General features: G+C 44.4%; 1 protein-coding gene across 1 annotated transcript; it reads right to left on the bottom strand.

Annotated features, from left to right (window-relative positions):
* Positions 1-30,651: 30,651 nt before the first annotated feature.
* APOM (apolipoprotein M) lies at positions 30,652-64,864 on the bottom strand (the record flags this gene model as incomplete). The annotated part of the gene is made up of 5 exons (XM_082264093.1): positions 64,632-64,864; positions 61,128-61,285; positions 36,023-36,096; positions 35,835-35,933; positions 30,652-30,779 (listed from the first exon to the last, which is right to left on the bottom strand). The coding sequence occupies exons 1-5, from the start codon at positions 64,743-64,745 to the stop codon at positions 30,652-30,654; spliced, it is 573 nt and encodes a 190-aa protein (XP_082120219.1). The 5' UTR covers positions 64,746-64,864.
* Positions 64,865-66,000: the final 1,136 nt, after the last annotated feature.

Genomic DNA, 66,000 nt, shown 5'->3' with positions numbered 1-66,000 from the left:
AAATTTCGGATAGAGTAAGGAAAGAGTTACATTTTCTGTTAGCTTTTGTTTTTTTTTTTTACAGTTTTTTAAATTCTGGTCTAATTGTCTGTGACTCTAATGGAAGACTAGCACCCAATACATGTCCATGTGACACCTGTACAAGAAATGGTGGGGGGGGGTTCCCCCTTGCAGAAATTTCCCATTTATTCTTCTTATTTCAGTAAAATAATACAAATACAGGGAGAGAGGGATATACTAAAACTGGTGCAGCTGTGCATAGTGACCAATCAGCTTCTAACTTGAGCCTGTTAAATTAAGCTTTGCCAATGGCCCCTTTCACACTGACAGCCCGATTGGATCCACCTTTCAAATTTTCAGGCGGAACTTGATTGGACCATTGCTCTCTATGGAGCTGTGAATGTCAATGGACATGTGTTGTTGACACCCGCTGACATCCCATCCTGTCCATTAAAAAAATATGAATGGGGATCCCCATCTGTCTGGCAGATCGGATGACAGTCAGATAGAAATGGATAGGCAATCAATTTCCATTGGATAGGCAGTCAGTTTCCATCTGACAGCCCATAGAGGAGAAAGGAGCGGAGCAGACACAGATCTGCCTTCTGCCTGCTCAGCGGGGTTCAGCAGAGAGATCCCCCCGCTGAGCGGTCTACAGTTTCAGTAAATCTCCCCCAATGAGCCAATAAAAACCTGACCCTAACCCTTTCCTGCTCTATCCATAACAAAATAAACCATTTTGGTTGAAGTTGGGCTTTAAAGTGACCATACCATATTAATAAGCAGCTTCGCATAGCATTTTCTATCTGAGGCTTTACACACAGGTATTATGCCTTATGAGACAGTCCCTTTAAAAGCAATCAGCTTTGTTTGCAAAATCACTGAAATAGAACTGTCACCTCTAGCAATGAAATACCACCCCTTATTCCGGCATGCTTCAAAAATAAAATCTGCTTGCAATGGAAAAGATAAGACCGTTTTCATTTCAGACACCTTTGTCCAGGTTTATTGTGCAAACAGCAATGATGGGCTAGTGCCCACAACAATCAGCAAGAAGCTTTTAGCTATTAAGATCAGGCAAGCATATCCTGATTTTTGATTGGCTGATATATGTTACAGGACAGCATTGGTGTTTGCACTATTTTATTAAATTTGAACTCTGGTCAGCATTTAAAAATGTATTTTTGGTCCCCATCCTTTAGGATTGCAAAGCTTAAATGGCTAGTTCACCTTTACAGTAAAATTGCCATGGTATTTCTGTGTCATGTAAAAGCACTGCTCGGGTTTTAAATAAGAAGCAGCTTTTTAATGTTATACCTGTAGGCCATAAGCGGCTCTCCCAAACCTGTCTAAAGAAAACTCCTATGTAAGCAACACCTTCCCCCACCCACACAACACTAATCTGAACCACTGCTGTGACAGAGGGAGACATAGACACACTGGGCACGTGCGACAGAGGGAGACATAGACATAGACACACGGGGCACGTGCGACAGAGGGAGACATAGACACACTGGGCACGTGCGACAGAGGGAGACATAGACACACGGGGCACGTGCGACAGAGGGAGACATAGACACACTGGGCACGTGCGACAGAGGGAGACATAGACACACTGGGCACGTGCGACAGAGGGAGACAGACACACTGGGCACGTGCGACAGAGGGAGACAGACACACTGGGCACGCGTGACAGAGCGAGACATAGACACACTGGGCACGTGCGACAGAGGGAGACATAGACACACTGGGCACGTGTGACATAGGGAGACATAGACACACTGGGCACGTGTGACAGAGGGAGACATAGACACACTGGGCACGTGCGACAGAGGGAGACAGACACACTGGGCACGTGTGACAGAGGGAGACATAGACACACTGGGCACGTGCGACAGAGGGAGACATAGACACACTGGGCACGTGCGACAGAGGGAGACATAGACACACTGGGCACGTGCGACAGAGGGAGACATAGACACACTGGGCACGTGCGACAGAGGGAGACATAGACACACTGGGCACGTGCGACAGAGGGAGACACAGACACACTGGGCACATGTGACAGAGGGAGACATAGACACACTGGGCACGTGCGACAGAGGAAGACATAGACACACTGGGCATGTGCGACAGAGGGAGACATAGACACACTGGGCACGTGCGACAGAGGGAGACATAGACACACTGGGCATCTGTGACAGAGGGAGACATAGACACACTGGGCACGTGCGACAGAGGGAGACATAGACACACTGGGCACGTGCGACAGAGGGAGACAGACACACTGGGCACGTGTGACAGAGGGAGACATAGACACACTGGGCACGTGAGGGTTTTGTATGTGCCAGAGTGTTCATTCCTGCTACATTGAGGTGGGCACCTAACGTCTGGCTCATCCTGCCTATATGGGCCTGGGGGGATCAGACGCGAACCTAGGAGTTTCTCAACCAGGCTTGAGAAAGGCTGTGCATGGCCTTTAAGTACGTCATTGAAAAACTGCTTCTTTATTTTTAATGTAATAGGGACCAGTGCTAGGATAAGGTCATCCAGTGCCCAGGGCAAAGAGGGGCAACTTCACCTTATTTCAGACTTCCTTCTCAGCACAGTGCCTACCAGGAATGAAGGCAGCTTCTCCTTCCTCCCATCTTGGGACATGTAACACAACAAGAGTAGACGGGAAGAAGAGCAGTCTGCCCTCCTTCCCCAGTGGCACCTTGCTGGGATGGAGGTGTGTGCTTAACTGCAGCCTGCTCTCTTCTGCCCACAGCAGGCTGCTATTGGAGGTAGAAGAGGGCAGAACCCCCCCTCCAGTAGCTATTGAGACCCCGCTCCCTCTGACAGGAGTGACACTGCAGTCATGGCTGCTATCGAGGCACCAGAGAATGGAATGGCCATAGCAATAGCCCCAAGTCCATATGTCAACACTGCATCCAGGGCACATGCTCCTTCTGCCCACCCCCCCCCCCCCCCCCCTTGTTCTAGCTCTGCTGCTTATAATTTTATTGTGATGGTAAACTAAGGGGCACAAGCCTTGTGTTCAGCCTGTTCTGTCTAAATAGGCCTAGGGAAGGAAGAGGGGTCAGTTGCCTAGCTAGGAGTTTTTCAAATGGGCTTTGGAGAAGTCATGCATGCTTTTCAGGTATGACATTGAAAAGTGCTTCTTATTCAATACCTGAGCAGTGTTTTTAATGCAGTAGGGATGCTGGAATGCATGGGCAATTTTATTGTAAAGGTGAGCTAACCATTTAATCGATTGTTGAGTCTAGTTGGGTGTAAAGCAGAAGACTACTTTCCTTTTACTTTGCTCCTGCAGGCTTTTCCCCACCGGTTCCAGGATGAAAATACTGGTCCTCCAAAGCTACTCCCCTTTGCTCATCTTACACCTCCAAACTAAAGTCTTAAAGAGTTAACCTTTACCAAAAAACATTGCATGTAAGAAGGTGCCTGTAGATAAAAACAAACTGTGCAGCTTTGACCAAAGTTAAATACAGTGATACCTCGGTTCACGAACGCTTCTGTTCACAAACAACTCGGTTCACGAACCGAAAAGTTCATAAAAATATGCTCCGGTTCACGAACAGGAGCCGCGGCCATTTTAATGCTATTTCCAGGCTGTCGCATGGTCGTGACTTCCTGTAGGAAGATCGTGGAGAGAAGAGACACAGAAAGAAGTACTGTGAAGACACTTTTTGCTTTTTAGTGTGCTTTTTAGCACATACAGTACTTCTGTACAATACTGTACTTACTGTATTATACAGTTCAGCTGTATACAGCTTAATGTACTGGACTTTACTGTACTCTATACATTACTATACTGTACTAATGTGTATTGTAATTTGTTTCATATTTTTGTGCTTCAAAAACCCCAAAAAAAAAGGTCAGAACGGATTAACCGGATTTACATTAAACCCTATGGGAAAATGTGCCTCGGTTTACGACCAATTCGGTTCGCGACCAGTGTCAGTTCACGAATTAAAGCGGAGTTCCGGCCTCAAATACCCTTTTTAACTAAAAATACCCCTATAATACTAATCCATCGCCCTTTACAGAACCGCTATTCTCATACTTACAAGGTGTACAGTATTGGATTTTAGTCAAAATCTTACTTTTAACCACTTTACCACCGGAGGATTTTGCTGTCTTACGTCCAGGCCACTTTTTGCGATTCGGCGCTGTGCGACTTTAACTGACAATTGCACGGTCATGCGACGCCGTACCCAAACGAAATTTACGTCCTTTTTTTCCCACAAACAGAGCTTTCTTTTGGTGGTATTTGATCACCTGTGCGATTTTTTACTTTTTGCGCTATAAACAAAAAAAGAGCGTTTATTTTGAAAAAATAACAATATTTTTAACATTTTTTTATATGAAATTCCCTCCAAAAAAGATGTAAAAATCAAAATTTTTTAAAATTTTTGGCCAATTTGTTTTCTGCTACATATGTTTGGTAAAAAAAATCACAATAAGCGTATTTTGATTGGTTTGCGCAAAAGTTATTGCGTTTACTATCTAAGGGAAAGATTTCTGTAATTTTTGGTGTTTTTTTTTTTAACGCGTAATGGCGGCGATCTGCGATTTTTTTTGCGGGACTGCGACATTGCAGCTGACAGATCGGACCCTTGACTGACATTTTTGACACTTTTGGGGGTACCAGTGACATTTCTACAGTAATCAGTGCTATAAATATGCACTGTTACTGTAAAAATGACACTGGCAGGGAAGGGGTTAATTTTATTGGAGAGGGAGGGGTTAATGTATGCCTGGTGCTTACTAACGTGTGTGGGGGGAGGGGACTGAGTGACACAGGGACATATCGCATGTTCAGCTATGCTGAACCCTGCAATCTGTCACTGTTTGTCACTTGGGAGATCCGCCCGCTCTGTTTACACAAGCGGCCGGATCTCCAGACTCGATTCCCCGACAATCGGGGCAGAGCAGCAGGGGATCGCCGCCGCTCCTCCCCTGGCCCGACTCCCGCTGTGACTGAAAACAGCGGGAGCGCGCCTCTGTTTGCGCGCGAGCGCCGCCTACAGGGGGAGGAGTCCAGCGACGTAGGTCTACGTCGCTGGACGGAATCGAGCCACTTTGCCGCAGTACAGTCCCAGTGACTGGTCGGCAAGTGGTTAAAAACGCTGTCTGGGCGCGGCCATCTTAGACATGGGCATCTGAAGCCGCAGTGTAATCTACTGTGTCCTCCTTCCTGATTCCAGGGAGTGTTCTGGGAGTTCTTCCTGATTCCAGCCTCCTGGGAGTGATGACAAACAGCTCCCAGGATGCAATGCAAAGGCGGAAGTGATGTCGGTGGCCGCGGCCACAGAGGGGAGAGAAGGAGGAATTACAATCAAAAAATGCCCTGAAAATAAGGTAAGGGACCCCCGAAAAAAATTGAAAATGCCCAATTGTTGGTCAGCATAGCGAGCACTCCAGGAATCACTGTTGCAAAATAGGCCGGAACTCCGCTTTAAGTTTGTGAACCGAGGTATCACTGTAATGCCTTTCCTCTAGATGTAGGCCATTTACGTACCTCCTGAAGCCTGTCCCAAAAACTCCCTAAGATGGCATCACCCCACTCTGCCTTGTTGCCAGGATGTTGCTATGACACTCCCAGCCATTATTGCTCACCCCCCCCCCCCCCATCACCAGAAAGATCTCTCAAATCCTTGCACATGCGTGGTCCACTATCTCATTGCTGAGCTCAAAGCTACTGCAACAGGGAAGAGAGCACATGCAAAGGTGTTTGAATCAGCCGGGACTGTCTTAGCAACATCCTAGCAACAAGGCAGGATGGGACGATGCCATCTCTAGGAGTTTTTCTGGAAGGCTTTGTGAGGTACGTAAATGCCCTATACCATTGATGGCAAACCTTGGCACCCCAGATGTTTTGGAACTACATTACCCATGATGCTTATGCACTCTGCAGTGTAGTTGAGCATCATGGGAAATGAAGTTCCAAAACATCTGGAGTGCCAAAGTTCGCCATCACTGCCTATACCTATAGCAAGGGCATTATTTAACTTTTTTCAAAGCTGCACAGTTTTTTATTTTTATTTACATGAACCCTTTACCAGCATAGACAGTTTTTTGGTAAAGGTGAACTATCCCCTTAACCCTTTCTATGTAGAGGGGAGGTTCGCCAAAAAGCTATTTGTTAGGGTTGACCGGAGTTCCGCTTTAAATAAAACAAATATATTGTATTAATATTATTATTTTTGTTGTTGGAGGAAATGTATATAATTTATTTTGGCTGCCCCTCCCCCCAGATTATAGGGGGTGGCCTGATTAGAGCGCAGTACACTGGGATGCAATAATTTATAATATTATTAAATACTGCTAAGTATTTTTATAGATATTTGTAGGTTTTCCTGTGGAATGAGCAAAAAACTGTTCAGGATTTCAGCAGTAACGTACTATTATCACATGGACCAGAATGCATCGCAGTTCTAAACGGACATAAATTAAGAATAATGGGGACTGGAAACGAACATTTTGATGGAACCAATTGAGCACAAAATAGTTCCCGTTGTTCTGGAAGACAGGTCAACGCAAGAGGGACCACAAAGTGAAAATCCAGAATATCTATAGGGGATCAACATTTATTCTGAGCCAGAGGTCTAATATGTAATATCTGCGGTTTCGTACATTTAATATCTACACATTGTATTTACAAAGGTACGCTACTCTGCACGGTTATTATTATTATTTTATTTTTTTAACTGTTGTTTCGATTCGTTTTTTTTTTTTTTGAGTGTTGGAGCTGTGAGCAACTTTATAGTTATAACGTGGATGAATTTTCACACTGGCTGGTACAGGTGTATCAAACTATGAAAAGTCAAGGACTGCTACCGGATTATCTTCAGTCAAATATAGAAGACATTAGTCCAGTTGTGTGTTCATTCAAAAAACCAATAAATGTTTTTTTTACAACACTGCTAAGTATTATTCTAACTTTGTCTTGTTAACCCAACAGCTCATATTCCTGATATGTGCCTGCTGTACCATGTACTTGTATGAAAAAAATCTGTTCTCTTTGTTTTGCTTCATTTGTATGAAATCTCTGGTGTTCCTGCCAGTCCATCTGCTTTCCTATTAAAAACTGACCACACTAGGCTTGAGAGCACAGCGTAGTCAGTTCTACAGCTGTGCTGAGAACTCTGTGTGCTCTTCTCTAATGATCAGACTTGTCCTGATATGCCCCCCTCCATTCCTGGGAAGACCAGTGTTCTGTGTTTTTTATGTATACACAACCATTCTGTCTTTCATTTCGATTTTAAAGTGGCTCTAAAGCCTCCAGATCCTATGCATTATTAAAAAAAAAAAAACCTTCTCTGCTGCATGATCCCCCCAGCCCCCCCATTATTCTTGCCTGAGCCTGATCAGATCCAGCAACGTACATGAGAACAACGGCTTTACTGAGCAGATTGTTAGCAGCAGCCGCCATTGGCTCCTGCTCCTGTCAATCAACTTCGGTGATGAGGGGGCAGGGCCAAATCCCGCTGTCTGTGTTAAAAGACACAGCAGTGGGTCTCGGGAGCGAGCCAGCACGGGTGCCCCCATGGCAATTGGTTTCCTACTGGGGGCACCACCAAGAAAGGAGGAGCAAGAAGAGTCGGGTCGGGGGGGACCTGAAAAAAGGAGGATGGGGGGCCACTCTGTGCAACTCTAGTGCATCTCAGTCCTAATCCGTAGGGCTTAATATTGAGCCGGCCCACCCTTTGCAGCTATAACAGCTTCATCTCTTCTGGGAAGGCTGTCCACAAGGTTTAGGAGTGTGTCTATGGGAATGTTTGACCATTGTTCCAGAAGTGCATTTGTGAGGTCAGGCACTGATGTTGGATGAGAAGGCCTGGCTCACAGTCCCCGCTCTTATTTGTACCAAAGGCGTTCTATCGGGTTGAGGTCAGGACTCTTTAGCTCTTGAAACAGTTTTGGATACACTATATTACCAAAAGTATTGTGACGCCTGCCTTTACATACACAGGAACTTTAATGGCATCCCAGTCTTAGTCCGTAAGGTTCAATATTGAGTTGGCCCACCCTTTGCAGCTATAACAGCTGGACGAGAAGACCTGGTTCACAGTCTCCACTCTAATTCATCCCAAAGGTGTTCTACTGGGTTGAGGTTACGACTATTTGCAGGCCAGTCAGGTTCCTCCACCCCAAACTCATCCATGTCTTTATAGACCTTGCTTTGTGCACTGGTGCGCAGTCATGTTGGAACAGGAAGGGGCCATCCCCAAATTGTTCCCACATAGTTGGGAGCATGAAGTTGTCCAAAATGTCTTGGTATGCTGACGCCTTAAGAGTTCCCTTCACTGAAACTAAGGGGCCAAACCCAACCTCTGAAAAACAACCCCACACCATAATTCCCCCTCCACCAAATGATTTGGACCAGTGCACAAAGCAAGGTCCATAAAGACATTGATGAGCGAGTTTGGGATGGAGGAACATGATTGGGCTTCCCAAAGTCCTGACCTCAACCCGATAGATCACCTTTGGGATGAATCAGAACGGAGACTGCGAGCAAGGCCTTCTCTCCAACATCAGTGCCTGACCTCACAAATGCGCTTCTGGAAGAATGGTCAAACATTCCCATAGACACACTCCTAAACCATGTGGACAGCCTTCCCAGAAGAGTTGAAGCTGTCATAGCTGCAAAGGGTGGGCCAACTCAATATTGGACCCTATGGACTACGACTGGGATGCCATTTAAGTTCACGTGCGTGTAAAGGAAAGGGTCCCAATACTTTTGGTAAATTAGTGTACATATAAAACGAACACAGTCTAAAGCTGGCCAAACACTAGTATATTTTCGAGTGAAGGTTTGTACAAAAATTCTGAGTAAATTCATTGGCTTGACCAACGTAGTTGAAAATACTTAAAAAATGTGTTTCCTTTTAATATTTGATTACGGAATGAATGGACTTTCCTGAATGAAAAACCACATTTCCTGTTAGAAATTTGTCAGTTTGAAAAACAATTTTGATCCTTCTCCTTTTTGTCATTGCATTCGATAACAGATGTCGAGTTGACCTTACTAACAATTAGAAAATCGAATGAATGTTCTTAAAGTTAAAGCGGTAGTAAACCGCTGAAAGAAAACCCCCCCCCCCCCCAAAAAAAAAACCTGCAAGACAATAGCATAATGTGCTAGTATGCATCACATACTAGCACATTATGAAGTACTTACCTTAGAACGAAGCCCCCAGCAGCAGCACCCCGGTGACCGCTGAGGAAGCTGACATGTTCCCTCTGCGTTTTTTCCAGGTTTGCGGGCTCCGGTGCTGTGAGTGGCCGGAGCCGCGATGACGTCACTCCCACACATGCGCATGGGAGCCCTCGGTTCCGCCAAGGAGCTCTGAAGTTCCGGACCTTCAGAGCGCATGTGCCGCTAATGTCAGCAGCTGCATGCAGGGTGACTATCTCCTAAACAGCGCAGGTTTAGGAGATATTCATTTTACCTACAGGTAAGCCTTATTGTAGGATTACCTGTAGGTAAAAAAATCACCAAGTGGGGTATACAACCGCTTTAAAAATTTTAAACTAAAATCTACTAGTGTATGGCCAGCCTTAGCTATTACATGAGCCGCAGCTGATTCAGGTTATAACACAGAGAAAAGGCAGTGGGAAACATGACTCACACCTGACTAATGTAAGGGCTGGGGCTGATAATATACATCTATCTCACCCTGCTATTCTATATCTGGAACACACAAGGCTGGGTTACAGGAATGGCATGTTATAGACCTTACATTCTTACAAATCTGCAGACATGCAAATTCCAGCTGAGCACGGCTGATTTAAAGGTTTTAAAAGTATAATGTCACGCAAAAGTCTAAAAACCAGTACCCAGTACTAGTACAATTTTTATGGGGGAGCTAATGGAACCCTTGCCCTGTGATACTAGGATTCTCACTTGTCAATTAGTTGAGAAATCCAATCACACCACCGTAGGACAGGAATTGTGTCAAGGACAAAATGTTGGGATTACACAATATTACCAAAAGTATTGGGACGCCTGCCTTTACCCACATGAACTTTAATGGCATCCCAGTCTTAGTCTGTAGGGTTCAATATTGAGTTGGCCCACCCTTTGCAGCTATAACAGCTTCAACTCTTCTGGGAAGGCTGTCTACAAGGTTTAGGAGTGTGTCTATGGGAATGTTTGACCATTCTTCCAGAAGGCCATTTGTGAGGTCAGGCACTGATGTTAGATGAGAAGGCCTGACTCACAGTCTCCACTCTAATTCACCCCAAAGGTGTTCTATCTGGTTGAGGTCAGGAGTCTGTGCAGGCCAGTCAAGTTCCTCCACCCCAAACTCGCTCATCTATGTCTTTATGGACCTTGGTTTCTGCACTGGTCCAAATCATTTGGTGGAGGGGGGGTTATGGTGTGGGGCTGTTTTTCAGGGGTTGGGCTTGGCCCCTTACTTTAAGTGAAGGAAACTCTTAAGGTGTCAGCATACTAAGACATTTTGGACAATTTATGGGAACAGTTTGGGGATGGCCCTTTCCTGCTCCACCATGACTGCGCACCAGTGCAAAAAGCAAGGATCATAAAGACATGGATGAGTTTGGGGTGCAGGAACTTGACTGGCCTGCAAATAGTCGCGACCTCAACCCAATAGAACACCTTTGGGATGAATTAGAGTGGAGACTGCAAACCAGGTCTTCTCGTCCAGCTCTTATAGCTGCAAAAGGTGGGCCAACTCAATATTGAACCTTACAGACTAAGACTGGGATGCCATTAGGCCCCTTTCACACAGGCGGACCGTTCAGATCTGCCTGTCCGTTTTTTTGGCGGATCTGAACAGTCCCCCCATGCATCTCTATGGGGGATCGGATGTCAACGGAGACATGTCCGCTGACATCCGATCCGTCAAATGTGGACGGATGGAAACCCTATTTTCCATCCGTCCAGCGGATCGGATGGGATCGGATGAGAACGGACCGACGGTCCGTTCCCATCCGATTTCCCCCATAGAGATGCATGGGGAACTGACAGCTGTGTCTCTGCACACAGCACGGAGACACAGCTGTCATCCTCCTGCTCAGCGGGGGATCGGCGGCTCGACCCCCCGCTGAGAAAAACGGAATCCGTCCGACGGATTAAAGTTCCTGTGCATATAAAGGCAGGCGTCCCAATACTTTTGGTAATATAGTGTATCCAAAACTGTTTCAAGAGCTAAATTAACCCTGCAGATGGGTACAGGTAGCTGTAGCATTTTTAGAATGTGCGTAGAACCGCAAGTAAATAACATGTTTTTTAACCTCCCTGGAGGTCTGGTTATATCCAGATTTCTGAGTTAAAAGCTGTACATTCTTTTGCATGAAAATCTGTTGTTTTACATTTTAAAACTCACCTTCCCCTGCGATCCCCTGCCGTCCTCCCCCGCCGTTCTCCCGCCGTCCTCTCACTTTCCTCCCACTGTGTGCTCGGGCCAATGCGGCAACGCTCGCAGGGAAGGGAACCGGAAGACAAGTGCCGGCAATCGGGAGTGCACAGAGTGGGGAGAGACTGTCAGGATGCCGGGGAGGACACGGGGGAGCACAGGGAAGGTGAGTAACATTGTGGGTAATCCTGAGTGTGGCTCGGGGTTACCGCTTTTGGTATTGAAAGTTAACCCCGAGCCACACTCGGAAATACCGCCAGGGAGGTTAAATACCCCTTATCAAAATGAGCACAATAACAAGAAAAGTAACTGAAATAAAACACAGGATTTTTATGGACACAAGAAAGTTTTACATTTGGTATATCAGTCAGTTTATTTTTTAGGTTCTTCCAAAATATAACTATACAGTATATTGAAGCTGTAAGCTCATTCGTTCAGATGACAGTATTCTAAAAAACAAAAAGAAAGGAATGCACCATGTTAGTACACCATGACATGTATACACAGAATAGGTACAGTCTACAGACATCATAGTGACCTAGTGGCTAGCACGCCTACCTTGCAGCACCAGAGTCCTCCATTTGAGTCCACTATCTGCTTGGAGTTTGCATGTTCTCCCTATGCTTGTGTGAGTTTCCTACCATAGTCTTAAGACAAGATGGTAGATTAATTTGCCCTAGTATGATTTACTAGGCGTGTCCAGGATAGCTGCCCCAACAGCAGACAAAGCTCTTTGAGTCCCCAGAGGGAAAAGTGCTATGTATATCAATTAAAGCTGACGTTTAATATGGTACTAAACCCAGGACTCTGCATTCACTATATTTGGTCTCCCTCAGTACATAGAACATGGAAAAGAAATTATTTTAGTAGATAAAAAGTGCTTAATACCTTTTCTCATAAGCAATATATAGTAGGTATTGTAGGAGGAGTTTTCATTCTCCTCTGACTGTCCTATGAGGCTGCATGGCCCCTAACCCTCTGTCTGGACAGTGCTGATTGGCCCTGTGTTGATTACATGCACAGTCCCCCCCCCCCCCCCAAAAAAAAAAAAAACTCTCTAGCAATACACACCAAACTGAGCATGTGCAGAGTGACTTCAAAGGCTTTGTCTTATCAGGAGATGGATTGGGGACAGTAAAGGAAGGGGATCAGATCAGGGAAGACAGGATAAAACAGCCTTTTTACATCATGTGGAGGATTAACCCCTTAGGTTCCACACACAGTGAGTATAACAAGCATGCTTTACTGCATATACAGACTGATTTTTACTGTTGTGGGTTTAATAACACTTTATGTATTGCACACTCGGACCAATGTAAGTATATATTTGCCATAACTGTAGGATCCAGGTGGGAGCTGGAAAGAACTGCAGTAGGCACACCTGCTATAGTGATTGCTGCTAGCTTCTGGATAATGCACTTCTGGGCACCATTCAGAGAACACTTTACAATTTCTCAATGAATGAAAACTGTTCTCTGATTGGAGAAGGTCTCCGTCCCACCACTCCACCACATCCAATCAGAGAGTGCTTTGCATTCATTGAAAAAATTCAACTGAATTACTATGAATTACCTATGCCAAGCAAGCAACTTCATGGGGAACATTTACTAAAACTGGAGCACACGGAATCTGGTGCAGATGTACATGGTAACCAGCTTCTAAGTTTTATTGGCAAAGCATAAAGAGTCTTTTTTTTTCTTTTTTTCTTTTTCGTTACCTGAAAAGTAAAGGCATAATGTGCTAGTATGCATCGCATATTAGCACATTATGTGACACTTACCTCCAAACAAAGCCCTCGTCGGAGACCGCATCCATCTTCACCCGCCTTCTTCTCAATAGAATACCTTTCAACCTTGCGTAATACTGAAAGAGTGCACTCTATCACCTATAGGGGGCCCCCTTTTCTATAAATTATGTGAGTCTCTTCCTAGCAAGGCCTTGCAAATCTTCGCCGGCAGCAGGAACCCTAGTCATTCACATAAATGACATTTGTAATCCAAAGGGAAAAGGGGGTATATATAATCTAGATTCTGCTTGAGGTGAAATCAGTGTAAATCACTGGATGTTGTATATATTTGCGGCCTTCCGGTTCACCACGCACTGCCAAAGCTCAGGAATGTCCTATGGCAACCAACTATATCAAAGTTCTCACTTTGTCTGTGCTTCGTCACAGGCTCTCTCTCTCTCTATGGGCTTCTGCACTCGCTACAATTAGGTCTCTCTTACCCAATCCTCCGACACTCCTCTCCGGCAGGTCTCTACACCAGATAAGTCACTTCTCCGCAACATCTGCTACCTCTCCAATGTGCCTCCGCACCAGGCCACGACCTCCGCTCGATCTGCTATCCGCAGCGGTCCTCCTCCTCTTCCGGACCCTCCGCACCTCACAAGGTCCCTGAAGCAAGAGAGCGTACATCCGGCCCAGCCCCTTATTTATTGACTCTCCCATAATCCTGTGCGGAACCCTCAGCTCCCTGGGAGTTTAATTCAATCCTGCCCACTTTACACAGTCTTCATCCTTCTTCGGACTACATCTCCCACAATCCAACACGCCGCTCTTTCAGGAGAACCCGCAATAAGCACCAGACTTAAAGGAACAGTATATCAGCCTCAATTATACTGGATATGATTTCTTTACTTGGCTACACCTTATTATAGGCTTAACTATAGGTACAAATACACAAGGGTGGTTTACAACCACTTAAGCACCAGATTCTGTAAGCACCAATTTTAGCAAATCTTCCCCCAATGATCAGTAAGCAACAAGGCAGCTGTCAAAGGACCCAGAAGCTAGTAGAGATCACTGGATTAGCTGTGCCTACTAGGTTATTTCCAGATTCCACGAGATCCCACCAATATAGCACATACATACTTACATTGGTCCAATGTGACTATATAAAAGTTGCCATACCTGGAATTCTTTTTCATTATGAAATGGCAGTTTGTTCCAACTGCATCTTGAGAAATGTTAACTTTCCCCCATACAAAGGTATTTGACTTATTAGTGGCATGTGTGACTCAGTGATGCCTGCTTGCCTCATCTTGTACCAGTGCTATTTTGGCCCTGTGCCTGAACTCCAATGCTTGAATACTGGCAGGTTATACACATAGATGTATACAAGTACATACAGAGCAGACTTTATTAACCTTTTTACTAAGAGTAAAAAAACCTTGAGATAATTTTCAGGTCTTGGGGAACCCCTGCTAAAATTGATAATATCTACAGCAACCGTTACATTAGAAGGAATAAGAAATATAAATTATTAACATCCTACTGCCCTATGCAACAAGATTATTTTCAGCACAAATCAAGAATTTAAACCAATACCTACTGTATAATGTGAAAAAATAAAGGCCGTGACATGTGTGGTGTCCGTTAACATTGGTGGTCAGTGGGGAGGCCCCCTTACTCCGATGGCCATAATAGTGCTACCTCAAATATTTCAGTGGAAAAGGGCCACCTTACATTGATGGTCAGTGTACTGCCCTTTTACATGGGTGGCCAGTGAAGAGGTGCCCACATACAATGGTGATCAGTGGAGAAGTGCCCCCTTACATGTGTGGTCAATGGAGAAATGCCCCATTTACAGTGTTGGTCAGTAATGTCCTCTTTATATTGATGGTCAGGGAAGAAGCATCACCTTACATTGGTAGTCAGAAGAAATATATCCCCTTTACATTGGTGGTTGATGGAGAGGGATCCTTTTTCACCAGTGGCCAGTAAAGAAATGTCTCCTTTATTTTGGTTGTTGGCAAAAAAGGATCCCCTCACGTTGGAGCTCACAAGAGAAATGCCCACTTTACACGGGGGTGAGAAGAAACATGTCCCCTTTACATTGGTGGTTGGTGGCGATGGATACCCTTTCACCAGTGGTCAGTGGAGAAATGCACCCTTTACACTGTTGGTCAGTACAGAAATGCCCTATTTACATTGGTGAACAGCGGAGAAGAAAATGGCTATCTTCTTATGGGTCCCTGGGCAAAATAATGCAGTGGGACCCATGCCAGCCTGCCCCAATTTACGCACCTACTTTCAAGGATTGAAGTATAAATAGTTCATAGAAGTAAACATATATTTATTAGTACTTTAAATAAAATCTAAAAGACCAATCAACACAAAGAGCACAGTACAGGGAAGGAGGCAGAAGGGCACAATACTGGGATCAGGAGGGCACAGTACAGGTTCCAGGATGCTGTCTAGAACACAGCCATCCCAGGACAGCTTAGTAAAAAGCGTGACTGTCCCAACAAATCCAGAACAGTTGGCAAGTATGATGTAATGCAAGATTTTCAAGAGGCCCCCATGCACCTGGGGCCCCTAGGCAGTGCCATGGGTGCCCATGCATTAAAACAGCCCTGGAGAAGGATCCACTTACATTGGTGGCCAAAAGAGAAATGCCTCCTTTATCTTGATGGCTGGTGGAGAGGGATTCCTATTTACACTTGTGGTCAGTAGAGAAATGTCTCCTTTACATTGGTTATTGATGAAGGAGAATCCCCTTGCATTGGTAGCCAGTAGCAGAAAATACAAAATATACTTGTTGATCCTGCCAGAAATCCAGTGCTGTGCTTTGCATTTTGCAGAGTTATCTCAAACAGCGTTATCATTTCTCACCAGTGCAACTCAGTGAAATATAGAACATTTCCCCACCATGTTATGGGGGGTGAGGTGATCTGTAGTCCTAATATACCGTACTTCCCTTTCTAAGGTGACAAGCACCACTTCTAAAGAAGCACCACAAAAAGTGGGGGTTACCATCTTAGAATAGGAAGTGTTTTACTGGGGGGATATCATAGGAAAAAAAGACTGGGAAAAAAAAACTTCAGAAATCCTGTCAAAGGTCTAGTAAACTGCAATATATTAGTTTTGTTCTTGATTTTAGATACACTTTAGGTACAGATCCCTGTCCAGCATCAGAAGCACCCTTGTCCCTCTGTTTAATCTTACTTGGCAGACTAAATCCCTCTGTTCATATTTAAATGCTGCCAAAGGGGCCATTTATAGTTGGATGGAATACAAGTATCTGTATAGAGAAGTATTTAGCAAGAGACCTATATAGAGAAGTAAGAGACCTGTATAGAGAAGTATTTAGCAAGAGACCTATTTTGTGAAATAACCCTTTACATGCTCCAAAACAGGTAAGACTTTCCCCCGATTTATAAAGGAAAGAAAGTTTTCTTTTAGCAATCAATCAGAATCTGTCCTTTACTGTTCTGACTGTTCCAAAGAAACTGAAATCTGATTTGGCTGTTATGATGAGTGCAGGTACTCAATACCCATGTTTCCCCGAAAATAAGCCCGGGTCTTATATTCATTTTGGCACCAAAAAAACACAGTAGGGCTTATTTTCGGGGTAGGTCTTATCTGTAATGTGCTGTCTTCTCTCCCTCCCTCCCTACCTGTCAGGAATCCCCTGTGTGAACCTAGTTTAGTGTTTCTAAAATCCTGGAATTCACTTTATTAGTGTTTTATATAATGTCCAGAGAATAGTGTGTAATACCTTTGGTACAGCACCGCTTGGCGCTCAGCTGATTTCCCACTGCTATCCTTCTCTTCTCCCCCGCTGTCAGCTGGGGGTCACGGAAGCGCAGAGCGGCGCTGTAACTAAGGTATTTCACACAATTCTAATTTAAAACTTGGCACTTCTGTGACCCGCTCTGAACTTTACAGAGGGGAGGGGCTGAGATCCCCCTCTGACAGCTATGAGAGAAGGACAGCAGAGCAAGAGATCAGCTGAGTGCCGAGCGGCGCTGTACCAAAGGTATTTCACACTATTCTATTACAGAAACACACACTGGACATTATAAAACACTAATAAAGTGGATTCTAGGATTTTACAAACACCAAACTAGGGTTTATTTCCGGGGTAGGGCTTATATTGCAGCCCTCCCTGAAAATAACAGTAGGTCTTATTTTCAGGGTAGGTCTTATTTTCAGGGAAACACAGTAGAATCGGTCAGAACAGTGATAAGGGGGATTACATTGATAACTTGTTGTTGTGCAAAACTCAGTATCCGTCAACGTTATGCTACCCCCAGGGCCAGGGGTGTACACACGCCACGGTTGTGATGCTTTGATCCTCAGCCATAGCAGGAATTATACTCCCTGTTGCTTTAGGCCACCGTAGCAGTGACATTGATCTGCTATGGCGGTGATCATGTGCAATAGCTGGCTACTCTGATATCACTGTATGTCAGTGCAACGAGCCATTGTCTCTGACTATCGCCACAGCTGTACAATATCACCAGACTAGTGCAGCCAGTCCCAGTGTCTCCAGTCGGCTCTACACTAGTCCCAGTGTCACCGTAAAGGCCTTGTTCACATGTGCAGTGCTCTCTGAATCTGTTTCAGTGGGCTGCCCTATGTGTCAGAAATGCACAAATAAAGGTGGCCCCACTATATAGTTACAAATAGTTGGTAAGGTTGAATGAAGACACTAGTCCATCCAGTTCAACCTGTGTACTTGGTGTATGTATGTTTATGTCCATAATCATTTCCCAAATCCCTGTATATAGTGAAACCCAATCAGAACTAGTGGAGTTTAAGTGCCACATCCCTAAATATATACTATCGTTCAAGTTACACTATTTTATTGGCACAGGAATTTTGAGGAACATGTTGTGCCACTTTTCATCATTAAAGCTCATTTTCCATGTAGTTGCCCACCACCCCATTATTTTTTTTAGGTCTTCTTGTAAAGTTTATATATCCTACTGTGAAAATATTGCCCTACTTATTTTTGTGTCGTCAGCACAAACTGAAATTGAGCTATTTATACTAACCTCTATATGAATTGGTCCTAGGACAGAGCCTTGGGGTATCCCACTTACCACTCCAGACCAGTCTGAGTACACGTTATTTATTTCTACCCTTTGGATGTGTCCCTGTAACCAGTTTTCTATCCAAGAACAAACCCTATGGTCCATGCCTACAGACCTCAGTTTGTAAATGAAGCATCTATGGGGGACTGTATTAAATTCCTTTTGCAAAATCCAGATACACCACATCCACAGGCCTACCTTTAACTAGATGGCAGCTCACTTCCTCGTAGAATGTTAACAGATTGGTTTGGCAAGATCGACCTTTCGAGAAACCATGCTGATTACTACTAATGATACTGTTTTTATCAGAAAATTATTGGATATAATTCCTATCATCCCCTCCAATCGTTTACATACTATCAATGTTAGACTGGCAGACCTGGAGTTTCTGGGACAATATCTCAACTGTTTTTTTGAATATTGGTACCACGTGGACTTTTCACCAATTACATGGTACCATTCCTGTTAGTATGCCATCCATAAAGCTTAGGAATAATGGTCTGGCTATAACCTGCCCATTATTCCTAATCTTTATGGACGGCATACTGACAGGAATGGTACCATCTAATTGGCGAAAAGCCCACGTGCTACCAATATTTAAAAGAGGGTAGAGATATATTCCCGGAAACTCCATGCCTGTCAGTCTAACATTGATAGTTTGTAAATGTAAAAGCTATAACCTGACTGAGTTCTTTGAGGACTATTTTATAAAGCACGCTGCACCAAATCGCACAGTAATGAGGCACTTGGTGTTTTTGCCACGTGTGTATTTGCAAGCTACATGGCAGTGCCATTAGGCATTAATGGCACTGCCCTACATCTGCAAAGGAGCAGAGTGTTTTTGTGCATTGTGGGAAAGCATGCATCATATCTAAGAAACTGTAAAGAATCTAAATGCTCCCTTTAAATAAGCTAATTTGCTTGTTAGATTACATGAGAACTCTTTGGCTCGGCTGTTATCTGTGGGGAGTGATGACAATAATTGTCCTATTCTCATGACTACAGAGTTTGTTTCATGTCTTGCCAGCAGGCTGTGGGCAGGCGTGTGTAACAAGCAGAGACAACAAGAATCATTGTTCCCCGCGTGTTTACTATGTCTAGTATGTCTAAATCTGAAAACATCTGATATTGGAACGGTTGTGTTCTCCAAGGGACTATGGCGTTAACATCACAAACATTTTTCACTGTTTTGTGTTGGTTGTCCTTTTGTCGCACCTTTAAGTAAGAGCAACCATAGGGGTATTGGGATGCCACAGTAGTAATACCTGCCAAGCGCAGTAGACACGTATTCAGCTGTAATAAAGGGCACAGAGAAGTAATTTAATTTTTAGGCACTTCTGTGTTTTGAGGCAATCAGCCCAATGCACTCAGAAAGCCCTGGAGCTAGGGTGACGCCTGGCAGCTGATGTGGCTGTTGTGGCTGTGAATTAGGCGTCGCCTTTGCACAGGATATTAGAAGCAGAAAATGTTTGCTTTCATTAATAAAGTATATCTCTGGCCTAAATGTAGATGTGGAATATTTAAAGGGTATGTTCACCTTTACAGAAAATCTGTAATATGAACTTACACTGGATTGATTCCCTCTCCATCCCCCCTGGTCCCACTATACCAGAGTCCCGTGATCCCCTGCTGTCAGACACTGGGTCGCCGCTTCACTGACCCGGGGAATTGAAATCCTTATGGCTTAATCCCCAATCCGTACCTCTCAGCGTGTACAGATAGGAGGTATTCTAATTGGTAGGCACTGACCAATCAGAACCGACCCAGCCAGTTCTGTCAGCGCTGGAGAAGAGAGAAAGCCAGGAGGATTTATATTGTATAGCAGGACCGGGGGGGGGGGGGGTTCTTTCAGATGAACTTACACTTTAATTAGCATGTCTATCAGGTGTTTTTTTGCTGTTTGCTTGGAAAATTAGAAAATTAAAACTGAACTATATAGATATACTGAACAAAATTAGAAACGCAAAACTTTTGTTTTTGCCCCCATTTTTCATGAGCTAAACTCAAAGATCTAAGACTTTTTGTATGTACACAAAGGCCTATTTCTCTTAAAGCGGTAGTAAACTCATCCAAGAAAAAAAAAAAACCCTGCATCGCATACTAGCTTATTATGAAACACTTACCATAGAACGAAGCCCCCACATGGACCCCCGGACATCGCTGTGGGCGCTGACATGATCCCTCGGCGTCTCTTCCGGGTTCGTGATTGGCCGGAGCCGCGATGACGTCACTCCCCCGCAATTCCTGGCAAGGAACTCTGAAGATCCCCCCGGACCTTCAATGCGCATGCGCCGCACTCGTCAGCGACTTCATGCAGTGGTAATATCGCCTAAACCGTGCAGGTTTAGGAGATATTAATTTTAACTACAGGTAAGCCTTATTATAGGCTTACCTGCAGTTAAAAGTGAAAAAAAGCGGGATACTACCGCTTTAAATATTGTTCACAAATCTGTGTTAGTGAGCATTTCTACTTTGCCAAGATAATCCATCCACCTCCCAGGTGCTGATTAGACAGCATGATTATTGCACAGGTGTGCCTTAGGATGGCCACAATAAAAGGCCACTCTAAAATATGCAGTTTTACTGTATTGGGGGGGGGGGGTCCGAAAACTAGTCAGTATCTGGTGTGACCACCATTTGCCTCACGCAGTGCAACACATCTCCTTGGCATAGAGAAAATAATCAGGTTGTTTATTGTGGCCTTTGGAATGTTGGTCCACTCCTCTGGCTGTGAGAAGTTGCTGGATATTGGCAGGACCTGGAGCACGCTGTCGTATACGCCGATCCAGTACATCCCAAACATGCTCAATGGGTGACATGTCCGGTGAGTACGCTGGCCATGCAAGAACTGGGATGTTCTCAGCTTCCAGGAATTGTGTACAGATCCTTGCAACATGGGGCCCTGCATTATCATGCTCCAACATGAGGTGATGGTCATGGATGAATGGCACAATGGGCCTCAGGGTCTCATCACGGTATTTCTGCATTCGAAATGCCATCAATAAAATGCACCTGTGTTCGTTGTCCATAACATACGCCTGCCCATTCCATAACCCCACCGCCACCATGGGCCACTTAATCCACAGCCTTGACATCAGTAAACGATCACCCACATGACACCCATACACGCTGTCTGCCCTGTACAGGGAAAACCGGGATTCATCTGTGAAGAGAACACCTCTCCAAACTGCCAGACTCCATTGAATGTGAGCATTTGCCCACTTAAGTCGGTTGAGTGCTGCACTCTGCGCTTAACTGGATACAGGCTGCAATTTCAGGTTATTTTCGTGTCTAGTTTTCCATGAGATTGCAAAACTGCGTCCCTAACACAAGAGAAATGTTTCTGTCTCCTTTCTTTCTGCCGGTGACACAGAGCAGACACAGAAGCGAGTTCCGTGTTTTTCTCAATTGCTTATTCAAGTGCTCCTAAAAACTATTTTAAGTTCCATTACTTGTTGTGATAAAAGCAAATGTTTATACAGAATATTTCAGTCCAACACTGGGAAGCACATGACTGGAGATGAGCTCATCTGTTTGGGTTTACCAGTATTCAGGCCAGCTTCCTGGTCCCATTGTTGCCGTTGGCACTACCATGACGGCACTTCTTTAAAGCTAAAAAAAACTATCAATATTTACATCTGGGTGACTTTATGTCTTGTGTTCAGTTCAAAACAAGCGTGAGAATTCAAGATCATATCGCAACATGAAAAAAAAACATTTTAATTGAAAGTAAAGGCTAAATATATGTGATGTTAAATATGCTGGCTTCCCCTACCTATGCTAATAGTTCCCAACTGTCCCTGATTACGAGGGACTGTCCCGAATTTGCACCAAAGTCCCTCTGTCCCTCTTTTCTCCTCATTTGTCCATCATTTTGGTCTGATCTATATAACTCAGTGGCAGCTCAGAGCACTGCGCCCCGAGCCCACCCAGTTGTGTAACAAAGGCGAATGAAAATTTGCTATTGTCAGACGGATCCTCCTCCTGGCCAATCAGGAAGCGGGTTCTGAGACCCGTTTCCCGATTGGCCAAAAGGAGAAGCCATGCCATTGGGCATGGAGGAGGAGGGAGGAGGAGACGCAGAAGACGGGGAAGAAGCCGCCGCCACCGCTGTTCGCCTGCTGCAGATGGGTGAGTGAGCCGGGGGGTGGGGGTCCTGTACTGTACTGTCATGTCATGCTATGCTGTGGGTCCTGTACTGTAATGCTGTGTGTACTGTGTGCGGCCTGGTGTGGTCCGGGGGGGGGGGGTGTGTATGTATGGTGCGATCCGTCTGCCGCCCCCCCCAGCCCATGGAGCACAGGCCGCCAGCTGTATATAAAATGCACTTTTTATCTTTAACCACTTGCCGACCGCCGCACGACTATTTACTGCGGCATTCAGCCCCGTACAGGCAAACGACTTAGGGCTACGTCGCTCGCCCAGAGGCGTGCTCCCGCCCCCGCTCGTTCCCTGACATGTCCGCGCAAGTGACCGGCGGTTCCGATGTCCGCCGGTCACCTGCGATCTCCCAGTGGAGAGGGAGAAAGACAGACGGCTGATGTAAACAAAGCCACCTGTCATTCTCCCTGATCTAACTTCAGATATCATACGATCCTGCTATGTAGGATCGTATGTCTCTGTGGTTACATCACTAGCCACACCCCTTTACAGTTAGAAGCACGCCCCTAGGGACACACTTAACCCCTTGATCACTAATAAAGTTAACCCCTTCCCTGCCAGTGTCATTTTTACAGTAACAGTGCATATGTATAGCACTGATTACTGTAGTAATGTCACTGGTACCCCCAAAAGTGTCAAAAATGTCAGTCAAGGGTCCGATCTGTCTGCCGCAATGTCGCAGTCCCGCAAAAAAAAAAATCGCAGATCGCCGCCATTACTCGTTAAAAAAAAAAAAAAACACCAAAAATGGACAGAAATCTTTCCCTTAGTTAGTAAACGCAATAACTTTTGCGCAAACCAATCAAAATACGCTTATTGTGATTTTTTTTTTACCAAACATAGGTAGCAGAAAACAAATTGGCCAAAAATTTAAAAAAATTTTGATTTTTAATTTTTTTTGGGGGAATTTCATATAAAAAAAATGTGAAAAATATTATTTTTGCAAAATTGTCGCTCTTTTTTTGATTATAGCGCATGATCAAAAAATCGCACAGGTGATCACATACCACCAAAAGAAAACTCTGTTTGTGGGAAAAAAAGGACATAAATTTCGTTTGAGTACGGCGTTGCATGACCGCGCAATTGTCAGTTAAATTCGCACAGTGCCAAATCGCAAAAAGTGGCCTGGACGTAAGACAGCAAAATCCTCCGGTGGTAAAGTGGTTAAAAAAAAAAAAATTTCCAGTGCTAAACCTTTCATCCAAATTGGCGCATTTGTAGATTTCAAAAGCCAATATAAAGGAATAGTAGTGAAAAAAAACCTTGTGGGTTTTATTTAATAATTTTTTAAAAAATAATTCTTCGTTAAGGGGGTGTGCCCTATACCTACGTACTTTTGTTAATAGGTGTCCCTCCTTACCATGTCAAAAAGTTGGGAGGTATGCCTATGCTGCTTAGCCTGTTTAAAAGAGATCTGTAGAAGTAACTTTTTATCACTCTGCTACAATGGAGTCATGTGATGTGTAAGCTCCAGCTCTCCCATGTGAGCTAGCAGCTGCTGAAGGGGAGGCGAGGGATCTCCGTCACGGGAGAGAGACGAATGGAAGTGGGTGGGTGATGTTACAGCTCTGGGAATTCAGGAGGACCATTGTTGAGAGCTCCCTGACATTGCTTCTTTATCAGATATAATAGTAGAAAAAAGAGACACGAGAGAAAATGCCACTAAGGCTGGCCATACATGGAGTAAATTTCTTTCCTGCAACCAATTTGCTTGATTCTCCCATCAACACAGACAGAAACAGTTGAATCTCGGCCGGGTTCTGCCTGGTTGAGATTCAAACCGTGTATGGCCGGCCTAAGTGCTGTGGGTAAAAATACCATAAGGGAGTGAAATTGATAAAGTAATGCACTCACATCTATAAAATACTTGGGTACCGCATAACAATAAATAGTCAGCAGGATGCCCACCATCTTCAATGGTCACCCAGTAAAGGGAACCAAAACCAAAAAAGACAAGAGAGCGCAACCTTCTCAGTGTAACATTTACATGTGATAGATGTGATAAATTTAATTAGTGTTGCACTCACATCTGAAGTACCTTGGTACTACATAGCAATAAGTACTCAGCAGGATGTCCAGCAGAGGGCCAGCCCACCAGTACCTTCAATAGGCATTGGGCAAGGAAAACAAAACAAGGCAAAAAAAAAAGGTAGTACCACTCTCAGGGTAGCATTTATTTGTAATAAACGAGGTAAATTAAAAACAGTATTGCACGCAAATGTAGTTAGGTGAAACATGCATTCTCATAAATAAAACAGCAGATGGCATACTTCTTGGTTCCAGTGGATGACTCTATTACGTAGCCTCACAGGAAGTGATGCAGTGGGAGCCAGGAAACAGAAATAGATGGCTGTTTGTTTGTGGTTGGAGGCCACAATGGACTGCAAGGAAGAAGCAGGTGGCGGCCAGAAGTGGCCAGTATGACAGCACACATAGGTTGGCATGGCTACACGTTTCGGGGCAGAGTCCCCTTTTTCAAGCAAAGCTTCTCATTCACGTGACCACACTGGAGCAGATTGGTAAAAAAGTATTTAAGCTATCCTCTCTTATACAGGCTACACAACATAGGTAGGAGGAGGGAGAGGCAACATTTTAAAAAAACGTATTAGTTAATCTTTACTTCCACTTTAATCATATAAGTCATCTTTACATTGACAGGTGGGGATTTACAGTATACTAGAGAGATGGCGGTTATCAAAGCATTAGCCCTGGCGAGGCTGGTTCTGTAGGGTGAGACTTTTCTGAACGTAGATCATGAGAGCTTATCATTCCTTGAATTACTGGACTAGCATGACGTAGGAGCATTGTGAAACAACATACTTTAATGATGACAGCTTTTGTGCATGCTTCTGCCTATTTTTCAAGCTCATGTATTTCTTTTAGTTTAAAACTATATTCCGCACTATATTCACTACTGAAGAGGGTCTAAGTCCGCACTATATTCACTACTGAAGAGGGTCTTTGTCCGCACTATATATATATACATACACATATTTTTTTTTTTTTGCACAGGCCTAGAAAACAAAAGAAAGTACCGTATTTTCCGGCGTATAAGACGACCCCCCTAATTTTCAAGTTAAAACATAGGTTTTGGGCTATACTTGTCGTATAAGACTACCCCCCTTCTGAAGCAAGGCAATGCCATTGAAAAACATCAGATTTCTCATAGATCTCCAAGGTACCCCAAGTACTGTAATACATGTCAACTCTCATATCTCCAAGGTACCCTAAGTATAAGTATTACCGGTAGATGTAATATCAAGACGCTGGCTGTACGGGAATCCTTTACCGGTATACCGTATGTACCGTAGCTTCGGCTACATACAGTATACTGCGCTGAGCCAATCACAGTGAGCGATATATTCTATTATTGAATGCAAAGCCTGCTCGGATTGGCAGAGTCAGAGAGGCGGGCTGATGTTACTCCGCCAATCCGAGCAGGCTTTGCATTCAATAATAGAATACATTGCTCTCCCTGATTGGCTCAGCTCGGTACACTGTATGTAACCGAAGCTACGGTACATACGGTATACTGGTACAGAATTTCCACACAGCCGGCGTCTTGAGAAGTTACATCTACCGGTAATACTTATACTTAGGGTACCTTGGAGATATTATACTCGGCGTATAAGACGACCCCCCATTTTTGGGGGATTTTTTTGAGATTCAAAAGTAGTCTTATACGCCAGAAAATACAGTATAGATGTTTCCGTTTTCTTTTTTTTTTTGTTAACTAGAGGATCTTGTGACTCATCTCAAAACCATTCTATCCCTAATGTTATATTGCTAAATTTATGTGGAAAAAAAACAGAAGCGGACAGAAGATGGAAATAAATGCTTGGTGCTACCCCTCTAGCCATGCTTCCATAGACACTCGCCCACAAGGCACATTATGGTAAAAAAAAAATCCCTGAGGACAAAGGTTGGGTGCCACAATATAAGCCAGTGCAGCAGACAGCAAGTTGGGTCAAGACTGCTCACTGGGATGAAAATTTTACATCATAAACTCTCACACCCTATTTTCATTTTATGATACTACGTAGGGTGTGGTGTGATCAAAAATGAGGCGCGGTTGAACAACTCATGCAAGAGACCATCTATACAAATACCATGGCAATTTCTAGTTATGTATACTATATATATATATATCTATATATATATATAGATATATATATATATATACAGTATCTCACAAAAGTGAGTACACCCCTCACATTTTTGTAAATATTTTATTATATCTTTTCATATGACAACACTGAAGAAATGACACTTTGCTACAATGTAAAGTAGGGAGTGTACAGCTTGTATAACAGTGTAAATTTTCTATCCTCAAAATAACTCAACACACAGCCATTAATGTCTAAACCGCTGGCAACAAAAGTGAGTACACCCCTAAGTGGAAATGTCCAAATTGGCCCCAAAGTATCAATATTTTGTGTGACCACTATTATTTTCCAGCACTGCCTTAACCCTCTTGGGCATGAAGTTCACCAGAGCTTCACAGGTTGCCACTGGAGTCCTCTTCCACTCCTCCATGACCACATCACGAAGCTGGTGGATATTAAAGACCTTTCACTCCTCCACCTTTGGTTTGAGGATGCCCCACAGATGCTCAGTAAGGTTTAGGTCTGGAGACATGCTTGGCCAGTCCATCACTTTTACCCTCAGCTTCTTTAGCAAGGTAGTGGTCATCTTGGAGGTGTGTTTGGGGTCGTTATCATGTTGGAATACTGCTCTGCAGCCCAGTCACCGAAGGGAGGGGATCATGCTCTGCTTCAGTATGTCACAGTACATGTTGGCATTCATGGTTCCCTCAATGAACTGTGGCTCCCCAGTGACGGCAGCACTCATGCAGCCTCAGACCATGACACTCCCACCACCATACTTGACTGTAGGCAAGATACACTTGTCTTTGTACTCCCCACCTGGTTGCCGCCATCTGAACCAAATAAGTTTATCTTGGTTTCATCAGACCACAGGACATGGTTCCAGTAATCCATGTCCTTAATCTGTTTGTCTTCAGCAAACTGTTGTGGGCTTTCTTGTGCATCATCTTTAGAAGTGGCTTCCTTCTGGGCCGACAGTCATGCAGACCAATTTGATGCAGTGTGTGGCATATAGTCTGAGCACTGACAGGCTGACCCCTACCCCTTCAACCTCTACAGCAATGCTTGCAGCACTCAGATGTCTATTTCCCAAAGACAACCTCTGCATATGACGCTGAGCACGTGCAACTTCTTTGGTCGACCATGGCGAGGCCTGTTCTGAGTTGAACCTGTCCTGTTAGACCGCTGTATGGTCTTGGCCACAAGCTGCAGCTCAGTTTCAGGGTGTTGGCAATCTTTTTATAGCCTAGGCGATCTTTATGTAGAGCAACAATTCTTTTTTTCAGATCCTCAGAGAGTTCTTTGCCATGAGGTGCCATGTTGAACTTCCAGTGACCAGTATAAGAGAGTGAAAGTGATAACACCAAATTTAACACACCTGCTCCCCATTCACACCTGAGACCTTGTAACACGAATGAGTCACATGACACCGGGAAAAATGTCTAATTGGGCCCAACTTGGACATTTTCACTTAGGGGTGTACTCACTTTTGTTGCAAGCGATTTAGACATTAATGGCTGTGTGTTGAGTTATTTTGAGGGGACAATAAACTGACACTGTAATACAAGCAGTACACTCACTACTTTACATTGTAGCAAAGTGTCATTTCTTCAGTGTTGTCACATGAAAAGATATAATAAAATATTTACAAAAACGTGAGGGGTGTACTCACTTTTGTAGGATACTGTATATATAGAAAATGCAAAGGAACAGGACTTTGTGTGTACCTCCAAGGGTACAATACAGACTGAAAATAGAGATATAAAATGTTAACACTTTATTCAGCATATAACAAACATACTCATTAAAAAGACTTAAAACCATGTATACAAATTAGCCATCCAAAGTCACTGTTCATATGGCCTTGAAATCAGCCTGTAAAGGTCAACGTGTTACGCGGGAAACCACTATATGCTGTTATATGCTGAATAAAGTGTTAACATTTTAGATTTATTTTGTCAGTCTGTATTGTATCCTTGGAGTTATACACAAAGTCCCATTCCTTTGCATTTTCTATGTATACACTATATTGTCAAAAGTATCAAGATGCCTGCATTTACACACACATGGACTTTAATTGCATCCCAGTTTTAGTCCGTAGGGCTCAATATTGAGTTGGCCCACCCTTTGCAACTATCACAGCTTCAACTCTTCTGGGAAGGCTGTCCACAAGGTTTAGGAGTGTGTCTATGGGAATGTTTGACCATTCTTCCAGAAGCGCATTTGTGAGGTCAGGCACTGATGTTAGAGAGAAGGCCTGGCTCGCAGTCTCCATTCGAATTCATCCCAAAGGTGCTCTATCAAGTTGAGGTCAGGACTCTGCAGGCCAGTCAAGTTTCTCCACCTCGCTCATCCATGTCCAGGGCTGGTGCAAGGATTTTTGACACCCTAGGCGAAATCTCTTTTTGCCGCCCTCTTAGCTCCACCCCTTTGACCTGCCCATGTGTACCCATACCTCCCAAATTTTGATCTTGAGAATGAGGGAAACTTCAGGGAGATAGTGACCTGTGGCGTGCTAACAAAGTGAGTGTGGCCAAACATGATTGTGGGAGGGGCCTAATGGCCATGGTTAAACAATACCTGGGCTACCTTGTACCTATAAAATATACTTTGATTGCTGTTCCACATACTGGAGTCTTAGGGATACATTTAAACCTCAATACAATCATTTTATAAAATTGCTTCCAATACATCTGGTTTTCTATACACTGAAAATAGACAGAGAGCCTAACATAGAGGATTATGAAGGACCTAAGGAACCTGGGATGGAGCCAGGGAATAAGTACTGCAGTATGAACCAACCCTTAGGGAGAGAGAGAGGGAAGGATCACTATGGTACATGGAAGGCGAGAAGGAAGGATCACTATGGTACATGGAAGGCAAGAAGGATCACTATGGTACATGGAAGTCAGGAAGGAAGCATCACTATTGTACATGGAAGGCAGGAAGACTATGAAGACAGGAAAACTAACGCTTTGAAATCTCCCGCCCACACTCTCTTTCCAGGCACAAATTGGCTGCACGCCAGGGTTGTGGGCAGGCACAGGAGGGACATGGGGAGCAGGAGGGGCAGACCTAGCCTACCTTCTCCTCCCTCCTCTTACAGGATATATACAGCAGGCGTGAAATGTGTGGCAGGCGTGCCGACGAGCGGGTGAGTGGGCAGTGGAGGTGGGAGAACTATGTTGCCTGGCACAGAGCGATGGCACGCACCAGAGAGGGGGGGTAGTGGAATAGTGGAGTACGCTCCTGGGCCAGCACCTGCCAGGAGACTAGGAAGCAGGGCCACTGTTAGAAATCATGGGGCCCTGTACAGCCTACCTGACAGACACCCCAAGTCCACCCATGCCCACCCATGTAAAAAAAATATGCAGCTTTGTATTCAGGGGATATTCATGTCTTTAATTTAGGTTGGGTGGCAGTCAGATGTAGAAGTCCAGAAAAGTCCATTTACACCTGACTGGCCATTAAGCAGAGTGGGCCTGGTCTGTGTCTGCACTGATGTGCGCTCTATGTCGGTGCCTACCTTGCCTATAGGTAGCGCTGGCCCTGTCCACATCTTTATGGACATTGCTTTTTGCACTGGTGTGCAGTCATGTTGGAAGAGGAAGGGGCCATCCCCAACCTTTTCCCACAAAGTTGGGAGCATGAAATTGTCTAAAATGTCTTGGTATGCTGATGCCTTAAGAGTTCCCTTCACTGGAACTAAGGGGCCAAGCCCAACCCCTGAAAAACAACCCCACCCCATAATCCCCCCTCCACCAAATGATTTAGACCAGTGCACAAAGCAAGGTCCATAAAGACATGGATGAGTGTGTTTGGGGTGGAAAAACTTGACTGGCCTGCACATTGCCATTAAAGTTCATGTGCGTGTAAAGGCAGGCGTCCCAATACTTTTGGTAATATAGCGTACAATACATAAGGGATGATATCTCCAAGAAGTTGAAATTACGTTAACATCCCGCACCCACATATTATAGCCTTTTCAATTCCTACTTTTATCTTTGATTATAACTACAACCATGCCTTGCTAACCAGAGAAGCTCACTGTATGTTTTTCATGCCCACATATGCCAGAAAACAATTTTATATCACTTTTCATATCACCAGATATATCAGATTTACTCTCACAAACTATCATTATCAAATTGACCCTCGCTGATCACCTATCATGTATAATCATTGGAGGAACCTTTACCTAGAGTCTGAGGAATCAATAGAATATCCTTGTAGCCTTCACAATCAGATTTGCGGTTGAACTCATCCATGCAGCCTTCATCTAACTGCGGGGTGCGAGCTGAGGAAGGAAGAGGGTGGACAAGGTGGCTGGTGAGTAACACAGACTTTCCATCTACCTGAAAGCTATAATAGTTTCAGAATAAGAATCTGTTGAAACCAATAGGCATAAAGCCTCGTACACACGCAACGATTGTTGGACGTGAATTTTCGGCCAACGTCCGATCGGCCGATTGTCGGCTTGTTAGTATGATGCTTCCGACAACCGACTGCGACTTTTCGGCCGAACAAAATCTGGTGTGCATGCTATAAAATTTTTGTTGGCCGTCAACAGAACGGCCGATTGTTCTTCAGTCAGTACAGATTTCGGCAGACAAAAATGTGATGAGCAAGACTGGGCATGCTCAGAGAAGAAAAAACACACGGAAAGTAAACCAGCACATGACATCACTTCTGAAGTTGGTTTTTGTTGGCCGATAAAATTTGTGTGCAGTCTAGAGCACATTTCAACCAACACAACAACACTGGACAAAAGACGGCCGATCGGTCGGCCAACAATCGTTGCGTGTGTACGAGGCTTAAGAAGTGTGCACTTTAAACGGTAAGTCCACTTTCGTGGGAAAAAAAATAGAATAGCATAAACAATTGCAACACAATTCATATTGTAATTGAAAGTTAATAAAAATTACCTTTTCTTTTCAATCTGAAGCTCTGTAATTCTCTGTGAAATGCAACATGGCTACCTGGAGATGTTCTGTACACTGAATGTGTACAAAACGCCCCCAGATATGTCATCTCCTGCTTGTGTGATTGGCTTACAGATGTCCCCAGAAGTCTACACTAAGATACAAGTCAGATTCCAGGCACCCCCTGCAACAAATTTTTTTTGGTGAGATACTCCCAATTGGAAATCCCATCAAAAGGGATGCAGACCCTGCCGTTCCTCATTAGAGCCCTGCAGGTGCAGCAGCTGGTTGATAATTATGAAACTACTCCCATTAGACTCACTTCTGCACATGGGCACAGACAAACACACAAGGATTTCTTCAGAATAACAAAAGGTTGGAATCTGCAACAACGTTTGTTAAAATCCTTGCAATGTACAGAGATCACCCAGAGGGGAAGGTTTTTTCTCAACAAAAGTGAAGTTACTCTTTAAAGAAATTGAGATTTTCTTTACTTTTCCAGGAACACAAGCTCAGATATTAAGGTGGAACTTCACCCAAAAGGGGAAGTTCTGCTTGTCTGACTCCTCCCCACCTTTCGCTTTAAGTTTTGGCACCTTTTTTTTTTTTTTTAGAGGGGTGCTGGTTTTGACAGGTACCCGCTCCCACTTCTGGTCAGATCGCTGCAGCGATCCGAGCGGAAGTTCACCCCCCTTCCCCTGCAGCCTTCTGAGACACATCACTGGACCCAGAAAGCTGTGGGGCCATTCATAAAGCACTGTGCAGCTTGCGCATGCACAGTGGGAAGGCTGTGAATCTGCCAGCAGTCTCATCTGGCTTCCCTAAGTTAACATGCCTGGACCGAAGACAGCCTAAGAGCCGGCTCGGTGAGGACAGCGCTGGATCCCTGGACAGGTAAGTGTTCTACAGTATTTTTAGAGGCTGGCCTTTTGTTTTTCATTTCTTGGGTGAAAAACCGCTTTGAAAGTGCACTTACAGTCTAAGTTTGTTTTTTAGTTTTGGAAAGAGTGGTAAGGGTTAAAACTATTTCAGGGTTTTTTTTTTTGCTCTCTTTGTCCCTATTTTATCACTTCACTCTATATTTGCCTGGTAATCATTGTCACCTGATTGTCACCAGGAGAAAAACACCTGATTGTCACCCGGAGGGAACATCCAAACTATTGAATTGTCACAAGAAGTGGAATAGAAATTAAATCTTCCAAATGAGACACCTGTTCCAGTATCAACTGTCACCAATTATAGTCGGGCTCTATGTGTCCATTGACACACACAGTATGGCTCAGCCCTTCCCCCTGCTACTTCCTTACGGGATTTGATTGATAGCAGCAGGAGTCAATAGTACCCACTGATGCCCCCATGCCCAGTGAAGAGAGAGAGCCAGTGATGGATCGAGATCAGGCTCAGGTAAGTATTCAGGGGGGCTGGGGGGGACTGATCATAGAAGGTTTCTTACCTTAAAGAATGCATTAAGGTAAAAAAAAAAAAAACATCCCGCCTTTAGAACCCCATTAAAACCCTACACCACCCTTACCCCCACCCTCTGCCCTCCTTGAAGCCCCCACCCTTTGCCCTTCCTGAAGGCCCCACCACTCAACTCACCAGTTAAAAAAAAAAAAATCACATTATCCATATCTTTTTTTTCCTGTCTTCCTGTGGGTCTGTTGGCACAGTGACATTCGGGACCACAGGAGAGCAGGTAACAGAAAGCCCCAGAGCTGCTTTTTTATTCACATACCTGCTGGAATTCACTATTATAAAAAAAAAATAAAGATGGGGTTGGGCTTTATAGTGACCTTGTAACTATACTATAGTTTCCAGAGTTTCCAGGAAATGGTCTACCTGTAAAATTAAAGTTTATATATTTACCCTTCTGCTGCTTGCACTGGTTATCTCTGCTCCATTTCTGAGAAATGGTCCACCAAAGTCTGCTGGAAAACCAACATTTCTGGGAAACTCTTGTGAATTTCCCCCAGATCTTACTGGTTCCTCCTGCTAACCTCCACATTATTACATCACACAATAGTGACAAGGGGGGGTCAGCATGGGGGACCACTGAGAGCTGAAGGGGACCAAGGATATCGACACTCATGGAAGTGTCAGTTTCCTAGCAGACTAAAGCCCCGTACACACGTACCGATTGTCGGCCGTAAATATTCGGCCGCCGAACGATCGGCCGATTGTCGGCTTGTTAGTATGATGCTTCCGACAACCGACAGCGTATTTTCGGCCGAACAGAATCGGGTGTGCAGGCATTAAAATTTTTGTGGCCAACACCAGAACGGCCGATTGTTCGCCAGTCAGTACAGATTTCGGCCGACAAACAGCAGATTTGCAAGACTGGGCATGCTCAGAAAAGAAAAAAGACAAGGAAAGTTAACCATCACATGACATCACTTCTGCAGTCGGCTGTTGTTGGCCGACAAAATTCGTGTGCAGTCTTTTGCACTTTTCAGCCGACAGGACAGCCCTGGACAAAAGACGGCCGATCATTCGGCCGACATTCGGTACGTGTGTACGGGGCTTTAGGAAGACAGTTCCTGAGCAATAGAGCAGCCTTGAGTAATTCCTCTATGAGATAAAGATGTTCTTCCCTCATAACTACATGTGACTAGGCTTGTGACGGTATCAGATTTTCATGCTGCGATTAATTGATTAAGGTTTTGCCACGGTATTATCACGGTATTCTATTATTAAATTTAAATTATTAAATTTCTACCTCACTTGAATTTCATTGCTGAATTTAGGGGCTTTGGTTCACTTATGCACATTATTATATAGTCAGTCAGTACAGACTCTGTGAACCAGGCCTAAAATAGGTCATCAAGCAGTGTCTGGCCTAACTGGTGATAACTGGTCCTGGTGCTCGGCTCCGATCCGATGGCCTGGTCATTAAGAGGGCAAATCCTTGTGGTCAAGAAGTGGTTAAACCTGAAGGAGGTGTTGTTTATAAATTACTTTACTATTGCTTTAGGCCTGGTTCACATGTATGCGGGTTGGTGGTTCACATGTATGCGGGTTGGCGGTTCACATGTATGCGGGTTGGCGGCCCACATTTGCACAGGCATAGCAGCCCATTGATTTGAACGGGCTGCTATGCCCTAATTTTCCGCAGAAAAAAGGTGCATGCATCATTTTTTTAAAATTCAGTGGCCTTGAAATCCATCCTGCTTTTGCACCATGCGACTAACCTGCAGTTCCTGCTCTGGCAAGCTTTCTGCATTTTTTGTATACGTGGGCACGGCATTTAAAAACAGTTTGCGTGTGCAGCAACGGCAGGTAAGTCGCATGGTGCAAAAGAAGGATGGATTTCATGGCCACTGCATTTTTTTAAATTCTGCATGCACCTTTTTTCAGCTGAAAACGCAGGCATAGCAGCTCAAGCCCATTCACATCAATGGGCTGCTATGCCTGTGCAAATGTGGGCCGCCAACCCGCATACATGTGAACCACCAACCCGCATACATGTGAACCACCAACCCGCATACATGTGAACCAGGCCTAAAGCAATAGTAAAGTCATTAATAGATAAAAACACCGGTCCTCCTGCAGGTTTAACCACTTCTGGATCGCAAGGATTTGCCCCTTTAAAGACCAGGCCACCGGATCAGAGCGCCAGGACCAGTCATCACCAGGTAGGCCAGACACTGCTTGATGGCTATATAATAATGTAATGTGGGCTGCTATGCGTGTGTGTGTATGTATGTGTATATATATATATATATATATATATATATATATATATATATATATATATTAGAGCTGCACGATTCTGGCCAAAATGAGAATCACGATTTTTTAGCTTGGAATAAAGATCATGATTCTCTCACGATTCTCTGTGTAAAAAAAAAAAAAATTGGGATAACTTACTGTTACGTTTTTTTTTATTCATTAAAGTCTATTAATTGCGTTTGAAAGACTGCTGCGCAAATACAGTGTGACATAAAATATTACAACAATCGCCATTTTTTTCTGTAGGGTCTCTGCTAAAAAAATATATAAAATGTTTGGGGGTTCTAAGTACTTTTCTAGCAAAAAAAAATGATTTTAACTTGCAAGCAACTAGTGTCAGAAAAAGATCCAGTCTTTAAGAGGTTAAACTTCCTTTCTCCTGGCAGAGGGAAGGAAAAGATACAATGTAATCATTTTTGTTTATAGTTAGGCGTTAGCTGTGTGAGTGAATGAGTCATCCAGCTCACTGAAATGTATCAATTCACAAGTCAGACCCAGGAGCAGATAAACACGGTATTTTAAAAATGCCACAATAACAATACCGTGGCTATGCAATACCGCGATATATCGAATTACCGAAAACCGGCATATGTCTACATGTGACAATACACTAAGATGGAACCCTGTCCAATCTTCCAGATGGCCTTGGGCAGGTAGGTTGGTTAGTAAGCCATTTTTCTGTGTTGCCTAAATGAACTTACAGTACAGGAGGAGTCTGTTGGTGCTGTTATCGGTTTCCTTCAGGATGATGCAATCGGGGCAATGACACGAGAACAGCTCGGTCAGTCTGTCTGGATGTCCTGCCGACAGGATACAATTAAAATTGGCCAGTGAGCATTTTAATTCAGATAAGATGGGATTTATTTGTGCTGCTGTGTTGATCACTTACCGTCTGTCCGGAGTTTTGTGCTGCCCTCATTTAGCAGATAAATCCACCTACGCGGAACACACGAGCCATCCATACTGGAGAGATAGAGACTAGTGTAAATGGATGACCACCAGACACAACACAGAATACAGATACAATGTAAGTGAATGGGCTTCTATGTCAAATAAAAAGGCAAATATAAATTTTGTTGGAGCAAACAAAGTTAAAGCATATTTCCAATCTACATTTACAATGCACTATCATCATCCACTTCTATTAAAGTAGTTGTAAACCCTTACATATACCCATGTGAAGTGACTGGCCTAAGGTAACATAAAGAGATGAAACAAATCTTCCCACATACAGTAAGCTGTACCTGTCTACTTGTGGTTATCTTTTCTCTACATCCATTCAAGTGCAGAATTTATACAGCTTGTCTGAGCTGTCAGAAATAAGGGGACGGGGAGCTTACGTTACACTATGCAGAACTCAGTGATGAGAGCTCTGAGAGCTAATTGGAGGGAAGGAACACACCCCCATTCACACACCTCGCAGGAACAGAGCTGAGGCTGTCAATCAGCTGGAGGTTCCTCTTCTGTCACCTTTTTTTCTCTTGGTGTCAGGAAAACTTGTCAGAAGTCACTAATGCAGATAGCAATGGAACGAAGAAGCAGACAGAAATGACACTTAGTGCTCCTAATTGAGACAGTAGACACTACAGAGCAGCGATGGCGTACCTATGGCACGCGTGCCACAGCTGGCACACAGAACCCTCTCTGTGGGCATGCAAGCTTACAGCACCAGCGCTGCCAGGGTAAGGGGGGTGCAAATCCCCCAGCCAGGCAGTCACTTGCAGCAGCAGTGCTGGCATGGAGGAGTCGACTCGCATCAGTGCGATCATGCGGCGGGGTGGGTGATGTCTGTAAATCCCTCCCTGCATGTAGCCCAGTGGAAAGGACTTACACTCAGTGTCTGCTGCTGTAAGCACCGCCGCGATGCCTCTGTACACTGAAGTCCATCCTGGACTTTAGGAAGGGCTGCCTGTGCAGGGGCCCGGGCGCTGAAGCATGACAATGTGGAGAACTTTGCAATGTGTACACAGGTAGGACACTGCTATTGGAGGGAATCCAAAAGGCACTGCTATAGGGGAAAGGGGAGGGGGGTGTTCAGAGGACAACTACTGTGTGTGTGGGAGGTGATGTTAAGGGGGCAAAGGACACTGCTATGGGCAGGGCCACCCCCTAGAGCAGTGTCCACTACCGCCCTTCACATCATACCTCCCCCAAACCTTGCATTCTGAGCACAATGCACTCTTGAACCCTGCATTCTGAGCATAACGCACTCCTGATCCCTGCATTCTGAGCGTGATGCACTCCTGATCCCTGCATTCTGAGTGTGATGCACTCCTGATCCCTGCATTCTGAGTGTGATGCACTCCTGATCCCTGCATTCTGAGCGTGATGCACTCCTGATCCCTGCATTCTGAGCGTGATGCACTCCTGATCCCTGCATTCTGAGCGTGATGCACTCCTGATACCTGCATTCTGAGCATGATGCACTCCTGATCCCTGCATTCTGAGTGTGATGCACCCCTGATCCCTGCATTCTAAGCGTAAAGCACTCCTTATCCCTGCATTCTGAACACAACTTACTGCTGAACCCTGCATTCTGAGCATGACGCACTACTGATTTCTGCATTCTATGCGTAAAGCACTCCTGATCCCTGCATTCTAACTGTAAAGTATTCCTGAACCTAGACGCATCTAGAGTCAGATAGGTATATCCCATGAGCTGGATGGAGCCAAAATCAGACCGTTACGAGGAACAGGAAGTGCGTCATCGGCTCACCCCGATATGACGACATCACTTCCGGTTCCGGCATATGGGGAGATTGTGAGTCCCAACATGGCGGAGCCACTTCCGGTTCCGCCATTGGAATACTACGCTGCCCATACTAGCTTTTAACTCACAATTTTAGGAATATATTATATTGCACCAGAAAATATTAAAGCGATCAATAAAAGCTTATGATGTGGGGATAAATTGTTGTAGATATCAATGAAAAGGCATAGTAGGATGATGGTGAACAGGAAGTTTACCACCATAGGAATCACAAAATGGCGGCATTCCACTTCCGGTTCCTCTAAGGTGTCAGCAATTATGTAATTTTGTTACCTTATAAATATAGTACGTATCTGGAGCGGACCAGCTTTTGATAACGCTCTGTGTGAGGAGCGAAACGCGTCAAGCTGTTCGTCCGAGTACGTACTACGCCTGAATACATCCACCTTCCGAGTTACGGGGACACGGGGAGTAAGTACAGTCGTTTGGATTGGCAACCCGTGGGATGACTTTTAGGCGTTTGAACCTTTGCCATATTGTAAGTGTATCTTGTATTGTGTGCATCGAATAAAGTAGTTACATACTTCACGATGCCAGCATCTCTTTCCTTTTTTTTGAGCAAATACCTGGATGATGTGATCTACAGTAAAGCTATTGAGTTGATGGTCCAATAAGGCTCGTCCCACCTAAGGATATTTTTTGAAGGCGGTGTATTATTTGGCTTCTGGTGAGTAGGGGTCCAGGAGGGGAGCACCTACCCATGTAGAGAGAGCACCGGCAGTTGTTTTATGAGCACGCAGCACTTTGGACTTATACTTTGCACAAAGACTGTCACTATTTCAGCACGTCATTAATTGAAGGATTTTTATTCACATTTATTTGTTTCACGTGTATAAAATTTGTATTTATGTATACTTTTATATTGATTGGTATTTAAGATATAGGATTGTGTATTTTAAGTTGAGCACTAGCACTTTACACAGACTATTTATACACAATAATTATTGAGATTTATTTATTAGTTTGTTTTGGTAGCAGCGCAGGTATACTTTTGCACTATTCCTGAACCCTGCATTCTGAGCACGATGCACTCCTGATACCTACATTCTAAACATTAAGAACTCCTGATCTCTGCATTCTAAGCATAAAGCACACCTCATCCCTGCATCCTGAGCACAAAGCACTCCTGAACCCTGCATTCTGAGCGTAATGCACTCCTGATCCCTGTATTCTGAGCACAACGAACTTTTGAACCTGCATTCTGAGCATAACGCACTCCTGATCCCTGCATTCTGAGCGTAATGCACTCCTGATCCCTGCATTCTAAGCACAACACACTCTTGATTCCTGCATTCTGAGGGTAAAAGCACAAAACGTTTTTTTGGGCAGAATCGTAAATTTTTGGTCCCTTTAGGGCTCATTCAGAGGGGTGTTCAGTCCCATCCTCTGTACAGAGCCGCTGGCAGGTTTAAGTCAGTGTTGGCACTGTGACGGTACTCACCGTCACTGGGAGTGAAAGACAGATACTTAATGGACACTGAGAATATGGTTTTGATTACTTAAAATGGGACAGTAATATTTGTCAGCCATGTATCTTGAGAAATATGTGAGGTCTATTCCTGGCCTGTTTGATTCTGAACACGTTGATTGAAAGAGCTAATTACATTGTCCTCTGTTTCTTGTTCTTCAATGTCAGAGACAGACAGTCTGTCACTGGCAGTCTCTTCCTATTGTCTGTGTATTGAGGTGTGATGTGGATTCCGTTAAGCCTGTCTGTCCCATTGTTAATTGTTAATGAACTCCCATATTGTTTCTGTCCAGGTGGCTAGATAATTTGTTCAGGTTAATTGTATTTCTGTATACAATTTCATCTGCATATGATAATGTAATCAGGCAACCCTTGACCTGTGTGTGGTAATCTGATCAGGAGGGGGATGTCCATGCTGTATATAAATTCTGTGTGAACAAGCTAAGTTGTCGGCTAGCTTTGTATGGGGGGCGGCTGGAAAATAGGATATCCATGTTCAAGACTGAAGGAAGCCGTATACGTGTTTATTTGTGAAATAAATGTGATATACTTCACCGTGGGAGCCCCCTATCTTGACTTTTTGAGCCAAACTGGGATCTAGAACAGTGATCTGTTCTCACAGCGAGTCCATACTATTAAAGAGTGGCCAGTGAGGTGCACCCCCCTATATTCAATCCCAAAGGAGAAAAGGAGGAATCCATTCCCTGGATCTGAGAACCATCAGCTTAATACAGATAACGCCTTTATTGGTGTAATGTGAGGTGAGCGGCCATTGCACCTGATTTTTGGATACCTTGCTCACTCTGCATGACACCATTTTGGATCTCACAAAAGAAAAGTCACCAATTTTATATTTCAAGACATCACTTTCAAGCCACATTATATTATTTGTTGCACTGGGACATTTCTTAAGCATAAAGTTTCACTTTATTTGTCCGTTTTATCCACAAGATTATTTAACACTTTGTGCACTTGATCGCATTGTTTTATAATTTTAAGGATTTCATATATTGTGTGGCCACGTATCATTTGTGTATTTATAGGCACTAGCACTTTATTTTCACGTTTTTTTTCACCATCATCACGCAACATTTCCCACACTTCTTTAACAGTTTTCCACACTATTTGATTGAAGTTGATCATCAATATTTTTATAATTTTAAATTTTTTTTTTTATATTTTTTGGTTTTATTCTATATATTTTCAAGGAATTATCGCCGATTCACCCCTTTTATATTTATTTAACCACTTATCGACCAGCCACCACAGATATACGGCGGCAGGTCGGCAGGTTCCCACGAATCGCCCATTCGCCAGTGGGGTAGCTGATCCGCGGGACTGGCGGCCATGATTGCTGTCGGGCACCCGCGATCTCTCCCCATGAAGAGAGAATGGCGGTCTGCTGTTGTAAACACAGCAGACCGTTGTTCTTTCTGCTATCATCACAGGGCTCCTGTGTTCCTCTTATTTAAGAACACAGATCCCTGTGCTGATTCCATAAGCCCCCTCCCCACAGTTAGAAAACACCCCCTAGGCATACATTTTACCCTTTGATCGTCCCTGGGTTAACCCCTTCCCTGCCAGTGTCATTAGTACAGTAACAGTGCATATTTTTAGCACTGATTACTGTAGTAATGACACTGGTCCAAAAGTGTCAGAAATGTCAGCTTGGTGTCCAGACTGTTCGCCGCAATGTCGCAGTCCCGCTAAAAATCGCTGATAGCCGCCATTACTAGTAAAAATAAAAATCTTTCCCCTAGTTTGTAGACGTGATAACTTTTGTGCAAACCAATCAAAATACACTTATTTGGATTTTTTATACCAAAAATATGTAGCAGAATACAAATTGGTGTAAAATGATGAAAACATTTTTTTTTTTTATTGGGAATGTTATATAGCAGAACGTGAAAATGTAGTGTTTTTTTTTTTTTCAGAATTGTCACTTTTTTTGTTTATAGAGCAAAAAATAAAAATCGCAGAGGTGATCAAAAACCACCAAAAGAAAGCTCTATTTGGGGGACAGCGTCCCCCAAATTTTATTTGGGTACAGCGCCGCACCACCGCGCAATTGTCAGGTAAAGTAACACAGTGCCGAATCACAAAAAATAGCCTGGTCATTAAGGGGGGAAATCTTCCGGTCCAGAAGTGGTTAAAAATGGCTGGAAATTCTGCTTTATGCCCCTTTCACACTTATGCGACAGGATTTTACCGCGATTTTGCGACGCGATTTTGACGTGACTTTGCCGCGATTTTGATGCGATTTTGAGCAATGGCTCAGGGCTATATACCTCAAAACGCATTAAAATCGTGCCAAAGTAGTGCAGGAACTACTTTGAAGTCGGTGCGAATTCCAAACGCACAGATATGAATGAGGCTCATTGAAAATAATGGAAAACGACTTGTCATGCGATTTTACGTTCCAAAATTGCGGGACAAGTTGCACTAGTGTGAAAGGGGCCTTAAAGTGACACTAAAGACTCTCTTTTTATTTTTTCCTCTCCTCTAAACTAAACAAGCTATCAACCCTTGCAGTGTGGGTACAGCCTCAATACAAGGGATAATTTTAACCACTTCAGTGCAGGAAGGTTTTACCCCTTTTATAACCAGGCCATTTTTTGATCTTTAGCACTGCACTACTTTAACTGGTCATTGCACAGTCATTAAACGCTGTACCCAAACTAAATTTATATCTTTTTTTTTACACAAGTAGAGTTTTCTTTTGGTGGTATTTGATCACCACTGGGCTTTACATTGTTTGCAATATAAACGAAAAATAGACCAAAACTTTGAAAAAAAAAAAAATATATATATATTATATATATTTTATTTTTTTTTTCTGCTATAAAACCTATCCAAAAAAAAAAAAAAATCTAATTTCTTCATAAATTTTGGCCAAGTCATGTTCTACTACATGTATTTGGGGAAAAAAAAAAGAAAAAATCACAATAAATGTATATTAATTGGTTTGCGTAAAAGATATTGCGTCTACAAACGATTCAATGTATATTGGATTTTTTCTTTATTTATACTAGTAATGGCGGTGATCAGCGACTTATAATGGCACTGTGATAGTGCGGTGGGCAATCTGACACTAACTGATGCTGGCGGGGAACTGACTAACTGCCACTGACATCACAGCTGTACACCAATAAAAAACAAAAAATAGTAAACAAAACCCAATCATACAATCCCATATACACAATCCTATACCCGCAGTTGATCCAGAGGAAGACGAAAAAAAACCACAGCCAAGCATTATCAAATTTGCTACAGCCGGGGAAAAAATTCCTTCCTGATGCCCCGAGAGGCAATCTGATATTCCCTGGATCAACTTTACCAATAAATATTAGTACCCATTTATATTATGTACACCCAGGAAAGGATCCAGGCCTTTTTTAACCACCCCCCATCCGCGCTACAGCCTATATACGGCTGCAGCGCGGACTTGAATTTTCGGGAGGCCGTTTTTAAACTGCCTCCCAGTGACACGCCCCCAGCGCGCTCCCGCGAGCGAGCTGCGGGGAAAATCTGTGTCGGCCGTGTCCCTTGGACACGGCCGATCACAGATCGTGGTGAATGGCCAATCACAGCGGCCATTCACCACGTGATCGGGCCGTCCAATGAGCGATGATCTCATATGTAAACATATGAGATCATCTCTCATCGCCGGCGCTCCTTCCTCACACGGAGCCTGCAGTGTGAGGAAGGAGGGGGAGCCTCACAGCGCCGGGGACACAGGAGAATGTAATCAGGGCACCGATCACCAGTGCCCTGATTACTAAAGGTAAAAATACACACACAGTGCCCCCCCATCAGTGCCCACAGTGCCCGCCATCAGTGCCCCCCATCAATGCCCACAATCAGTGCCCATAGTGCTGCTAGTCAGTGCCCATCAGTGCCTGCTCATCTAGGCACTGATGAGCACTGACTGGCAGCACTATGGGCACTGAGTGTGGGCACTGATGGTGCTGCCCATCAGTGCCGCTCATCAGTGCCACCCGTCAGTGTCCAGTGCCATCCGCCAGTGCCCATCAGTGCCCATCAGTGCCGCCCGTCAGTGCCGCCTCTCAGTGCCGCCTCTCAGTGCCCAGCAGTGCCACCTCTCAGTGCCCAGCAGTGCCACCTCTCAGTGCTCATCAGTGCAGCCTATCAGTGCTCATCAATGCCGCCTCTCAGTGCCGCCTCTCAGTGCCGCCTATCAGTGCCGCCTATCAGTGCTCATCAGTGCGGCATATTAGTACCTCCTCATCAGTGCCCATAAGTGCCACCTCATCAGTGCCCATCAGTGCAGCCTATCAGTGCCCATCAGTGCAGCCTATCAGTGCCCATCAGTGCCGCCTCATCAGCGCACATCAGTGAAGGAGAAACATTTATTTTCAAAATTTACTCGCAGAAAATAAGAAAAACTTTATTTTTTTTTCAAAATTTTCTGTCTTTATTCTTTTTTTTTGTAAAAAATAAAAATCGCAGAGATGATTACATACCACCAAAAGAAAGCTCTATTTGTGTGAAAAAAATGATAAAAATTTCATATGGGTACAATGTAGCATGACCGCGCAATTGTCAGTCAAAGTGTGAGAGCGCTGAAAGCTGAAAATTGGCCTGGATGGGAAGGGGGTTTAAGTGCACAGAAGGCAAGTGGTTAAAGCAGTCTAATGAGTTGGACAGAACCACCTCTGGAGGGAGTCTATTCCACATTTTCACAGCTCTTATGGTGAAGAAACCTTTTCGTATTTGGAGCTGAAATCTCTTTTCCTCTAGACGTAAAGAGTGCCCCCTTGTCCTCTGTGTTGACCTTAAAGTGAACAACTCAACACCAAGTTCACTATATGGACCTCTTATGTATTTATACAGGTTGATCATATCCCCCCTTAATCTCCTCTTCTCAAGAGAGAATAAATTCAGTGATCCCGTGGATCACAGGAGTACAGTTTGTTCTGCACTCCCATGACCCGTTCTCAGCTGACAGCAGGCTAAGGCCCCCTGTTGGCTGACATCACAGTGCCAGTCCTGCCTGGGAAAAGATTGCGACCCTATGGTCGGGATCCACCTAGGAGCCTTCCCTAGCAACTGGCTCAGCCTCTCAGCCATCCGCTGAGAGTCTGAGCCAGCTGCTCCCAGCCCCTCCACAGCCCAGCGCTCCAGTAGGTGGGGGGTCAGAGCAGAGAGCAGTGACTGACAGTCATTCGCTCTCCGCTCAGAGTGGCAGGAGTGATCAGCGGTGTTTGATTGCTCAGTTCTCACTCTTAGAGACGGATGGGGACAGATGCAGCATCGCATTGATACTGCATCCTCCTAGGTAAGTATGATTTTTTTTTTTTTAAAACCTCTCTTTTATTATAGTACAGCGAGAGAGCTTGTCAACCTAGGACAGAAATTTTGTTACTGCCAGAATCACCAAGTGAAAATAAATTGAAAAAATCTTATAAAAAAAAACAAATGCAGCCACCACATCTAAGGACAGGTAAGCTGAATATATTCATATTTTTTCTTGTGCTTGGTAACACTTTAAGGTTACAGAGATAAATGTGTGGCTTTAAATACTGGGGTATGATCATGTACATTCATTAGAACTGAGGGAGTCACTTGGAACGGTGGTGAAATGTCCCAACATTACAAAACAAGTCCAAGTGAATGTGACTAATCCCTCCTAGCTAAGTCAGCATTATACTTGTAGCTTTCCTTCAAAGTCACGGCTCTATGCTGCAGATTTAATTCCCCTTCTTGTACGAAGCTGAGCAGTAGCAAGATCATCTTTCCCTTCACTGCAGTACTCACATTACCTCTGGTGCCATCCCTAGCAGACTCACCAATATGTGATCCAGCCTTATGGCTGGAATACACGATAAGAAAATCGGCCGAAAATTTCCGTTCAGCGAGCGATCGGCCGATATTCTACTCGTTAATGCCCAGCCATCAATGAGCGATATCGATATTGTGAACGAAAAATACCGTTTGAAAAACCCGAAAAATTCTGTTTTTGCGAATGAACGATATTCTATACGTTGGTGTTGAGGTCGTTCAGTTTAAATCTGTATAACCTCATCACACATGAGGATTGAGGAACACTGTTTCGATGGTCGGCGGGCAACGGTCGGGCGATATTCGGATCGTGCATGTTGGCAACGTTTTCGACCGACAAATACTTTTTCAAAAGTCGGTGGTCGAATGATCGGGCGATATTCTAATCGTGTATTCACACCATTACTCTACTACTGTGGTTGAATGACACCCAATGTTTTACATTTTTAAACTGTTTTTTTACTAATATATTTATCAAACAAATAAACATTCAATGACAAAGGATTCTCAGAGCACTATTTGCTAGCTGAAGAGTCAGAACAGCAGTGATTGCCTGCCTTGAGGCCCCTTATACTTCCTTCAGATGAGGGAAGAATTGCTGTTGATCAGTCACAGACCACCTGTGTAAGTAAATTTCAGCTGAAGCTGCTGAAGTCTGTAAACAGTAGTCTTTTTTAGAGGTAGGTAAGACCATATGATAAAGATCCTAAAATGCCACCTGCTGATTTAACAAAAGAATACAGAATAATAACATACATTATTTTACATTTACCTGAATGAAAAAGATAATGTTAAAAATATATTTTTATATTTTTTATAGAAATAAGAAAAGGAAATATGTATAAAACCACTATACATTCCCTTTAAAAAGACTCTATCACTAGGTTAGGTTGCTTTTTTTGTTCATATTACTTCACTTGCTTGTACATTACCAAATGTACTGAATTATTTGTGGTTTTACCCATATATATATATTGTAAGGGATTACTCATTGGTAGGCGTGGATGACCCCTTTGGGGGTGCGTTTTCACAGAGAGATAGCCGAGCAGAGGTTGAAAACAATAGTTTGGTTTATTAGGTCAATTTTCTTCATACCAGTGCATGCAGCAAAAACATCAAAATAAAATAAAAGACAAAATAAATCCTTGCCTCTGTGGGCGGCTACCTTCTCACGCTGGAACCTACCTAAGAAGTCTTTCCAACCTACTGTTGGGCCGACACTGCTGATCCTACAGCAGACACTCAAATGTCCATTTGTTTGCTTTTCACACAGCACAAACATTGTCCATTGAACATGTCCCTTTGTTTTCTTTCACACAGCACATGTTCATTTATAACAGGATCCTTTACTCTTCAGATTCTTCACATTGAACACAGTTCATTTAACAGGTCCCTTTACTCTTCACACTCTTCACATGGAACACTTTGTCTTCTCACCTTTGAGACGTCTTCACTCGTGGTTACCCTCCTTAGCTTCACATCGCTGTAGGGGGTCTTCTCCCATGCTCACCAGCTTGTCGGGAGGCACACATCCGACTGTCCCCCTCTCCCAGCCCACACGGCGACAGGAGGCAGCAGTCCTTCTCCCATGCCCACACGGCGTCGGGAGGTACACGTATGTCTGCCTTCCTCTCCCAGCCCACACGGCGACAGGAGGCAGCACTCAATAGATTTTCTCTGGACAAATTATAGAGGCCTTGATCTCCTCATTCTGAACAGCTGAATGGTTTTCAACTTCCTGCTGGCTCTTTTTGCAGCCAACACCCTATAGTATCAGTGAACTTTTCAAAGCAGGTGGGAATGTGTCTCCTCTCAGTGACTACATTCCCAGATTTACCTGACTTCCTGTCACATACCCCCCCCTCTTGTTTCAACCCTAGGGTTGGGACACATATTTCCAGGCACGCATGTGTCAGGCACTGCTGACTCACTGATAAGCCTCCTATTATCCTCAAGCTTCCGGATGAAACTGTTTCTGTCATCTTCACTGACAGATTTCTCATAAATGCCACACAGTTTGTCTCTCATCTCATATACACATTCTTCAACTGCATTTTTGGCATAATTTTGCTCCTTCTCGTTTCTGTCATCTTCATTGACAGCTTTCTCATAAATGTCAGACAGCTTGTCCCTCATAACCGTCTGTCCAATCCACCATGGAGGACCGTGATCCATAGGCAACTCAATTGGGCTAGTCTTAATGTCTTCAACATTCTTAAGACGCCTCTCTCTGCAATCCATAAATGTTTTCCACAAAACTTTGAGAACCTTTGCTTCACTAAGCTTTGTTCCAAGTAGGGACTCTTGACATCCCTCTGTGACTTGAGTTGCCTCTCCATACAGCTGTACACAATCATTGACTTTTTGTTGTAAAAGGGAATGATCTTCCTTCTTGAGCTTTGCTTGCTCTAAGATGCTGTGCAGAGGATTTTCCAATTGAGACAACAGGCTGTCACACATTTCTTCAAAGTGACCCCTGTTCCTTTTCCCAGAGATATCAATATCATTCAAACATTTCATATTCATAGGCAGATCTGAAGCATTTGCACTCATCAACTTCTTAAACTTTTCGCCCTCCTGAGCGAGTCGCAGTAAAGGCCTACTATTTGATTTGATATTCAGTTTATATTTCTTGCCAAACTCTTCACAGAAGTAGCCAACCAGAACATCATCAACTTTCCTTCCACCAACATAGGGGTTAAAGGCAACAACACAGTTGAACCCAGCGATCTGGGTGGTATCCATTATAGACCTCCTCTCTGCATCAGTGAAGAAGCATGGAACTGCAACACATTCTTTTACAGGTTTCTTCAATGCACTTTCTGCTGAACTATTTGACCGCTCAAGGTCACCTAGTTCTTTTTCTCTATCTGAATTCCACATGGAATGCATCTCAAGATCACGATCAAACTTCTGCCACCCGTCTTTCACCAGTTCCATTTTGGAAACACTCCCTGAAAGGCACTTATTCATTTGCTTCACGTTTTCACCAACAGCCTTAGTTTTCCCCACTAGGTTTTCAGCCTGAACTGAGAAATCACCACATTTCTTACTCAGCTCCTTTGTTTGCTGAAGTTCTAATGATACATTTTCCAATGCTTGAAGTTTTTGAAGGAACGGTTTATTCCAAAGGGGTGATTCAAGCCACATGTCATCACATTTCTGAGGCTCACTCAGGACAGACCCCAAAACACTGATCCTTTTAAAAACTGCATCAGGCACACTATCCCCTCTTTGGGACAGATCCTCTGTTGCCTGGAATTCCTCTTCCAGTTCCTGCAACGGAATCTTCATCTCTTCTACTTGCTGTTCTAAGGCTCGTTTAGACTTTTCTAGCTCCTGAACGCTTTTCACAACATCATCCTTGGAGCGGACCAAATCTTCCATTTCTGTACACAGCTGTTGGTTAACTCTTTCTAGTTCAGCCTTACACTCTAGAGCTTCCTCCAAAGAGCGAGCCAAGAACAGGGCTTTGCTCTCGTTATCACGCACCTCCGTTTCTTCACGTGCGCGTTCTTCTGCATATTTTGCAGACACAGTCTTCTCTTCACCAAGCATCTGATCAAACTTCTTTTTCACATCTTCAACACACTGTAATGAACCAACGCTTTCTTCCATGCGTTTTTTCATATCCGCTATCTGAGCTTGCAATGTTGCGACTTGCTCTGATAGGTTTTTCTTTGCTTCCGCCTCCTCTTTTAATTGTTCCAGGAAGCCATTTTTCTCATCTTCCATTTGTTTGAGCTTTGTGCTAAAACTCAGCCTTTGACACCTCTCTTCCTGTAAGAGTTCCTGCGTGTCTTGCAGCTGCGATTCCAAGATAGAAAAATCTTCCGCAATTTCTCTAGATTTGCTGTCTGCTTGAGAAAGCTGATTTGTAACATTGTCCAACTCAACCTGCAGTCGGTTTACCTTCTCTGACAGCTTAGCACACAATCGGTCACCTTCTGACACCTTCACTTGCGATTCCAGAAGCTGTACCTCTACTTTTTCCCTCTTATGTTCACAATCTCCTTTTCCCTGCATAAGAGCTTTCACCTCATTGGCTAGCTTCTGGGAATGAGACCGTAATTCTGCCACACAGGCTTCTTTCTCCTTTAACTGCTGCTGGAAACGTTGGGCTTCACCTTTCCAACTTTCACAGTCTGCACGTAATTCATCTACCACATTGCTCAAAGTGGTGAGCTCATACACAGTACTCAGTAATTTAGCCTCTCTTTCACTTTTCTCGTTGTCGCTGAGAGACAATGTCGTTTTCAGAGCGACATTCTGTTCCTGCGACTCCTGCAGGTCTATTTTTGTAACTTCCAAACACTGAAGACTTTTTTCCAGCTGATTACTCAACTCCAACATATCAGCCATACTTTGCTTCTGCAAAGTCTGAATTTCACTTTCCTTTTCCATGAGGATGGTATCTTTCTCCATTATAGTCTCTCTGCGTTTTTGCAACTCGACCAAAAGAAGAGCAGTGGATTCTTCCCACTGTGACACATGAGACTTGAGTAGTTCATTCATTTCCTGCAAGTTTCTATGCTCCATTTTAAGCAATTCCAAGGCTTGTTCCTTTTCTTCCATTTTCCGTTGCAAGGCATCCAACTCAGCCCTGCACACATACTCGGTTTCCTCCAAACCGATGGCCTCCATTGGCTGCTGGCGTCTCTGTTTCCAGCCTGCCATGCTCTCTTGGTGATCCTTTTGTTGAGCTGCAAAGCTCCATTGTTTCAGCATCTCCCCCATTTTGGGTTTACTTTTCATCTGAGCACACTGCGTCTCCATAGCAGTTTCATCAGTGTTGCTAGGGACAACAACCTTCCTCTTTAGTAGACTCTCTTTAGGCATGGATGGGGCTGGTTCAGACGGTAACATCCCCTCCATCCATAGAATCCGGTCTCTCATTTCATCTATCTTTGCATTCTTCAGGCGTTTTGAACGCCCCATCTTCAATAACTCCACAAACAAATTTTTCACAGTCCAGCAAAAAAATTTTCAGACCACTGTCTCTTTAACACATGTAGTTTTTCTCTCTCTTGCAAGATCTCTTTTCCTGCACACACAGTTTGTGCAATCACTTGCACCAGACACAACAAAGTTCATCAAATAATTTTGAGACCGCTGTCTCTTTAAAACACTTTTTTTTTTCTGTCAGGATCTTCTCTCCTGCACACATAGATTGTGCAATCTCATGCACCAGATAAAGTTCATCAAACATTTGCACTTCCTTGCAGGGATCTCTGCTTATGCCCACTGCATACCTCCACCATATGTAAGGGATTACTCATTGGTAGGCGTGGATGACCCCTTTGGGGGTGCGTTTTCACAGAGAGATAGCCGAGCAGAGGTTGAAAACAATAGTTTGGTTTATTAGGTCAATTTTCTTCATACCAGTGCATGCAGCAAAAACATCAAAATAAAATAAAAGACAAAATAAATCCTTGCCTCTGTGGGCGGCTACCTTCTCACGCTGGAACCTACCTAAGAAGTCTTTCCAACCTACTGTTGGGCCGACACTGCTGATCCTACAGCAGACACTCAAATGTCCATTTGTTTGCTTTTCACACAGCACAAACATTGTCCATTGAACATGTCCCTTTGTTTTCTTTCACACAGCACATGTTCATTTATAACAGGATCCTTTACTCTTCAGATTCTTCACATTGAACACAGTTCATTTAACAGGTCCCTTTACTCTTCACACTCTTCACATGGAACACTTTGTCTTCTCACCTTTGAGACGTCTTCACTCGTGGTTACCCTCCTTAGCTTCACATCGCTGTAGGGGGTCTTCTCCCATGCTCACCAGCTTGTCGGGAGGCACACATCCGACTGTCCCCCTCTCCCAGCCCACACGGCGACAGGAGGCAGCACTCAATAGATTTTCTCTGGACAAATTATAGAGGCCTTGATCTCCTCATTCTGAACAGCTGAATGGTTTTCAACTTCCTGCTGGCTCTTTTTGCAGCCAACACCCTATAGTATCAGTGAACTTTTCAAAGCAGGTGGGAATGTGTCTCCTCTCAGTGACTACATTCCCAGATTTACCTGACTTCCTGTCACAATATATATATATATATATATATATATATATATATATATATACAGTGCCTTGCAAAAGTATTCGGCCCCCTTGAACTTTTCGACCTTTTGCCACATTTCAGGCTTCAAACACAAAGATATAAAACTGTAATTTTTTGTGAAGAATCAACAACAAGTGGGACACAATCATGAAGTGGAACGAAATTTATTGGATATTTCAAACTTTGTTAACAAATAAAAAACTGAAAAATTGGGCGTGCAAAATTATTCAGCCCCTTTACTTTCAGTGCAGCAAACTCTCTCCAGAAGTTCAGTGAGGATCTCTGAATGATCCAATGTTGACCTAAATGACTAATGATGATAAATAGAATCCACCTGTGTGTAATCAAGTCTCTGTATAAATGCACCTGCACTGTGATAGTCTCAGAGGTCTGTTTAAAGCGCAGAGAGCATCATGAAGAACAAGGAACACACCAGGCAGGTCCGAGATACTGTTGTGGAGAATTTTAAAGCCGGATTTGGATACAAAAAGATTTCCCGAGCTTTAAACATGCCAAGGAGCACTGTGCAAGCGATAATATTGAAATGGAACATTAACAGATCTATTTAACCAATCATTAGTAACAGGAGTCGTCCCGGAAGACTGGAAATTGGCAAATGTCGTGCCCATTCACAAGAAAGGTAGTAGGGAGGAATCGAGCAACTATAGACCAGTGAGTCTGACATCAATAGTAGGCAAATTAATGGAAACCCTATTAAAGGATAGGATTGTGGAACATCTTAAATCCCATGGATTGCAAGATGAAAAACAACATGGGTTTACTTCAGGGAGATCATGTCAAACAAATCTTATAGATTTTTTTGACTGGGTGACTAAAATAATAGACGGTGGAGGTGCAGTAGACATTGCATATCTAGATTTTAGTAAGGCTTTTGACACTGTCCCACATAGAAGACTTATCAATAAACTGCAGTCATTGAGCATGGACTCCCATATTGTTGAGTGGATTAGGCAGTGGCTGAGTGACAGACAACAGAGGGTTGTAGTCAATGGAGAACATTCAGAACAAGGTCATGTTACCAGTGGGGTACCTCAGGGATCTGTACTGGGACCAATTTTGTTTAATATCTTCATAAGTGATATTGCAAAAGGCCTCGATGGTAAGGTTTGTCTTTTTGCTGATGACACAAAGATATGTAACAGGGTTGATGTTCCTGGAGGGAAACGCCAAATGGAAAAGGATTTAGGAAAACTAGAAGAATGGTCAGAACTCTGGCAACTGAAATTTAATGTGGATAAGTGCAAGATAATGCACCTGGGGCGTAAAAACCCAAGGGCAGAATATAGAATATTTGACACAGTCCTGACCTCAGTATCTGAGGAAAGGGATTTAGGAGTAATTATTTCAGAAGACTTAAAGGTGGGAAGACAATGTAATAGAGCAGCACGAAATGCCAGCAGAATGCTTGGATGTATAGGGAGAGGTATAAGCAGTAGAAAGAGAGAAGTGCTTATGCCGCTGTACAGAACACTGGTGAGACCTCACTTGGAGTATTGTGCGCAGTACTGGAGGCCATATCTCCAGAAGGATATAGATACTCTAGAGAGAGTTCAAAGAAGAGCTACTAAACTAGTACATGGATTGCAGGAAAAAACTTACCAGGAAAGGATAAAGGACCTTAACATGTATAGCTTGGAAGAAAGAAGAGACAGAGGGGATATGATAGAAACATTTAAATACATAAAGGGAATCAACTCGGTAAAGGAGGAGAGCATATTTAAAAGAAGAAAAACTACCACAAGAGGACACAGTTTTAAATTAGAGGGGCAAAGGTTTAAAAGTAATATGAGGAAGTATTACTTTACTGAGAGAGTAGTGGATGCATGGAATAACCTTCCTGCAGAAGTGGTAGCTGCAAATACAGTGAAGGAGTTTAAGCATGCATGGGATAGGCATAAGGCTATCCTTCATACAAGATAGGGCCAGGGACTATTCATAGGATTCAGATATATTGGGCAGACTAGATGGGCCAAATGGTTCTTATCTGCCGACACATTCTATGTTTCTATGTTTCTATGGAAGGAGTATCAGACCACTGCAAATCTACGAAGACCTGGCCGTCCCTCTAAACTTTCAGCTCATACAAGGAGAAGACTGATCAGAGATGTAGCCAAGAGGCCCATGATCACTCTGGATGAACTGCAGAGATTTACAGCTGAGGTGGGAGACTCTGTCCATAGGACAACAATCAGTCGTATACTGCACAAATCTGGCCTTTATGGAAGAGTGGCAAGAAGAAAGCCATTTCTTAAAGATATCCATAAAAAGTGTCGTTTAAAGTTTGCCACAAGCCACCTGGGAGACACACCAAACATGTGGAAGAAGGTGCTCTGGTCAGATGAAACCAAAATCAAACTTTTTGGCAACAATGCAAAACGTTATGTTTGGCGTAAAAGCAACACAGCTCATCACCCTGAACACACCATCCCCAATGCCAAACATGGTGGTGGCAGCATCATGGTTTGGGCCTGCTTTTCTTCATCAGGGACAGGGAAGATGGTTAAAATTGATGGGAAGATGGATGGAGCCAAATACAGGACCATTCTGGAAGAAAACCTGATGGAGTCTGCAAAAGACCTGAGACTGGGACGGAGATTTGTCTTCCAACAAGACAATGATGCAAAACATAAAGCAAAATCTACAATGGAATGGTTCACAAATAAACATATCCAGGTGTTAGAATGGCCAAGTCAAAGTCCAGACCTGAATCCAATCGAGAATCCATGGAAAGAACTGAAACACACACTCTCCATCCAACCTCACTGAGCTCGAGCTGTTTTGCAAGGAGGAATGGGCAAAAATTGTAGTCTCTCGATCAGTGGCGGCCCGTGCATAGGGGGCGCCAGGGCGCCACCCCCCCCACACCCCTAAAGAAAAGAAAAAAAAAAAGAAGAAAAAAAAAAAAACGAACAAATAAAGTTTTGAAAAAAAAAAAATTACAAAACGAACAAATAAAGTTTTGAAAAAAAAAATTGTGTTCGCCACTACCCCGGCCTATGTGGTGGCTATGGGGGGGGGGGGGTTTACGACCCAGAAGGGCGCCAATTGGCTTCTGGGGGCGTAACCTGAGCGCAAGTCATTGCGCTTGGGCACCCCCACTTTCCTGATATCCTGGCTGTGATTGGTCCAGTCTGCAGCCTGGACCAATCATCATTCAGGACATCCCATGGCCCCATGCTGACCCCGCTGACGTCGCGTGGACCGGCATTGCAGAGAGCGGAGGGGAGCGGAGCGGAGAGGAGACCGGAGAAGAGGAGAGGGAGAAGCCGAGCCTCCAGGTAAGTGCACTGCTCTGTCGGGCACGCACGCATAGCTCTGCATTGGGGGCATATACTGGTGGTCACTGCATTGGAGGCACGCATGCATAGCTCTGCATTAGGGGACATATACTGGTGGTCACTGCATTGGAGGCACGCACGCATAGCTCTGCTTTAGGGGACATATACTGGTGGTCACTGCATTGGAGGCACGCACGCATAGCTCTGCATTGTGGGATGTATACTTGTGGTCACTGCTCTGTCGGGCACGCACGCATAGCTCTGCATTGGGGGCATATACTGGTGGTCACTGCTCTGTCGGGCACTCACGCATAGCTCTGCATTGGGGGCATATACTGGTGGTCACTGCATTGGAGGCACGCACGCATAGCTCTGCATTGGGGGCATATACTGGTGGTCACTGCATTGGAGGCACGCACGCATAGCTCTGCATTGTGGGACATATACTGGTGGTCACTGCATTGGAGGCACGCACGCATAGCTCTGCATTAGGGGACATATACTGGTGGTCACTGCATTGGAGGCACGCACGCATAGCTCTGCATTGTGGGACATATTCTTGTGGTCACTGCATTGGAGGCACGCACGCATAGCTCTGCATTGGAGGACGTATACTGGTGGTCACTGCATTGGAGGCACGCACGCATAGCTCTGCATTGTGGGACATATACTGGTGGTCACTGCATTGGAGGCACGCACGCATAGCTCTGCATTGGGGGACATATACTGGTGGTCACTGCATTGGAGGCACGCACGCATAGCTCTGCATTGTGGGACATATACTTGTGGTCACTGCATTGGAGGCACGCACGCATAGCTCTGCATTGTGGGACATATACTTGTGGTCACTGCATTGGAGGCACGCACGCATAGCTCTGCATTGGGGGACATATACTGGTGGTCACTGCATTGGAGGCACGCACGCATAGCTCTGCATTGTGGGACATATACTTGTGGTCACTGCATTGGAGGCACGCACGCATAGCTCTGCATTGTGGGACATATACTTGTGGTCACTGCATTGGAGGCACGCACGCATAGCTCTCCATTGTGGGACATATACTGGTGGTCACTGCATTGGAGGCACGCACGCATAGCTCTGCATTGGGGGACATATACTGGTGGTCACTGGCTGCACTGGAGGCACGCACGCATAGCTCTGCATTGTGGGACGTATACTGGTGGTCACTGGCTGCACTGGAGGCACGCACGCATAGCTCTGCATTGGGGGACGTATACTGGTGGTCACTGGAGGCACGCACGCATAGCTCTGCATTGGGGGACGTATACTGGTGGTCACTGGAGGCCGCACGCATTGCTCTGCATTGGGGGATGTATACTGGTGGTCACTGGCTGCACTGGAGGCACGCACGCATAGCTCTGCATTGGGGGACATGTATACTGGTGGTCACTGGCTGCATTGGAGGCACGCACGCATAGCTCTGCATTGGGGGACGTATACTGGTGGTCACTGGCTGCACTGGAGCCACGCACGCATAGCTCTGCATTGGGGACATGTATACTGGTCACTGCATTGGGGACATGTATGCTGGTCACTACATTGAAAGGGGGCATTTATACTGGTCACTATATTGAAGGGGGCATGTACTGTGGGGTTTGTGCTAGGGGCCTGTACTGTGGGGTTTGTGCTTGAGTTGTTTGTGCGGGGTTTGTGCCTGAGGGGTTTGTGCTGGGGGGGTCTGTACTGTGAGGTTTGTGCTGGGGGGGGTCTGTACTGTGAGGTTTGTGCTGGGGGGGTCTGTACTGTGGGGTTTGTGCCACTCTCAGTCCATGTATCCCATAATAGGATGTCTCTCACAGTATATCCCATAATAGGGCCCCTGTTCCCTATTATGGGATATACTAGTACTGATGGACCCCTTAATATGTGATATATTGGGAGAATTGGTTCACGCAAGCAAAATACAGGGGACAAAATGGGTGGAGTCTATAAGGGGTGGGGCTTCTGAGAAATGGGAGGGTCAAAATGGAAGGGGCGGGGTCTTGCGCCCCCCCATCTTAAAACTTCACCAGCCGCCACTGCTCTCGATGTGCAAAACTGATAGAGACATACCCCAAGTGACTTACAGCTGTAATCGCAGCAAAAGGTGGCGCTACAAAGTATTAACTTAAGGGGGCTGAATAATTTTGCAAGCCCAATTTTTCAGTTTTTTATTTGTTAAAAAAGTTTGAAATATCTAATAAATTTCGTTCCACTTCATGATTGTGTCCCACTTGTTGATTCTTCACAAAAAATGACAGTTTTATATCTTTATGTTTGAAGCCTGAAATGTGGCAAAGGTCGAAAAGTTCAAGGGGGCCGAATACTTTCGCAAGGCACTGTATATATATATATATATATATATATATATATATATATATATTAGTATTTGTGATCTGTATATCCAATTTTTGGGTCATGTGATATTTCTCTATTCAAAATGTACTTTGTGCCTTTGTTCAATAAAGCACTTATGGGGAAAAAAAAAAGAGAGTTTATACTCAACTGTCCTGCTTCCCATTTCTCCGGTCTTTGCTTTATTCAAGAACCATTCTTCTGATGCCTGTGTCCCCTGCTGCGTGCTGTGGTTCCTTCCACTTACCCCTACATCATTGTGTTTTGTAGGGATGTAGGGGCTGGTGGAAGGAACCACAGAGCACAGTGGGGGGAGGGGGTGGGGGAAACCAGGCATCTAATACACCCTGGAGTGTCAAATGTGAAGTTTGTGAACAGAAAAAAGAAGCAATCCGCACGGTGGGACAAGTGAGTATAAGCACTCTTCATTTGGAGGTTGCTGTAAGTCAGGAAGAGCCACTTTAATATGGTCATGAATGAGTCTGTGGAGTACATACTACACTTTACTATACACTCTCCTCAGGGACACCTGCAGACCTTTGTCCTGATGTAAGATCCTACCTATCCCAGCGCACCTTCAGTGTCACTTACAATTCTACTACTTCTTCTCCCCTTCCTTCCTCTGTTGGGGTTCCCCAAGGTTCTGTCTTGGACCTCTCCTATTTTCAATCTACATCTCCTCCCTGGGTCAGCTGATAGCCTCCCATGGCTTTCATTATCATTTCTATGCTGAGGACACTCAAATCTATTTCCCTACCCCTCAACTCATTCTATCAGTCTCCTCAGGCATTCCTAATTTGCTAGCAGACATGTCTGTCTGGATTTCACACCATTTCCTCAAACTCAACTTGTCCAAAACCAAGCTTCTAATATTTCCACCCCCACATACCCCTTCCCCTGATTTCTCTGTCCAGAGCAATGGCACAACCATTAACCCTTCCCCGTATGCCAGGGTGCTAGGTGTTATCCTGAACTCGGAACTCTCCTTTCAGTCCCTCATCCTATCACTTTCCAATGCTTGCCACTGTTGTAAAATTTTGTCGGACCCGTGAAAAAAATCGGACCTCGTCACTTCCGGTGGTAGAGCATCACAAAACAGCGGATGGGAGTCGTCCGTGCGCATGCGCAGAAGACATTTTCGAGGTTTGGCAAAATTATAACAGAGAGCGGACAGCTGATTGAGAGGAGGCGGGGCTGAGGTGCGACGGAGGACGGAGGACACCGCCGCATCATCGAGACATCAGGGAGGGAGGCACATATGCAGAGCTGAATAGAGGAGGCGGGACGGAGGTGCGGCCGTGTAATAAATGCAGGACTTTAGCGACTCCTTCTGTTTTATTATCGTATTATGTATCCTTAGGATTTCATTACATTTAGTATTTCTTATTTTGTATTATATAAATACTAAATGTAATGAAATCCTAGGGATAAATAATACGATAATTACTAAAGATAATAAAACAGAAGGAGTCGCTAAAGTCCTGCATTTATTACACGGCCGCGCCTCCGTCCCGCCTCCTCTATTCAGCTCTGCAGATGACGCGGCGGTGTCTTCCGTCCCACCTCAGCCCCGCCTCCTCTCATTCAACTGCCCGCTCTGTGTTATAAGTTTACCAAACCAAGATAATGTCTTATGCGCATGCGCACTTGAGACTCCCATAACCGGAAGTGACGAGGTCCGATTTTTTCACGGGTCCGAGAAAATTTTAGAACACCACCTCAACCTCCGCAGCATCTCCAAAATATGTCCCTTCCTATCCAATGAAACCACAAAGCTCCTGATTCACTTCCTGGTTATCTCTCGCCTCGACTACTGCAACTCCGTCCTCATTGGCTTACCTTTAAATAGGCTACCCCCTTCAGTCTATCATGAATTCTGCTGCCAGATTCATCCACCTTACAAACCACTCAGCGTCTGCTACCCCTCTCTGCCAATCCCTCCATTGGCTGCCACACAAATTCAATTCGAAATATTGACAATTACTTACAAAGCCATCCACAACTCAGCCCCCAGCTACATCACTAACCTAGTCTCAAAATACCAACCAAATCATCCTTTTCATTCCTCCCTGCTCTCTAGCTCCCTCGTCACCTCCTCCCATACTCGCCTCCAGGACTTCTCCTGAGCCTCTCCCATTCTTTGGAATCCCCTTCCACAGTCTGTCCGACTATCTCCAACTCTATCTGCCTATACGTGTTCCCTGAAATAGTTTCTCTTCAGAGATGCCTATCCTGCCTCCACCTAACAACTACTTTCATTTTTTTCATCAGCTCATCCCCCATAGTTATTACCTCTTGTATCACTTGACCCTCCCTTCTAGATTGTAAGCTTTAACCACTTTACCACCGGAGGATTTTGCTGTCTTACGTCCAGGCCACTTTTTGCGATTCGGCGCTGTGCGACTTTAACTGACAATTGCGCGGTTGTGCGACGCCGTACCCAAACAAAATGTACGTCCTTTTTTTCCCACAAACAGAGCTTTCTTTTGGTGGTATTTGATCACCTGTGCGATTTTTACTTTTTGCACTATAAACAAAAAAAGAGCGTTTATTTTGAAAAAAATAACAATATTTTTAACATTTTTTTATATGAAATTCCCCCCAAAAAAATTTAAAAATCAAATTTTTTTTAAATTTTTGGCCAATTTGTTTTCTGCTACCTATGTTTGGTAAAAAAAATCATAATAAGCGTATTTTGATTGGTTTGCGCAAAAGTTATTGCGTTTACTAACTAAGGGAAAGATTTCTGTAATTTTTGGTGTTTGTTTTTTTTACGCGCAATGGCGGCGATCTGCGATTTTTTTTTGCGGGACTGCGACATTGCGGCGAACAGATCGGACCCTTGACTGACATTTTTGACACTTTTGGGGGTACCAGTGACATTACTGCAGTAATCAGTGCTATATATATGCACTGTTACTGTAGAAATTACACTGGCAGGGAAGGGGTTAATTTTATTGGAGAGGGAGGGGTTAATGTATGCCTGGTGCTTACTAACGTGTGGTGGGGGGAGGTGACTGAGTGACACAGGGACAGATCGCAGGTTTAGCTATGCTGAACACTGCAATTTGTCACTCCTTGTCACTGAGGAGATCCGCCCGCTCTGTTTACACAGGCGGGCGGATCTCCAAACTAGATTCCCCGACGATCGGGGAAGAGCGGCGGCAATCGCCGCCGCTCCTCCCCTGGCCCGACTCCCGCTGTGAATGAAAACAGTGGGAGCGAGCCTCCGGCGGCGCGCGCGCGCCGCCCACAAGGGGCGGAGTCCAGCGACGTAAGTCTACGTCGCTGGACGATAACGAGCCACATTGCTGCAGTAGCAGCAATGTGAGCGGAGGTAAAGAGGTTAATGTGCAGGGTCCTCTGACTCCTCCTGTATTGAATTGTATTGTAACTGTAGTGTCTTCCCTAATGTTGTAAATCGCTGCACAAACTGTTGGCGCTATAGAAGTCCTGTATAATAATTATAATAATAATAATGTAAGAATGCTGATCATTATGGGTTTTAACTGGTGACACATGGAGGTATGCAATCATTTGCTTCACCCAACATGCCTAGTTGGGTGTTTTATTTTTCTAGAGGGCTCAAGGCAAATTTCCATTTTGACTCAGAAGTTTATGTAGGAGCAAGTGAAGGGTGACATCAACAGAAGACGCTGATTCATCAAAGAGCATGGTGATCATCTTCTACAACGTACTATCACCATCTTTATGCTGGCCATACACGCACAGAATTTCGGCCGAAAATGGTCATTTTAGGAAAGATTGTTCGAAAATCGGGCCGTTAGTGAACACAAGTTTACCGACGATTTCAATCGCGTGCCCGGCTTATTTTGATGGATCCATAGCGAAAACTTTTATCGTTTCTACAAAAGTTGTTACGTGTATGGTAAAAATGAAACGAAAATAATATTCTGACTCGTATTGTGCATGTTATGGAACGATCATTGTGATCAGGAAAACGATTATGTAAAAGAGTTTATTCTGTAAGTTAGTGGCCAATTCGCTTTCGACTGACGAATAATCATTCAGTCTGCAAACGGCCGAAATTCTGTGCGTGTATGGCCAGCTTCTTCTATGGTCTCTATATTGTAAAAATATTTAAAAAATATTTGTATTATGCAACAATCTCATCCTATGACTGATTGACCACCCCTGGGGAGCAGAAGGAAGATAACAGAAAAAGAGCAGGGATAGGGTGATAGAGACATACGGTTTATCTCACACTCTGATGGATGCAGTGAACTCCAGTTTCTCTCTCTCTGTGCTTTGCTGGACGTTGAACTGGGCGTTATCCATAACCTTGAAGATCTCCAGGTCCTGGCCTCCATGATGTGCTGCCGCAGCCAAGAAGTGCCACCTCCCCATGTACTGCAATGGGAACTGCCAGGAGTTTAATATAAAGTCAACGATTGGACAAAATATCAATAATTGAGATCTCATAATCAGGCCTCTATTTTTTATTTACAACACAAGTACACAATCTGTGGGTCAAGGTATGAAACAGGGTCCCAAAATCTATTTTGAGGTCCCCAGAGAGTATACAATAATACATGATTTGTTATAGGCCAGTGTCAACAATGCTTTGAAATCAGTTTGAGATCATTTATAATTCATTAACAGGTGTGGTTGACCATCTTCTGGCCTGCATTTAGTCTGCTTCGGCTGCTTTTTCATTCCCATACACTTGTATGACAAGCAGAGGCGTAACTAGAACCTCCAGGGCCCCAGTGCAAGCAACCAGGAAGGGCCCCCTGGAGCCCTTCCCTTTAAGCCTTGGGCTCTTCCCACTGATCCTGGGGCCCTTTACTCTCATTGCAGGGCCCTTTATTACAGTTGCACAGCAGGAACCTTTCACAAGTTGTGCAGTGGGCCCCCTTCCTGCCATCTTGGGGCCTCCCCACGGGGGTGGAATGCCAAGGCCCTGTCACAAGTGTGACCTTTGCAATCCTGGAAGTTCACCCACTGGCGTCAGTAGTTTTTATTTTTTGGTATTTTAATTGTATTATTTTATATCATTTTATTTTTTTACAATGTCACTGACTATGACTCCATTCAGTAAAGGAAGGAGCTGATAAATTACATATTTACTGTCTCCCTTCCTGGTTCTCTATTGTGACCCATCCCCTGCAGCAGCCGGCAGGAGAGGGGAGGGAGCACAGTGGCCCAGAGACAGCATTACACAAGTGAACTGGATAAGAGGAGTGGCGGGGGCAGCATACAGAGGAACCAATCTCCTCCATTTTCCTCCTGCAGCTATAGGAGGAAAAAGGAGGACAGTGATTTCTCTACATGCTGCCCCCGCCACCCCTCCTATCCAGGTGTACAGGGGAGCCGCACGGGCCCCCTTGAGCATGGGGCCCGGTTGCAATTGCAACCCCTGCAACCCCTGTAGTTACGCCCCTGATGACAAGTGAAGCAGTTATAAAGTGTTTTCCCCCCAATAAACACTGACTGTGTTAATAGGGGAATCAAGCAAAATCACATAGTCTATGACCTGCTTTACTGTCACACACAAAGCTATAATCGGATGCCTTACTTGTGGATCTTTCTGGTATCCAACGTGATAAAACCATGCATAACCCAACCCAATAAATATTCTTTATACTTCTGAGTATCCTCTATCTGGATCATAAAAAAACAGACTTAGTTGTATTCCCCCTTTCCTGTCAGGGGTCAGTGTTGCTTGTGGTTGCATAATAAAGGGTAATGTAGGATACTGTGTAGGTTTGTTGACTCTGCTGTGCCCTTATCTAATCTATTGACAGAGCAGGGAGTACAAGAGGTACACCATGTGTAGACCTTCAAGACCTCCATTGATAGTAGCTCCATTATCAGATTGCTGGGCATAGAGAGAGAAACAAACCTCTTTTGGATAGGTCAGTGTTGCAAGGCAGAAATTAATTAACTGTGTGTACCCAGGGCTGCTGTTAGAAATCGCAGGGCCCCATACAGACTACCTTGCAGGCCCCCCCCCCCCCCAAGAAAATATTAAAGATAATTTTAGCTAAAATTACAACAAAATCACGATTATCAGACACAAATATAACATAACTTGCATAATTCCTGCTAAGGCTCCATGTACACGGGACGTTGTTAAAAGTCCCTTTGAATGCTGGAATTGTTAGGACGTTTGAAACGTCCGTTCGGTCGCGTTTGTACCTGCGTTTAGCGGTGTTTGTGGGCGTTTGCGTTTAGAAGCGTTCCTAGAAGTCAAAAAAATTATTCCCCTTCAAAATGGAAAAACGCAAACGCTAAACGCGGGTCATCGCGTTCAGACGCGTTCGGACGCGTTCAGGCGCGTTTGGACGCGTTTGTGCGTTTCAAACGCCGGGAAACACACGTTCGAACGCAAATAATTGCGTTCTTAAAAAAGTCCCTGAACGCAACTGCCTGCAAATGACTGTAAACGACCATGTGTACATGGACAGATAAGATAAAATGTAGATGGGTTCAGGGGCTTCTGAAAAAAACGCCCAACTGCTCCTAAACGGCCATTTCCAGCGTCCCGTGTACATGGACCCTTAATCTAAAAAAAAATAAAAACAATGTTAAATAAAAATGAAGATGAGATGAGAAAAATATACAGGCTGGGCAGTTGGAGCTCAGTGATCAGAGAGACAGAGAGAGAGAAACAAAGTTACAAATAAACTCCTGAGCAGAGATAAGTGCTGGGAGGGGGGGCCCACACAGGGAGGGGGATTAGTGAGGGACGACTGTCTCTTTCTCAACAGATAAAAGCTGATAGCAGGGAGAGATCAGATTCAGGTGTTGGAGGAAGATTTCTGTATTTGTTGTCGATCACAATTCCCCTCTCTTTGTGGGCCCCCCTGTGTGCTTGGGCCCCCTACAAGAGGGCTGGTGGTCCCCCCTTATAAGCGGCCCTGTGTGTACCACACACATTTTCAAATTCTTTTGACAATTTTATATGTTTGTATAATTTTTAGGAAAATAATGAATTTAATTCATTTTAATTAATTTTGGAATAAGGCTGTAACATAACAAAATGTGGAAAAAGTGAAGCGCTGTGAATACTTTCCGCATGCACTGTATAGCCAAGAAGTAAGGCCTGTCCTAGAACCGCCATCAATTTTTTTTTTTTTTTATATTGCTTTCTATGTCCCCACTAGATAGATCCACTCTCTCTGTTTGTCCTGGGGAAGATCATCACAGATGCAGAAAGTAATGGAAAATCCAAAATGTCTGAATTGTTGCCAAAACAAGAGCTAAGGGTACATCTTACAGCTTTTTTTGGTGGCAACTGTCTAAAAGAGATTATGCATCACTATAGAGAGCTTTCCCTTATTGCATCTCTGGGACAGGAAGTGAAGGCAGATCACCCAAACGGGTCACAGAAAGCAAAAAAATAATATGATAGGGGTATTAACCCTTCCCAACTTCCCAACTCTAAACTAAAACAAAAAGTGCTGGCTATACATATGCTTTATCCACAAAATTCCTATTGCACATAAAATGTTCTAAAACCTTTGCATTGTTTTGGAGCTCTAATCAGTCTGCGTAACATCTCAGCAGTGCTTTGTTAGTATTAAAACTTCTCCACCTCACTATCCTAGAGGGCCAATCACCGCCATCACAGAAAACCTAGGGTCTCACTGGTGCCACTCTTTGGAGTCTGTCCATCCCCAACTGATCTAATTTAGTCCATCGTAAAACATGAGAAAGTATAATTTCATTTTATAGTCCTCTAGTTGGATGGTTTGTTGGTTACCTGGGTCCTATTGAGGTGCGGCGCTGACAGATGGTCACTGCTGTCACAAACGAAGAGGGAGTCGATGGCCAGGCCATAAAGGTAGAGGAAATAACGCCAAGCAGTGTTAAACATGTCTACGATGGTCTCTCCACGACAGCTACAATATTGTGGCAAGCAATCTATTGGAAAATGACTCTTCTGCCCTCCTTGTGCCTCTGCTCTCTCCTGTTATCTCTGAGAACCTTGCTCTTTTTCACTTTTTGTTTATTTTTCCCACTCAGAGACCCTTGTTCTCTGCACCTGATAATCATTAACTACAGCTCTCTCCTAGTGTTAATAGAGGGGTGGATGGTCAGTTCAAAGATTGTGACCATGGAAGACCCTGTTCTAGAGACCTAAAAACTAACCTTCACCCACATATTAGCCAGTGCAGGTTCCTAACCCTCCCCCATACACTTTACACACTCGGTATTTTTTTGGGGGGGTAGCAAGCAGGTACTTGCCCCCACTTCCTCATTTCTCACCTAGGCTACCCTCAGCTACCCCTCCCCATCCATGCAGACTCCTGAGATTCACATCACACATCCCAGAAGGCTACAGAACCAGTCTCCCCTTGTTCTATGATCTGACAGATGCACATTAGGGGGCTGGTCGTGAGTGATCAGAAAATCACAGCTGGTTCCTAAATTCAAAATGGCAGCACAGCAGACTTATCAGCTGTGAGAACTTCGGGCTCTTGAAAGACAGAGTTGGAAGTTTTGCTTTTTAACCACTTGCCGGCCGCTCACGTTGAGCCTACTGCGGCAAAGTGGTTCGTTATCATCCAGCGACGTAGACCTACGTCGCTGGACTCCTCCCCTTGTGGGCGGCGTGCGCGCGCCCACTGGAGGCTCGCTCCCACTGTTTTCAGTCACAGCGGGAGTCGGGCCAGGGGAGGAGCGGCGGTGATCACCGCCGCTCTTCCCCGATCGTCGGGGGATCGAGTGTGGAGATCCGCCCGCTTGTGTGAACAAAGCGGGCGGATCTCCTAAGTGACAGGCAGGGACAGATTGCAGGATTCAGCATAGCTGAACCTGCGATCTGTCCCTGTGTCACACAGTCCCCTCCCCCCACACACGTCAGTAAGCACCAGGCATACATTAACCCCTTGATCACCAATAAAAGTTAACCCCTTCCCAGCCAGTGTCATCTTTACAGTAACAGTGCATATTTATAGCACTGATTACTGTAGTAATGTCACTGGTACCCCCAAAAGTGTCAAAAATGTCAGTTAGGGGTCTGATCTGTCCGCCGCAATGTCGCAGTCCCGCAAAAAAAAAAAAGAATAGCAGATCACCGCCAGATCGCCGCCATTACTAGTTAAAAAAAAAAAACAATAAAAATGACA

Source organism: Pelophylax lessonae, assembly GCF_965119305.1.
Source record: "Pelophylax lessonae genome assembly, chromosome: 7".
Taxonomy (NCBI): Eukaryota; Metazoa; Chordata; class Amphibia; order Anura; family Ranidae; genus Pelophylax; species Pelophylax lessonae.
Note: the sequence above shows the minus strand (reverse complement) of the source record. Positions and strands in the feature narration are given on the sequence as shown.